At 41.6% G+C, this 60,948-nt stretch overlaps 1 long non-coding RNA gene across 1 annotated transcript; it reads left to right on the top strand.

Moving 5' to 3' along the window:
• The first annotated feature begins 22,716 nt into the window (after positions 1 to 22,716).
• On the top strand, positions 22,717 to 24,901 carry LOC309519778. The gene is made up of 2 exons (XR_014214015.1): positions 22,717 to 22,935; positions 24,653 to 24,901. It is a non-coding gene; the product is annotated as an uncharacterized lncRNA (long non-coding RNA).
• The last annotated feature ends 36,047 nt before the right edge of the window (positions 24,902 to 60,948 follow it).

Genomic DNA, 60,948 nt, shown 5'->3' with positions numbered 1-60,948 from the left:
GAGGAGGAGGAGGAAGTGGAGTTTGGATTTGATATCCCACTTTATCACTACCCTAAGGAGTCTCAAAGCGGCTAACATTCTCCTTTCCCTTCCTCCCCCACAACAAACACTCTGTGAGGTGAGTGGGGCTGAGAGACTTCACAGAAGTGTGACTAGCCCAAGGTCACCCAGCAGCTGCATGAGGAGGAGTGGAGATGTGAACCCAGTTCACCAGATTACAAGACTACCCCTCTTAACCACTATACCACACTGGCTCTCAAGACTGAGCAATGTTCTACTGGGTCTGCTTACCATCTGGAATATGTATTGATACCATTCAAAGTGAGTGCATTGCTTCAGTTAACCTGAAGGAGGAGTAGGCAAAGGTTGTATGTGCCAGTGATGCCCTCACATATCTCAGTCATGAATGTGGATGAGCAAAGAAACAAATAAAGACACATAACACATGCAAAGAGTTCTAAACTAGAGATTTTGAAGAGTTTTGTTTAACAATGCAATCTAAAATGTGTATTTTGAATGAATTTATCATATTCATTTATACTTGTGCATTTAAATATGGATTTTATGCTCAGTCCTTTCCTTCCTCAGCTTTGATAAAGGAGGAACCTATGAAATGCATTTCCTAATTTCTATCCCTGATTGGACACCCTGCCTTTTGTACAGATACTTGACATCCCATGGAAATGTATGGAAATAACCTAGCTGAATTCAAATTGGAATTGCAAAAACTTGGATTTAGTCAACCTATGGCATGGCAGACTCACTCTTATATCAATGTGCTTTTCTTGTCTCAGCCCATAAGAAGAGTGAATGAATAATTTGGACAGTGAATTACTTGTAAATAAGTCTCCTGGGAAATGGAATAGGAATCTGTTTCTAACTTTTATGCCTAGCCTTCTTCCACAACAGTTGTATGGAATGAAGTGCTTAATGGAGCAAACTCTGCCTCTCTGCTTAAAACCTATAGGGATAAATGCATATGAATAAGAGCATAAATGTAGATTTGTTTACAGGGATGGATATATCAGTCTCATTCTGATCCCTGTCGATTTTGCACATGTTCATTTATAAGTTCATCCTATCTTTCTGTATAATACTATTAAATCACTAAGGACTTATTTAAATACATATTTTTATCTCCAGAAATGCATTTTAAAATGTATTTTTTGCAAAAAAATGCATCTTTCACATATTCTGATATGTTTCATTAAGCTGTATTGCTACTGCATAGCAAAACTTGGAGAAATGCAAAATCTAGAGGATAATTACTAGAGGTCTGTAAAGGTAAAGGTACCCTTGACCGTTAGGTCCAGTCGTGAATGACTCTGGGGCTAATCTCCTTCTATAGGCCGAGGGAGCTGGCATTTGTCCGCAGACAGCTTCCAGGTCATGTGACCAGCATGACTAAGCTGCTTCTGGTGCAACGAAACACCGAAACCAGAGCAGCGCACAGAAACACTGTTTGCCTTCCCGCTGGAGCAGTACCTATGTATTTATCTACTTGAACTATTTTGGGGTGTGCTTTCAAACTGCTAGGTTGGCAGGAGATGGGACTGAACAACGGGAGCTCACCCTGTTGCAGGGATTTGAACGCTTATGCTGCCCAACTAAGTTCAGGTACAAATCTTGGATCCTTAAAACTTCCCTATAATAGAGAGCAGGGGAGGCATCCAACTTTGCTGTTGCAAATCAGGATTCAAAGTTGTTTTCCTTTTGTATGAAATTAGCAAGTATTGTGGCCCATCGTGAGTGGATAATGCCTGAAAGACAAAGAGATCCATGAGATTTTGTGCGGCATGAGCACATTAACTTGATTTGCTAAGAAAGGATCTGTCTATAACTTTTGTTGTGGTTGTTGTCATCACAGAATTCTATGGAATTTGCAGCTTGGTAGCTTGGAAATCTATCAAATCTCATGAGGCTATTGCCCTGGTTTTCCAACAAAGGCATCTTACTTTGAAAATGTCATTTAAAAAAATTTAGCTTCAAAAGTACAGCATTTATTTAAAATAACCCATGTTTTGCTTCAAACTCCTTCTAGTAAAGGAACTGACCAAATCAGTCATCAGTCATGCAAGCTGTGAAGGATTTTCTCCCCACCCCATGAATCACTACAACTGCATCTCTGAATTCCAAGTATCTGAAGATGTAGCTTGCACTATTTATGAACTTGGATCCATCTTCCTTGCAAGTTTATAAAAAGCACTGAACACTTCATTCACAGTACAGATTTGCTGAAAATTGTAGTAATTATGATTTCTGGAACACAGCCTGGGTAAAGGCAAAACAGACAAAATCAGCATTTGCAGTTGCCAGACCCTGAAATTATCTGGAAGACTGCACAAGCACTTCTCGTTATGTTAAAGATGCTGAATTTACTGTGAACCTTTTATTAGGCAATATCAATAGGTTGGCTTCTTTCTTCTTTGCTTTTTTGGTTAGGTGGGAAAGTTTTTCCTTCCCTCTGATCTACCTGTGGGATATACAAAGCTGCATGCAAACATCAGGCTCAAACAGCTGTTGGGATAACAAGCTGTGAAACAGTTTCTGACCACCTGAGCAGGCCTGTTTTAATGCTAGAAAACTACTAGGTGCTAAAGAGAAGGCTATAGCTTAGCTATACCAAAAGCACAAACCTCATTTGCACAAAGATGGTCACTTTTTAAACCTTTACTAGGGCTTGGGGCAGAAGGGAGTCAGTGGTACACACAGCACAGCACTGGTCTCTAGCTTTCTCATTAGCAATGAGCAAGAAACCAGCTGGGGATTGTGCACACCTCCCCCAAGTTATAGAACATTGGTCTTCAACCAGTGGATTGGGACCCACAACCAGTGGATTGAGTCACAAGGCTGAACCAGGTGAGTTGCAGCAAATGAGTTGCTGCCATATTGGATTTCAACTTAGGCTGACCCATTCAAAGGAGCACTACTTGTGAGTCTGGTCAGGATGTGTTCTGATAAGATTTATTAATTTCCACAAGAGCTGCAGTGTGGCAGGAGAAAGACAGGCATACTTATAACATATTTATTTTGGAGCAACCACATCGTCATGCCTTTCTCCTACCACACGGCACCACTGGCTTTCATTCAACAGGTGGAGACTTCCATTGCATGAAGTTCAATTGTAGAATATGAATTTCTGCCCCTCCCAAAGCTGCTAAAGTCAGAGGAGCCTGCCCTGCTCCCCAGAATAATCCCACTTTCACTCTTTCTGAGGAGGACATATTCCTGAGATTTGTTGTTAAAAGTCAACCCCCTCCCCAGGCCTGCTCAAGGTTACTTCTTGCAGATTACTTACTACGACTGCAAAACTTAATTGGTAGCAAAACATGCTCATGATATATTTGAAATAAGGAGGCTGAGATAATGGGACACATATGAGATTTTCAAAGACATATTGATTCTTGTGTGTTAGTGTAATAAATACTGCAAAAGAACATTAAAGAAGGAAAAGATGGACTTTCCATCTAATAATGAATGGAAACCTCTGTTTATTAAATCATAATGTATCATACTCACCCTTCAATATTTTGAAAGACACCTATATTGAGCTTTTAGTACTGTATAATATCCTAACTGATTGGTTTAAAGGCAGCTGATTGAACAACTAAGAATATTTAACTGGGGGGACTTCCGGGGAGGAATCATGGTGGACTAGTCATCTCCTGTCGACACTCCATCAACAGAGATAATTATGTGGCGATCAATGACAGCCAAGCCATAAATTTTGGTTATCACATTATCTCTGGAGGAACAGAGATAACAGGGGAGTAATTTCTGATGCTCTGAAAAGGCTACTCTTCACACCGAGGAACTGATAAGTTATCAAGGGACTTGGATAGGGTGAGTGGCTGAGCAGAAGAAGCTCTACAGGATGAGTAATCAGCCTCAAGACTGAAACAGATACCTCCAACCTTTTCTGTCACATTTGTCAGAATTCATATGTTACACCGGCTGAGATCCTGTCTACCTGTGTCCTGTCTCACCAGAGTGGTACATGCTCTGGTTTTTCCTGCTTAGACTACTCCAATGTGCTCTAAGTGGGGTGATTCAGAAACTACAACTAATCCAGAATGCAGCTGCCAGGTTAGTGACTGGGAGTGGCTGCTGGGACCATATAACACCGGTCCTAAAGGATATACATTGGCTCCCAGTACATTTCTGAGCACAATTTAAAATGTTGGTGCTGACCTTTAAAGCCTTAAATGGCCTTGGCCCTGTATACCCAAAGGAGCGTCTCTACCCCCATCATTCAGCCCAGACACTGAACTCCAGCTCTGAGGGCCTTCTGGAGGTTCCCTCGTTATTAGGTTGTAGGGAACCAGGCAGAGGGCCTTCTTTTAGTCACACCCACCCTGTGGAATACCCTCCCATCAGACGTCAAGAAAACATCTGAAGGGAGGTTTTTGTCTTACTGTGTTTGATGTTTTAATTTGCTGGAAGCCTCTCAGAGTGGCTGCAGCAACCCAGTCAGACGTATATAAATTGTGGTGGTGGTAGTGGTTAACCTTTCATGCCTAATGCAAACATCTCTGCATGGCATTTTAAATACAATGCAGTCAAAGATTACATTGTATTTATATTGAAGGTATCTTTAGCACTCCCTGACCATAGACCATGCTGGCTGAGGATGATGGGAGCTGGAGTCCAGCAACATCTGGAGGGTCATGGGTTCTCTGTCCCTGAGGTATAATTTCTGCAGATGCAAACAGGAAAATAATTGCATCATTGAATCTACAAATAGCACATATCATATTCTGTTCTATTCTACATTAGTAATTGTGAGGTCAGAATGATATTTGAGTGTGAAAATGTGATAATGTGATTTAAGAATACTTTTCCTGAATTTATCAAAAAAGGGCATGATCATAATATGCCTGATATATATGGTTCCCCTTTAACCAAGCCTTTGGCCGATCGACATCCAATGCCCTTTTACAACATGCTGGAGGAGGGCGTTATTGGGTTGCTTTTGCTTTTATTTTGATTATGTATTTTGTGGTTTTATATTGTTATTTTATCTTGTGATTCACCCTAAGACAAATATAATAATAATAATAATAATAATAATAATAATAATAATAATAATAATAATAAAAAATTGCAAAATATATTTTATTTTTGGATTTGTGGAGTCAGGTGATAATATGGCTCTGTCACTACTAAGGTCAACTTTTTAATTGTCACCATAACCTGCTTTCAAACCTGCTTTTTGAAATTCAGCTTGGGCCTGAGTTGAGTCAAGCCTATTTCAACACACCTTTACAAACCTGACAGACCATAAGTGTTAATCATCAAGTACATCAACTGTGCCATGCTATATGCTTGATGACCCAATTTGCATGAATGACTAACATGACATTTCACGTACTTTTACAGAGTCTCCAAAGCTTGAACCTGACTATTTAGGAGTTTGATCTAAATTTCCAGTTATCAAATTAATATTAGCAATACAGAACACTTGTGGTTTAATGCATTGAAGTGGACTTGTTAAATGCTACCTTCATCAACAAGGGTCACTTGGTAAATGTTACCCTGGTCATAATGGAAACTGCATAGATGTCTCAATAATGTGGATCAGATCTTTCAGATCTTTCTATCCTCATCTCCCAGCAGCATACTTACTCTGTGGTCACGGCCCACAAAATTGGCCTCTGCCCATGTGGCTGGATCAGCTAAATATCCCAGCCATACAGAAGAAGCTCATGGTAAAACATATATGGCAAAAGAGGGCTCATATGTTTAGTTATTCTATGGATTTTCAGAGCACTGTCTGGAGGTTTCCAGAACACTGTATGTATTAGATTTGCTGCAACAGAATCCCTGATCTGGACCTTATATACAGTAGAAAAGAATTTGCTCTCCACAACAATAATGCATATCAAAAGCTTGACCGGAAACAGTCTTAAAACAGTTACAAATTAAAAATACAAGATACAAAGTAACACATTGATCTTAAACAAATAAGCAATGTGGTTCCATCTTCTTTTTAGTCCTTAATTTAGTCCAAGAACTGTCTTCTCTCTGATTGCAGAGAGACAGAGAGATCCTAAGCAAGTTGCTTGCTCATCATAACAGAGCTTAGCCACTTGTTGCTGCTGGCTCAATCACCTATGAAGACAGAATTCTCAGGTTTCACTTTCCCACAGAGAGATCTACAGCTCCAGTTTCCTAAAGACTGAAATGGAAACATCCAACCATTTCTGTTGCATTTGCCAGAGTGTAACCTTCAATGCCTAATGCAACCCTCTCTTTGGAAATCAAAACCTTTATATACGTTTTTGAAACTTTAATACATACAAACATTATATTTTATGCATATTAAACTTATATTGTTAACAGACTGTTCCGTCTGTATTGGATCAGTTTCAGATATTGTGATATTGTAAGGTGCTTCAGTGGGTGGTGATGACCCAGCTTTAGGCATGTTAGGAGGAAATTTAATATCTGGATCCATTTCAGTCCAGTTTCAAGTACAGTCATGCCACTGAAACCACTTTGGTCATCCTGGTTGATAACATTTGTAAGGAAATGTTGGGGGCGGGGGGGGTGCAGCCCTCCTTGTTCTTCTTGAACAAGGTGGGGAGAGCAATTTTCAAAAAGTAGTTATGGGTGCAGTGTTTTGTGCCATGAACATTGTCCTATGGTGTCCTACAGGGTTTCACCTTGTCCCCTCTACTATTTAACATCTAAGCAAAACCACTGGGAGATGTCATCAAGAGTTGGGGTGAGGCATCACCAATATGCAAATGACACGCAGCTTTATCTCTGCTTCATCTGAATCAGGATAGCGGCAGCCAGAGTATTGACCAGGGCTGGTTATAGGAAGCATACCATTCTCTTGTTACAACACCTCCACCTTCCCAGCACAGTTCAAAGTGCTGGTTATGACCTATAAAGCCCTACATGGCTTCAGTCCAAGCTACCTGAAATATTGTATTCCCTCATATGAACCTTTCCAGGTTCTGAGATCATTGGGGGAGACCCTTCTCTCAGTTCTGCCACTCTCTCAGGCATGCGACTTACAGAAGTAAGAATTCTAAAATGAAACGGGGACTAGTACTGAAGCTAGATATAGTCACAAAATTTCCCTCTCCTAGGCAAAGGTTAAGTGTGTGTGTGATAGAATATATGGGAACCAGGCATTGAACACAGGCATCTAGGTGTGATTTTGGATTTTTATTAAAACAGCATTAGAACCATTGACCGTTCAGCATATGGAGTCAGAACCCATGGAGAGGACACAAACATGATGCACACAGAGAGCACACCAATGGCACACTCAGATGACACGCATCAGTGACACCACCACCCCAAGTATACATAGGTATATAAGAGGATCCAAGATATGTCCAGGGAAAATGAAAAATATTACAAATGAGAGAGAAAGAGTAAAATCCAGGAAAGTTTTAGTGAGTGTTGGATTGTGCTGGTAATCAATCAACAATGACTCATCTGGAAGGATGACTAAGGGGAATGGTCCTCCTGAATGGATATAGCTTTTGAGAACAATGAATATGACTTGAAGTTGTCTGACTCATCCTGGAAGAACCATTGAACTATCTAGTTTGTACAATGGATGCTCGGGTTATGAACGTGATCTGTGCCCACACGGTTTTGCATAACCCAGCCCAAGGATTCCCAGCCTGGCACAGCCATGCAGTTTATGTTTTAACCCATTCCCCAATTAATCAATACCCTGGCATTTATTCATTTCTAGGGTTCACCCCAAATCTCAAACAATACTTACCTTTGGCTCGGGAAAGGGTAAAGCAGAGGTTGTGGCTGCAAGGCTTTCCCAGTTTCCAGAAGGATGTGTTCCCCTAGGAATAAGCAGTCCCACCATCCTCCATCAGAAAGTGATGCTCTATGTGGCATTCCCACTGAGCTGCAGCAGTTCTGCTGTTATAAAGCAGAGACCCAGAAGCTCATTATGTTGTCCATCAAGCATCACATCATGTTTTATCTCCAGCATGGAACATTCAGCAACTATTCAACATCAGTGTTCACAGGAAAGGATTATGAGTAGGATTCCTGGAAGCAAATTTGTTTTAGCCCTTGAAATGGCCTTCAAGAAGTATATATGAAAGAAGACTTCAGATTTTCGCTATTCTAAAGAATGAAAAGAATTTATCTTATCCCCATTTTTCCCCTTGAGGGAGACTGAGAAGAATGTTGACGAGGTTTAAAAGCAGGGGAGGGGACGGAAAGAGATTTACAAGTTTCATCCCAAAACCAAGCAGCCTCCATTCCACCAAGGTTAGCTGACACAAGCACAAAAAAACCCCTGTAATAGTCATAAATTTATCACCCACAAGATCTGTTGATGCTAGAACCTGTTTCATCATCCAACATTTAAAATACGAACACAGTGCAAGCCATGTTATTAGCCTATAAAATAATGCCACATTTGAAATCTTAAAAGGATATACACACCGTCTTGAGACATCCTCATCTGATATTGAAGCACATGCATGCATAAACTTAAAATATTGTCTTGTCTCATGTTTTGTCCCTGGCTGTTTACATAGAAACTAATTACAAAATGAGTTGCTGGCATAGCCAACATTTTTCTGGAAGAGGCCTAGAACTTCAAGAGGCGTAGTAACTTCTCTAGCTAGGCCACATCTCTGAGCCAGCTCTGCAGGAGGTGGCCCCTGTCATAGCTCTTTCTCCTGAAGGGGCCATGTAATAAATATTTAGTTGATATTGCATACATCACATTGATTATATTGTCTCACCTGCACTCTGCAAGAGAGTGTCCACTGCAGGTACCATCTCACTAAGAGGTCCATTCCATATGATGTATGAATGAGATCATTAGTGTGGTAGCACTTGCCCTTTGGAGTTCTTTCCCATTGCATATCAGACGTGAGCTGTCTCTATTGTCTTTTTAATCAATATAATATATAGAAATGTAATAAAAATGCAGCCATACAACAAACAGATAAGCCTTTTAAGGATACATTTTTATCCTAGTCTGTTGCTGCATTAGAAATGAAATTGTTTGTATAATATGTTTTATGGGAGGCGAGGCTCAAATGAAATAAATAAATAAGCCTCAGGCTCTCTAGAGTAAAAAAAGGGGGGTGAAGGTCTCATGATTTGCTCCCCCAAATCACCCACATCATTTGCAGACAGTAAACTAGGGAGGACTTTGGTGGGGGGTTTTGTGGGGGGTAGATATTGCTTTATGTTTCAGGGGCACGCTTATCATTAGAAAGACAGGATACTGCCTAATACTGGGTTGGAACCTTGGTCCATCTACTTCAGCATTGTCTACACAGATTGTCAGTGGCTTGCCAGGGTTTCAGGCAGCCCTCCCTGAAGATGTCAAGGATTTAATCTGGGGCATTCTCTGTGCTAAGGAAATGCTCTACCACTGATATTTTGCTGCACCAGCTGGTTTTGCACACACACTGACACATAGCAAAGTCCTCTTGCTTAGAAGCCACTACATTGTCTCCCTCCCATCACCACCAAATGCCCTTGACTGATGCTGTGACATCACCTAGCATCATTCTAGGCCAGGGTGGTCCAACACATGGCCTGAGAGCTGGGTGCAGCCCTCAAGGCCTTTTTAGGTGGCCCTCAGCAACATTTCACCACCCCCCCTGCAGTCCTCACTCTGCATTCCCAAAGCGAGGAGCTGGGCTTTAGGAAGGCGGTATGAGGGCTCTGAAAGGGTCCTCTGGTCCTCTCGTCTTCTTTCCAAAGCCTAGTAAGCACATCTCAGCTTGGGGAAGGAAGTGAGAGGGGTCTAGGACCCTTCCAGAACCTCACACCTCCTTCCCCAAAACTGGCACTTACTTGGCCTTGGGAAGACAGCATGAGGGCTGGGTGTGTGTGTGTCACATTTTGGCCTCACTCCCCCCCTCCCACACAACAAGGCAGTGTGTGGCCAGTGGGTTCCTTTTCAAAGTTTTCATGTGGTCCACTTTGTATAAAAAGTTGGACCACTCTGTTCTAGCTTGTTCTAGTGCAGGCTTCCTCAACCTTGGCCCTCCAGATGTTTTGAGACTAAAATCCCCATCATCCCTAACCACTGGTCCTCCTAGCTAGGGATCATGGGAGTTGTAGGCCAAAAACATCTGGAGGGCCGAGGTTGAGGAAGCGTGCTGATCCCGGGGGAGGGGGGTTACCCTGAGGCATGGTCAAAGTCCGGTCCTGGGTCGAGGGTCTGGAGACTGTCCACCAAAGGGGAAGCGGGGTCCAAAGCAAGAAGCCAGGCGTGGTCGGGAACTCTGGAAAAACAGGTCTGGGTGCTGGCAGAAACAGGTTTCCAATGTCGTTGCTCCTGCAACCTGGGACTGGGCTGACTGGCCTTTATCTCCTCTGGGGCCTAGGGCGGTCCCAGCCCACAGGTGACTCGCCTCTCCTGGCCTTAAGGCGAGCACTCCTCCTGAGAGAACTTAGTTCCCTCCGCCTCTCTGCCCTGAGCCTCTGCAGCTCAGGAGAGGCGGGAGGGTTACTGGACCCAGAGGCAACCTCACCTTCCCCTGACAGGGCTGAGAGTGGAGCACCTGCAGGCAATGGGTCCTCCATCACCTCAGACAGAGTGGATGCATCTAGTGTTTGCTCCTGAGGACCCGGCACAGGTGCAGGCCCTTCAGATTCAAGGCCCTGCCCCGGCTCAGCCGGCCCTGGAGGCGGGGACTCCTGTGCAGGCTGGGATTCCTCCAGTTCAGCCTCTGAATCAGATTCCCAGGCCATCACAGGAAGCCTGTTCTAATGAGACATGTTCTGTTGTGACATGTGACAGCACCCCCACCCCATTGCCCCCCAAAAAACATTTAGGAAGCTACCATCACTGTAACATGGTGAATGTGTGTCTGTCTACACCCGGTGAAAAACCTGAATTGCTCAAAAGAACCAGTTGATTGCGACAATTTGTCCTCTCAATAGAGATGCAGCAATCATAGGAGCCAACTCCCAGGGGCTGAGGTCCCATTGGAACCTCAATAAAATATTTGAGGGGGCAAGGCCCTCACAAAGTTGATGGGCAGTGCTGCATCTTGTTTGTGTCCCGCATCTTGTGGTTGATTATGCAGGTTGGAGCTTAACTGCTCCTCCCCCCCAAAAAAATATTTTATTCAAGTTGGCACCCCACCGGCAATCTAGATGTTGCTGTTGCTTACACTCTTACCCCAAGCATTTTAAAATAATAATATTGATGGTAACCACACACAGAGCAACCGTTGACAACCAGTGGCCACTCCAAGCAGCATATGGATGTAAAAGAGATTAAAAAGAAACTAAGCAAATCATTACTCAGTTATGTGAACAAAGAGCAACTTAGCAATGGTATTTTAAGCAACTTGAAACTATATTGAGTTAGTTGATGAACAGTTCTGTTTATATCGCTGTACAGTCTAATATTAGAATAGATATTTTTGAATGAATGCAGCTGAAAGTGTCAAAGAACTTTTGGAAGAGATACATTATTTATTTGTATTTTATTTATTGATGACATTTCTAGGCCACCTTTCAGCCGAAGCTTAGAAGATAGCTGATAATACAAAGGTTTTAATAATCCAACAATTATCATGAATGCTAAATTCAAAATCCCACCAGTGGACAAAGCAGCTAAAATCAGATGTAAAAAATTAAAAAGATCAAGGAATAAAATTATTCATTAAAATCGGGGGGGGGGGGACACTGTCTTCATATGACTCAAAAATAAGACGACAAAGTCCCTGCCTTCCTGGGTAGAGCATTCCCAAGCTTGGGTGCCACCACTGAAGTGCTACCAATGACATCTCTGAAGGCTGTTGCTTCTGGAGCAGGACCTGTATTATAATAAACATCCTACTGTGTCACTTTGCCTCTGGGACTGATGGGCCCTCTATTCTGCCTTGTTGAGTCAATAGATGTAGTCAGTGCCACTAAGGACAAATCAGTGGGGAGATATGCCTCAATTTTCTCCTTGTGTCACATCAGGAGAGTGGATCACTAGGTCCCTCTCTATTAGCAGTCACTGATTTAGACAAATAATAATAATATGTTTACAGATTATTTTGAAAGCTATAGAAGGTTCAGTGTCCATTTTGCTGTGGGCCTCCAATAAAACATCAGAGGTGAAAAGAAGAAGAACTTGTTTTATCAAGTTTGTATTTGCTATCCTGGGTTCCTTTGGGAGAAAGTATATCAAACAAACAAACAAACAAACAAACAAATGCTGCTAGCATATAGAAATGTTTTCAAATCAATGGGGCAATTAAGTTGCAGTGAAACATGCTTGCAAATGCTTGTAAGCATACAGTATAATCCATATATCTTTTCTGGCCCATGTATGGCCCATCGAATGTGGACCATTCAAAATAAGGAGTAAATCAAAATCCTCCCCCAACTCTACTTGTGTAATCTATTTCCAGAAATAGTTTTTAAGACTCTCTGTGAAGGAATCACAAAAGGGGCAGGTTCAGCTGAGTCACAGAGCAATAGAATTGTAGAGTTGGAAGAGATCCCAAGGATCATCTGGTCCAAAACCCAGCAATGCGGGAATCACAGCTAAAGAAGCCCTGACGGGTGACCATCAAAGCTCTGCTTTAACATCTCCAATGAAGGGGAACCCTCGTGTTCTGAAGTAGTCCACTCCAGTGTTGAACAGCTCTTACCACTTTAGTCAGAATCTCCTTTCTTGTAATTTGAATCCATTGGTTTGAGTCTTACCCTCTGGAGCAGCAGAAAGAAAGCTTGCTCCATCATCCATGTAACAGCCTTCCAGATATTTGAAGATTATTAGCCTTTGTTCATTTGTTCATATGTTAAAACTGTTTGTAAATAAGATTCCCCCCCAAAAAAAATATTTTCATAGTAACTCTATTTAAATTGCAGCCTTATATTATATGCAGTGACAAGATGTCTTTTTTTCTGTTTGTGTCCTGAACATCTCATTTGGTAATGTTATGTAAAGTGCTAACAAAAACAGAAGGCTATAAAGCAGACTTCCTTCTTCCTGCTCAGCATTGCCAACTATTGCCAGTTTAAGTAATTCCAAGAGACAAAATCTCCAGTGGAGAGAAACAGCTGTAGAACTCTTGACGAGCCTCCAGAGGGTCTCAATATGTGTCAACGGCTGCCGATTTCAGACTTGACAGATCAACCAAAGAGGACCATATCTGACACCTGTTGCCTTGCCTGATTGCACTTTGCACCAGTTGTCTTTATGGGCCTTTGCATACCATTACCCATGATCCTTTGAAATATTACCTATAAAACTGTCTTTAATGGGTAGTTGTGCATGAACCGTTAACAACTTGCTTCTTCTGTTCTGGGCATAATGCAAGAGTTCCAAATTAAAGCCAGAAAAGGAAATAAAACTGCTGTTTTGTAATGATGATTCACCTAGCAAATTATCCCTCTATCTGTAGCAGAGAAAAGGAAGAAAAAAATATTTCTCGCTTGGAAATGGGAAAGGTATGCACAGGTATGTTCCTAGACCTTTGATTTTATTTTTATTTTTTTAAAAAGAAGTTCGAGTTGTTAAACAGCATTATTTCTGAGTCCAGAGGCAAGCTTTCTTCTGTGGAAGGCCAGAAAGAAACTTGAGACAAATTTCTGCAAGGAGAAGTGTCTGCAAGGAGAAGTGTCTTGCAGAGGAATTTTGATTTTTTAAATTCCCACTCCTCATAAAACCTTAGAAGAAGCACATTTTGAACTTTAGTTGTATGGTGTAGGGGGAGAGATTTTTAAGCCTTCTGGAATACTAAGCTTGACATGATCACAATAATTGTCTTTTTAGAAGTTGGGATTGGATCCAGTACTAGTCATACTCAGTAGACCCACTGAAATGAATAGATATGGCTAACCTAGGTTCGTTCATTTCATTGGGTCTACTCTGAGTAAAGTTGCATACAACCCATAGAACTATTATGAATCATAGCATCATAGGATTGTAGAGTCGGAAGGGACCACGAGGGTCATCTAGTCCAACCCACTGCAGTGCAGGAATCTTTTTGCCCAAGGTGTGGCTTGAGCCCGTTCCTGAGTGGGGTCATCCAGAGTTCTGGAGTATGTTTTTTTTCGCAATATGCTTCTAAGTAATACATACTTTAATTTAATTATTGTGCATCTTTAGATTTTTTAAATAAAAAATCCAAATAATAATCGAGTCATCCTGAGTGCCTCATGCTGAGACCGAAAAGTTGGATATAAGAGTTTTTTAAGATAGCAAACAAAAAAACTGCAAAACTTTTACATAATATGGTTCTCCTTTATTACATATGCATGAAAGGAAGAACATGCATTCCACCCCCCAAATAATCTTTATTAGTTTTCCGGTTACATACTCCACATACACATAATGTGTTGCATTTTACATTTATACTTGCTCCTAAGCGCTGGCTTCCCTCCTTCCTTCTTCTGGTTTTTTATATCACATATAATTTTATCGCATTATTTTCATCCATTTTGTATATTGTTATTCATTTTCCATATTTGTCCATAGAATATCCATAAACAAATAAATCCTCCTGTTTATACAATTCTTGTTGTCTGTCTGTATTCATTTACAACTACTGAAAGAACATACATTTAAACCACCTAAGACACATGGGAGCATGTGGAATGATATTTTTAAAGCAGCAACTGTAGAAATATTTTTTTTATTGTATTATATTACTAATGTAATTACCTGGACGTAGCTGGGGCTGTTTTTTTAGGGGGGGTAGGGGAAAACTGTATTTGATTGCTTGTATTTGATTATATGTTGTTCTTATATTCAACTAATAAAATATTCCCCCAAAAAAGATAGCAAACAAAGGGAATTAGAACTGAGAGGACATTGTCATGTCTGAAGTACAGCTCTCACAGGTTAGAATGGGGGGGCAGATTTGCCACACCCCAACTCCTCTCCCAAGAATACTCATTTGGTTGGTCCTGGGGAGGAGTTGTGTAATCTGGTGCCAATTTGGGAGCCAATCAGAGTGGGAAGGAGAGATTGCTATTTAAGCCTCCCCCAAACCAGCTCAGTCTGCTCCTTTCCCCCCTATACAGGGTGGACTTAGCTACTTGCCTGTTTGGGGGCCCAGTAGAATTTTGGGGGGAGCTCCACAATTGGCTACAGGATCCTCCATTTTGCCTGCTGCATGTGTTGGAATGGCATACTTTTGATTTATTTAATTGGCCATTAGTCTGGGCAGGAAAGAGTATGAGTTGCAGGGCAATCAAATGAGTCAATATTGGATTCAAGGTCACTCTTTGTCACACAGCCCTGCTTTACTGGGGAATGTCATGAGGGGTGCCCTCTAGCTTGGCATGTGCACTGGGGTGAATGCTGAGCCAGTGTGGTCACAGTGTGCATGTCAAATTCATATATCCAAGGTGCTCGGGGTAAGGAGGAAGAATTGTTGTTTCCTGAGTCTTCCATAAGGGTGTGATGGCAATGGAGTGGACCAGAAGGAATCTGCTTCTCCCTAAGAAGAGCATCCTAGGTTCAAAGTCTGGCATCTTTCGTTATAAAGGGTGTCAGATCTCAGGGCTCGTAAGGAACCTCTACCACTCTCAGTCGGAGAACCCTGAACTAGATGAACCTGTGTCCTGACGTCGTGTACAGCAGCTTCCCATAACCTTTGGGCTGCCTCTGCTAGCTGACAGCCACTCTGAAAATGGCATCTGCTAGCAAGAGCACCATGCCTTTTGACACAAATACCCAGCAGCACAGCAAAACTATTTTCAGCAACCAACAGCTTGCTTCTAAGACCAACATATTGTTCAAAACGCTGTGTGACTTAAAGCCCCATAAGACCTTCCTCCCTTCACTGGTACTTGGCTTTATATTTAGACAATAATGAATTATTGGAGACACATGCCAGAGGCATGCTCAGGCAGTCAGGCACAAAAAAGAGAAGACTGGGAGAGGAAACAACAACAACAACCCCCTTACAAGAAGTGTAAGGACAGGGCAGAAATGTTCTGATGAGATTAGAAAGACTTTTTTCTTCTTCAGGGTGTCTTTTCTCAACTCATACTGAAAACAGTATTATAGTCTTAAAAGTGTGTGTGTGTGTGTGTGTGTGTGTGTGTGTGTGTGTAAAAGCCAGAACAATAATAACATGTAGATAAGGAAAGAGTAAGAAAAGACGATAAACAATCTGCTCTGCTTAGAAATTAGCCTCATGCACTCAATGTTTGGGAAGTAATATAGAAATATTTGGCCAGTCAAGAGCTGTAAAACCATCAGTGTTGAGAATGCCCTCCACTGACACTTTGGCATGGAGGAGATACCGAGACCGGGTAACACCAAGTGGACAACCACTGTTTGGCAATAGCCATCCATGTTAACATTATAGAAGGATGAGGCAAGGTGAATGCAATTTATAGCCAGGAACCAATGTCTGTTGGGTACCTGGATAGAGGGGGCCAAGTGCACAGAAACCTCACACTTTTGTGTGACTGGAACATGATCTACTGTCACATCTACTACTACATCCACTGTGACATCCCCCTTCGTGGAAGCTTACCCATTAAATGTCATCTTCAGTCTGAAAAGGGTTAGCCAGCCCTGATAAAATGCATTCCTGTTCCCCGTCCATTACGGTATTTCTGCAGGGACAATAGTAGCATAAAGGGATCAATGCAGGTTTTGAACAGGGGAGGGAAGGCAGAAGGAAGGACTGTATTTTATGTGGTTTTCTTATAGTTCCTTTCTTTTCATATCTCATAATAACTGGAGATTTAGATACTCCTGAAGAAAAACTATCAGTGGGTGGCATCTTCTATTAATGCTTCTAAATATCTAGGAGAGTCAGCAGATTAAAATAAAAAATAAAACTAGACTGCTACACATGCCTACAATCTCCGGTGCTTCTTGACATTTGCAGCTTGGGGCAAATTAAGGCACACTGACATCTAACCATTAGCGATTGTCAAAAGTGTGCTGCGTACTCAGAACCAGCATGAGGTGGTGGAAGAACATACACAGGTTCATCAGTCAGTTCACCATTTGCTTCAGGAAAAGCTACTTTCTCTCCCTGCATCTATTTTCCATTGGTAAACTAAAGTAATAACAAGTGCAGACTTTGGAAAGAAATATTGCTGTCTGTGTGTGCCATGTTATGAGATACTACTCTGTAAGCACTAAACATGAGAATGGATGAGGCAAAATTTCGAAGGCATTAAGGAAACCAGCTCCCACATGACCAAAATCCTCGAGACTATGGGTGATATTCAACTAAGTTTTATTCAGAGTAGATTTATTGAAGTTAATGGACCTAATTTCAAGGGATCTACCCTGAGTAAAAGTTAGTTGATTACCACACAATTGCACTATTGGGCATTATTGCACTTGAATGCCTTAACTCCAAGTAAGCTTACAACCTAGTTTTCATGCTAAAAGAGCATAAATATGTGTAACAACGGAGCCTTTTTGCAATTACAGTTTTTGTCATGAGGAAGCTGTCAGGGTGGGGTGGGGTGGGGGTTTGACATTTCACTTACTCCAGTCTTTCTGGTGATCCAAGCTATTTTTTTCCATCCTCAAGAATTCCTCGTATAGGCACTCTAAAATGGTAAAGTTTGTCCTTGTGGAAGAACCAATGTAGATATCATTCTGAAATTTGGCAGGCTTCACTCCCTCAGAAGGGGTGGCCATACCTGGAAATGGCATCCACTTCTGGCAGAAAATCAAAATTTGTCCCTTGTTAAATAAAAAATAAATGTGCAAAACAAAAACAACACACACCTCAAACTTTGGGTGCATCTTCTTGCATTTGGGTTGAGGTTAATCCACTTGGGAAGGATGCAAATTTCATCCATTTCTGGGGAAAGGGAAGCATTGTTATAGACATTTTTTGATTCACAATGATAGTAAATGGGGGGGTGGGCACAGAGCTTCCCTTTTAACAGATCTAATTCAGTCCCAAATAATGATTCAAATGGGAAAACATAGAGTGACTCCAAGGCAGACTGGCGTGCAAGGCAGACCCTTAGCTACAGGTATAAGGGTATAAGTCAAATCATGTGGCCAATGCACACAGCTATCATTAGGATCTATGGGGTACAAGCAGCAAAAGATTGCTGCAATTTGGGGTGGGTTGGCCCAGAGGGATCTTTGACTGCCAACAGGAAGGAGAGGCAAGACAGGTCATGAAAAAGCCTGAGTCCTACCTGACTGCTGGCTGCGTCTTCCTGGCAGGAAGTAGGTCCAACACCATGGCTCTCCTTTCTACCTGATGTCCCATCCCACAGCATAAATGCTTGCCCTGTGTGGTGTGAGTGGTGCTTCTCAAGTGGTTTTCCTCCAGGAAAGCAGCTTGTGAAACAGCACTATGCAGAACTGGATCCTCACTTAGCAGCTTTTAAGCAGGGGGCTCTGATTCTACATAGTGCCATGCACCCCCACATTTTAAGGGTTTGTAAATCTTTTAAAAACCCTTAGCCCCAACTCCCATATTGTTTGAGAGATGAATCCAGAGGGCAAAAGGCAAATTGGCCTGATTGCAGTTCAGGGCCATGGGGTGGATTATGGTGGCAGTATCTGTGCATAGCCCTAGCTAACATATAGCCCCAAATAATTAGTTTCTACTACAACTCATGCCTGAGATTAATTTGGAAAGTCAGTACCACCCCACACTTTCCAATGGCAAAATTCTTGGGGATAATAGAGGGTTAGATCTGAATGTGGTACAGCATAATAATAATAATAATAATAATAATAATAATAATAATAATAATAATAAATTTTATTTATATCCCGCCCTCCCCAGCCGAAGCTGGGCTCAGGGTGGCTAACAACAATCAAAATAGTTCAGCATTCTAAAACATTCATTATAAAATTAATTAAATCAAATTAAAATCAAATTAATGGCAACCATCAAGCAAAATTTTGTGCAGATTGCCAGAGGAGGGGGTCAGGCTGCACCCTGACAAAAGGCCTGGTGGAACAGCTCTGTCTTGCAGGCCCTGCGGAAGGATGTCAGGTCCTGCAGGGCCCTAGTCTCTTGTGACAGAGCGTTCCACCAGATTGGAGCCGCGGCCGAGAAGGCCCTGGCTCTAGTTGAGGCCAGCCTAACCTCTCTGAGGCCTGGGATCTTTAGGGTGTTTTTATTTGCAGACCGTAAATTTCTCTGTGGGACACACCAGGAGAGGCGGTCCCGTAGGTACGAGGGTCCTAGGCTGTATAAATCATAATCATAAAATGTTAGCATTAAGCAAATATAAGAACAGAGATATCCAATGTGATTTGTTTATTTGGGTGATCTGGTTACATAGTTTACATCTGTCAGTGACAGCTTCGTCAAGACTAACCCTACATTCCTATACAGAAGTATAGCTCCATAGTGTTCAGTGGGACTTCCTCTCAGAGAAGGATTCAATCCTAACCCCTCTTGCCTAAGAGTAAGCCCCACTGAATTAAATAGTACTTACTTCAGAGTAGGCATGGAACAGGTGCACTGTGTGTATAGGATTTTAACCTATGGGCATTAATGCCCAGCTGAACTTGATAGAAGTAGACTGATCAATACATCACTAGTTCCCAGGTGGTTTCATCTGGTTATGATCCAGGTTTGACAAACTTACGCCACCTTTACACCATACAATTCAAGTACTATGATACATCTTTAAACAGTCATGGCTTCCCTAAAAGAATCATGGAAGCTGTTGTTAAAAGACCCCCTATTCTGCTCCCAGAGCTACAATTTCAGGTTAGTTTAAGAATTAATACCTTTTCATAATGAACTCTTGGAATCGTAGCTCCGTGAGGGGAGAGGAGGGTTTCCTAACAACTCTCAGCACCCTTTAGAAACTACAGCTCCCACAATTCTTTGGAGGAAGCCATGTTTATTTAAAGTGGTGTTATAGTGATTTAGAGGTATGGTATGAATGTGCCCTCACACCTGCCTAGCTAGAGGAACCTGTAGCCCTCAAGAAGAAGTGGGATTCCCACTCCCATCAGCTTGAGCCAGCATGGCCCTAGATAGGATGAGAATTGTAATCTTGCAACACCTGAAGGGTCACAGGTTTCCCACTCAGGTTTTAGACAATGCTGGGGATGTGCTACAGGCAAAAAACTCCAAGTTAAATAGTGTGTGACGATAATGCATGCCGAACAGTGTTCAGCTCTATGGGACAAGGGTATTCATAATAAGCTTTCCATCTTGCTTGGCTTCTGTCCAGCACCTGAGGGATGGTACACCCTAATCTCCTAAACAATTAGTTTGAAGTGCATTTAGTCATCTCTTCTTTTTAAGCAATCCCATTTCTTTGCAGAGTGAAAATTAGAGTAGAGAAGGGGCATGGAGAAATAAATTTCAAATCTCAGAGCTATTCACTTGGTGAAGCAAATGGTGCTTCACACTCAGAGGATCTGGAAAGTTAATTTCTAGCTGAATTATGTGCTGTCGCTGTATAATATTCCTTATTGTATATTACTGACAATGGGTTATGCTTTCAAGGAATAGGAACCATTGTCATAAATATAAAAAATATAATGGAGGAAATTTTGAATTGTCTTTGTCCATGAGCAAATTTCCCTTGGATGTAGAGAATGTATGTGGGTCTTAGATTGTTTCATATGCAGCATAGCAGTCAGCAGGATGATAAATAACAGAGAAAGCACACCTCTTTTAAACATGGAAAAGCTGCATTCTCCCCAAAATGCTGATAAACGTATTTCTCCCTAAGCTGAAAGGATAATGTTTTCTCAGCCTGTGAGGTATCTCTTCAAACAAATAGTAAATCAGTCAAAATTAATACAAGAGGATGTCTCTAATGCAGCAATGACAGCAATTGTGGCTAGCAGTGATGAATCGTGAAAATAATGTTCCCTATTGTCTCCTGCAGTGAGGAAGTGAATGGTCTTCCCGGTCTCTGAAGGAGAGTAGGCAGGCAGGAAGGGAGGCAGGCAGAGGCCCAGCATTTAAGTCAACAGTCAAGCTAAGGATGGGGAATAAATTCAATTCAGTTTGCTTTTAAAAGCAAACCTACCTAATTTGCACTTTCTGAAGCAATAAGCAAACTGAAACACAGCCATCCTTTGAAATCCACACTTCTCTGAATTTTGCAATCTATTTTTTTCCTGTCAAATAAAGTGTACAAAAATGCATATACTAGGTGTGCATAACAGTGCATATATTAGTGGAAATTGCTTTTTCAAAAAAAAAATCTATTAGGCAATATTGCATGCAAAAACAAGTATAATTGGAGAAATTCACACCAAAATGTTGATATAGTTTCAGAAAAACTTTTTTTAATCAAGCTGATGTGGGCATGTGGACAGCTGAACTGAAGATTTGAAAATAAGAAATGGAGAGATTTTCCCAAGCCACGGCTAAGAGCAACTTGGAAACTCAGTGTCCCCACCTTTCCAAAAACAAAACACACACGAATAAGTGAGTGAGATCTGGGTCAAGCACAATTATCACACAGAACTATTGGTGCTTCAAGCACACCTGATTTTTATTTTTCTATTATCTAAAACTGTGGTGCAATTACAGCACAATACTCCCATGATTTTCTGGGTTAACAGGGTTGGAAATGGATTTATCTGGAAGCAATTTACATGGAAATGAGCACTAAATTTTCACTAGATTCTGCTAGATTTCCATAAGTAGTGTTTAAATTGTGTGAAAAATCACCTAAAATGCAAAAATTAACAGATAAAGAAACATTGGGAAATTGAATACAGTGTTGTCTGAATTCAGCTTAAATTTGCAAACACACCACTGACTTGTGGACCAAGTCTACCAGTGGGGCAACAAGCACACAAGCACATCCTGTCAACTGCAGTGCGCAGGATGGATGATATATAAGAAGGCTTTCTAAGTCCATTTCCCAGAAAGCCCATGAAACATGGCCAATGGCCAGGGATGATGGGAGTTGTAGTCCAGCAACATCTGAAGGGCCACACTGATCCCACTCCCATGATGTGTTTCACCTCACCTGTATGCCAAGGTGGGACCAGTAGGAGAGCCACCAACTAAGGCCATTTAAGATGCACTGTACTTGGACTTTGCAGGAATATTCTGCCACAGTATTGCCCAAATCTTGGGTGAATTGGTAGCGGGTAGCTACAAGTAATGGAGAAGCACTGCAGGGTGGCTTTGCCTCTGTGGCATCTTGGCACATTTGTTACAGGGAAATCTCAGTCATAATAAATAACAAGATGAAAGATGAAAAAAATCTTTTTTAATAATTCCAGTGGCACCTTTAAGATCAACTAAATATAAGCTTTCACTGTATGAGCTGTCGTGTGTAATATACTAAGGAAAATCTTAGGTTTAAAAAAGAGATTGTTACCCATAGAGTAAAGGCTCTTCAGATAAGCATTATTTGCAATCAGATTTATGGTGCAAGTGTCACTCTGATGCTCCTGCAGACTTCTGATAGCTCTAGAGAAACTTCGAGAAACAGTTATGACATTTATGTGTATTACTAGCATTACTTATATTTGTTTGGTGATTGTCATTTTGCTGATTTTCTCATTAAAAAATAATCAGAGTGCTAAGGTCCACTGGGAGGCCATCAGACTGCAGCAACACTCTTAATGTGGAGTAGATGTTAGTCTGAGCCTCAAGGGAACCAAATACATGATTGGAAAAATGGTAAGCAATTACTTTATTTGGATAAATGAACCTAACTAAGCATTTAATCAAACAGGGTAACAGCCAACAATAATTTGGGAGATAAAATAACTCATTTCCATCAATGCATTGATGGAATACTGCCATTTATTTGGAATCCCAAGCTACGGATTCTAGAAGAGTTGTCATAGAGTTAGAGTTCACCCTTAACACCTTAGTGGGTGATTGGTCCCATCTGAAAACACAATGGAATTAAATAACAGTGGTTGGATTCAGATGTGATGGGAAACTGTGGTTCACCACTGTGAGCATGAGCCACAGGTTGTTTGGTTCTAAACAACAGCTGCAGCAATTTGACAGATATGACAATCAGAGAGATTCAAAGCGAAGAAGGGCAAGGTTTAGCATTCTGGTAAGGAAATGCATCCAGAACCCTGGACAGTTCCATGCAGGGCTTAGATGGGGTGAGCTCCAGTTGCTCGGTCCCTGCTCCAGCCAACCTAGCAGTTTGAAAGCACGTCAAAGTGCAAGTAGATAAATAGGTACCGCTCCGGCGGGAAGGTAAACGGTGTTTCCGTGCACTGCTCTGGTTCGCCAGAAGCAACTTAGTCATGCTGGCCACATGACCTGGAAGCTGACCTCGCCAATAAAGCGAGATGAGCGGCGCAACCCCAGAGTCGGTCATGACTGGACCTAATGGCCAGGGGTCCCTTTACCTTTACCTAAGGAAATGCATCCAGCACCTTGGAGAGTTCCATGCAGGGCTTAGACTGGATATGCCAAGAGCAGACGTCAAACGTTATTTCAGCACCAATAAACATCAAGTAAAGGTAAAGGGACCTCTGACCATTAGGCCCAGTTGCAGACGACTCTGGGGTTGGGGCACTCATCTCGCATTACTGGCCAAGGAAGCCGGTGAACAGCTTCCGGGTCATGTGGCCAACATGACTAAGCTGTTTCTGGTGAACCAGAGCAGCGCACGGAAACGCCGTTTACCTTCCTGCTGGACAAGCTTTAAATAGGAGCTGCACTTTTGTATGAGTTGCCAGTTCTGCCTTCAATGAGAGAAGCCTCATTTTTAATGCCTCATTATTTTTAAAATATGCCTCCTTGTTTAAGTGGCTTAATTTACTCTTAACAGTCACCAGCTCCATCAGAGAGAATGGGTTCTACTAGTATTTCTGAGCTGGAGACCACAGAGGCAGACAACACAACTGATGTTGAATCCTGATAAGGTGAATGCATGTTGAGTAAGTTGTTCCTAAATCTGGGAGCTACGGATTAACCTGTTTTAGATTAACCTGTCTTAGATTGCACTCCCTCTGAAGGGATAGGTACATAGTATTGAGGTGATTGTGAATCTATCTCTATCACTGAAGCGCTAGGCAACCATAATGACAAGGAGCACCAATTATCAGCTTTGGATGGCCTTCCAGCAATGACTAACAGGGATAGCCTAGCAACTGGGATCCATGTGCTGATAGCATCAAGACTGTATTATTGCAGTACACATTATGTGGTGATACCCTTATATTTGGCTTGCAAGCTGCAGCTGGCACAGAATGCAGTGGCTAGGTTGCTATGTGAGGTTTTCTACAATGGACACATGAGACCAATGTTAAAGGCACTACATCAGCTGCCAATTAGCTGCCAAGTCAAGTATAATGTGTTGATTTTTCATGAATGTCTACTTCACACTGTTTTTGTTTGGTTTTATTTTAAATGTATCTGCTCTTTTGTGTTTTTGTTTTTGCTGTTCTCATTGCACACCCCTGCTGCTGCTGCTGATATAATATGCAATGCACTTCAAACCAAAGAAAACAAAACCTAGTGAAACAGGAAGTTCATAGCAGTATATAGCACTCATTTTAAAGGGGTCCCATAGTGCAGATTTGGGTTAAAGGTGGGTATGAAAATGCTAAAGAGCGTTGTCTTTAAGGTCAAATCATGTCAAGACTTGACTCTCACTGCCAAGGAAAATCTAAGACAATAGTTCCCACATGACATCCCATGTCTGTTACTAACATAAGGGGGGGGGGGAATAAAGGTAGCTTCACTGTTGATTCAGTTGGAAGTGTGCAGTTTTGTTTTAGCCTTTAGTCACACAAAGATTTTTGTTTCTACTTTAGAGACCCCACAGAGATTTAGTTCTACAAAAGCCACAGCCTTTGGGTAATGATTGGATGAAATATTCCTACAATGAAGATTCCACCCCCCTGCAGCTTTTATACTTTACTGACATGGATGACTCCAGAGCCACCCATTCAGCACCACAGGAAGGGGTGCCTGCTTTGTTTCCCCTGGATTAAAGAATACTTTGGCACGCTTTTACCAGTCTGAGCATTTGATGACCAAAAAATAAAATAAAAATGTATCTATGTGTCGGGGCAGGGGAGATAATTGCACAGATGCAAACAAAGACGGGGATGGCGGTAAATGAATTTTACAAGTAAAAGAGCTGTTTGTGTTGTTGACTGCAAATATGATGCTGCAGGTGCAATAAGGCATCCTTTTGTGAAGACAGAAAAGAATTAACCAGAGGCAAAGGGAAGAGATAAAGCTGATCTTTAAAGGATGAATATGTAGAAAGTGCCTTTGAGCTTTTCTGGTACACTAGATTATTCTAACAATAAAATGAAATGAAATAAGGCAACCTGCTTAGAATAACAAGCCCACATCATCCCCAGTGTAAGCCACTGTAAGACATTGCTGCATCTCTTGTGTTGATGATTTCGTCTGGTCTTGCAGGTGTTTCATTCATTACTGCGCTGGTGTTGTGTCGTGATTAGAGTGATGTTGTTGTATCCAACTAAGTTCTACTTGGAGTAGATCCATTGAAATTAATGTACCTAAATTAGTCATGTGCATTGATTTCAATGTGTCTGCTCTGAGTAGAACTAGCACTGAATGCAACCATTGAACCCAGGCTTCAAAGATGTACAAAGCAATCCTTGCTTCAGCCTCAAAGATTTCTGGGTGATTTTGTGATGGCCATTAGAATACAAGCAGAGCTTGCTGGCTCAGGCTAATGTCCCATTTAGTCCAGCATCCTGCTCTCATAGCAGCCAAATGGATGTCAGTGGCAAACTTACAAGCAGGATTTAAGAACAAGAACACTCTTCCCTCATGTGCTTTCCAGCAACTGGTATTCAGAAACATTACTGACTCAAACTGTGAAGGCAGAGCATAGCCATCATTGCTAGCAGCCTTTATGGCTGGCTAGTAGCTAGAAGTGACTATCTGTTAACCTAGCCCAATGGGTTGTTTTGAGTCTTAAGAAAAGACATGAAAAATATGTCCTCCAGATGGAATAAAAATGTAATAAAAATGTATTACACAAAATGTAGAACTAGCCCCTTCTTGGCTGGTTGATTTTAACACTAACAGAATTAACTCAAGTTAACTCTTAAGTCACAAAGTGATTCCTGTCATCAAATCTCCTACTTGGTGAGTTTGGAGGTTGAATCTGATGTCCGCTGAGCCTGAATCCCTCTCAAGTGAACTGTAATATTCTCATAATTTAAATTCAGTTTGATTACAAGTTAATTTGTAGCTTGTGCGCACAAACATTCAGCATGACTAAGTATAAATCACCACCACCATCTTTGTACATGCTCAGATGTTGATTCCTGTAGCCTTGGAACTATAACCATTCCATGTGAAATTATTTTACTTTAAGTTTTTAGTAGCTATTTGACCAACAAACCCAAGAGTTTTAAAATGTGGATCTGAAATCTTTCAACAATCCATCACATTTCAAGGGGAAGAAGTGTAGCATGCAAAACCAACCAATCAAAACATACAACTGAAACCAACCAATCAAAACATACAACTGAAACTCATTAAGGCAGAGTAAGATAACTGTCTTGGCACAGATGCTCAGAAGCAGCAGGAGGAACCCTTACCTATTTATCTTGAATCCCCTACCATTCATCTTTGTTGCCACGTGGCCTCTTCTGCCCCCCGCTCCATAAAACCTGCTGCCTCAGGTGTGGTGGAGAATGTCATCCCATCACCACAGCTGAAATAAGAGTCAAACTACCAGCCCACTTAGCTTCTGTATATGGAGTTGTGAGGGGAACCATATTGTCTGTCTTAGGCAGCAAAATCTATTTGGCAAGACCTGTGATGCGAATATGCAGCTATGCACTTACATTTCATTTCTCCAAGTACCTCCTTACAATAAATCAGTCCTAGTGAAAATTCTCCCTCCCTTTGTCCCCGCCTTTGCCCAATACTGACACTGTCTGATCTATACTCTCTCAGCTTTCTTCCCATTTGGCAAGTTGGTAACAAAAACTGAGAGCTGAAACATTTGGATGCATCATATATTGTAAATTATGGTTATAGTTCTGTTGCACTGTTACAACCTATTTATTAGGTTGAGCATATCCTGCCTGTTTACTGTGTTCATAGACCCAAAGTGCCTGCAGGAAAGAGGGAAATGGGTGGATAATCAAAATATGGAATACTAAAAAGGTCAGCAGCATACTGAGCAGTTCTTGAACTCCCAAAATATACAAGGTGGAAACAAATTGATATTTGGTGTTTTTCAAATGAGAGTGAGAGAGAGAGAATGAAACAGAGTGAATAAAACACACACACATGGACCATAAACTCATCTGATAGATAAAGGCTGTGAACCCAAAGACCACAGTCTTCCCAGCAGCAGCTGTAATGTACCCTGAAAATGGGGACGAAATGGCACTTACACTGCTCACTTTAGGGCAGAAAGGTGGGAGTCACAAAACCATTTGCTAGTTCTGGGAAGAGAAGATTTACATGGTTCCATAGGAACCAACCCATAACAACCCAGCCAACCCAGTCCCTTTGGCCATAACAATAAAATATTTGAGGGGCTGCCTCTCCCAAAAGGTAATGGGCACTGCCATTCAAATGGTATGCAGGTGCTGTGTCATGTGATCGATTATGTGGGGTGGGGTTTACCTCCTCCCCCAAAAATATATTTTATTCAGGTTGGCACCCCAGTTCCAGACTCTGACTTCCGTCAGCTTCGGCCCAGAGTCTCCATTGTCTTTCCTCCCCACCCCCCACCCCCACCACCAATCAGGCTAAGGCCAAGAAAAGTGCTATTTTGGGTGATGTTTTAATGCTGAACATGGGCATTCCTGTATACAGTGGTACCTCGGCTTAAGAACTTAATTCGTTCTGGAGGTCCGTTCTTAACCTAAAACTGTTCTTAACCTGAAGCACCACCTTAGCTAATGGGGCCTCCTGCTGCCGCCGCACCGCCGCTGCACGATTTCTGTTCTCATCCTGAAGCAAAGTTCTTAACCCAAGGTACTATTTTTGGGTTAGTGGAGTCTGTAACCTGAAGCGTCTGTGACCCAAGGTACCACTGTATTCATAAAACACCACATAGGAACAGAATAATGAGGCTGTCATGTGTACAAAAACATCAAGCTTGCTTTTTCCTTTTTTTGTAGTCAATGTAAATATGTGTATCAGTAAACTTTGGAGTGGGGGAAATAATGAATAAAGTGAAAGAACTGAAAGCTGCAAGTACATGCACACATGCACACAGCACCTCTGTGGCAAGTGTGTGTGCGTATGTGCGCACGTGCGCACGTGTGCATGTGTGCATCATTAACATAAGGCTGTCAGTGTCTACTAGCCATGATGACTATGTTCTGCCCCTACTGTCAGGGGCAGTATGTCTCTGAATACCAGTTGCTGGGAATCACAAGTTGGGAGTACGCTGTTGCACTCATGTCCTGCTTGCAGGCTTCCCATAGGCATCTGGTTAGCTATTGTAAGAACAACATGTTCACTAGATGGATCACTGGCTGAATCCAGTAGGTCTCTTCTTATGTTATTATTAGCTTCATTTCCAATACAGGACCATAACTTGGAAATCCAAAATCTGGGAAGCATTTTGGTTTGAGGGGAACTTTTGGAAGCATTGCAAAGAGCAACTGAGAATTATCAGATGAGCTATCACACACACACACACATGAGCAATGGTGAATATTAGTCCTTTGGCTTTGCCTGCTGTGTGATCACCTGCCTGATAGATGGGAGGTCATATCAGCAAAGCAGAGACTCATTCATCAATTAAGTCTATTTGTCCTTGCAGTCTGGATATCCAGGGACTGCTGATTGTCAGCCCTGGAAGACACAGTATGGATTGGGGTGAGAAGAGATGTGTGAAAAATACAAATAATTTCTGGTGTTGGGATAAACTCATTGTACTTACTGAAAAGAGAATAACAAATAAAGGTGAAGATGTGTGAAACTTCCCCTCTCCCCTGCACCCATATTATGTCTGCAAAAAACATAAGCAAATCCATTTCTCTAGTGACAATATGGTGTTTTGCTAGGTTGAAATATGTTGGGTTATTCTTGGATGATTGCATTAAAGACTTTTTAATAGCATGTTTGGGATGGTCCCTTCTGTTTTCTGCAACATAGTAAGAGTAATCAAACAAGCTAATCTTGAAGAGCTTTTATACTGCAGGCCCATGGAAGGGACTGGTGATGTCAGTTGTTCCTTCCAGAACACCAGAAGAAGATGAAGAAGATGAAGATGACAAAGATGATGATGACGAAGAAGAAGAAGAAGAAGAAGAAGAAGAAGAAGAAGAAGAAGAAAATTATATGCCACTCTTCCTTCAAGAAATTCAAGGATTGTCTTCCTCTCCACATTATCCTCACAACAATTCTGTAAGGAAAGTTAAACTGACTGGCCCAGTATCACCCAGTGAGCTTCATGCCTGAGTGGGAATTTGAATCCTAGTCTTCCAAAGCCCACTGCACCTTACTACCTAGTGAACAACACACGAAGAGAAAAAAATAGTAGCTGCTTCACACTTGTGAGTCAAGGACCCGTCACCCGCTTGAGGATAAGAAAGACAGGAGGGCGCAGTATATTATGTTAATGGGCTAAAGAAGGCCACAACTTTATTGATTACAGCATGTGAGTGGTATTGGCTTAGGCACTGGATAAAACCATAGTGTGACTCCACCCCCTCAGGAAGGGGTGAGTCTATCAAGGGTTATCCACCAGTAGGAGGAGCCTGTTGATGCAAATACAACTGTAAGCTCCCCCTGATGTCACCGGGGGTCGTGCCATGGCCCTAGTCACCAGCAAGGGCGTCGGACAGGATCCACAAATGCTGGATTCCTTTAAAGAAATACCCATAAAGTGGAGGGGTAGGCAATGTCCACACCCTGCCCTCCAATACACCAACATATTCCAATGCCTAACCATCAATACCCGAAAAGTTGTGACGATTTGCTATGAGGTAGGCAAAAAAACCAAGTGGCTGGTGCCAGCTGGATAAAAATTCCTACCAGGCCCCTTGGGCAACCAAGGTGACCAACCACAAGTCCATGGCAAGGTCAAAAACAAAGCAATGAACTAAAGGGAGGGTGGGTGGGTGATCCAATGTAAGTGCAATGAGAGGGAAGTGCTGCCGCGGCTGCATTTGAGCAGCTAAACCCCGCCCCCAAGCCTCTGCCCGATTGGTTGGCTGCTGGGAGGTGTGGCGCAGCAGCCGAGACAACTGAGCAGGGGCTGGAAAGTCCCCTGCCAATGCGGGAAACGGCTCCCGCTCACAACCTCTCCCCTCTGGAAGGAAGAGAGGCTTTCCCTTACTTCTGCAACACCTCCAACTCTGGACTACAACTTAATTTGTTTGCAATATATATCGTGTGGAACTTAATTCATTTGCAGGTCTGATTTGTGCCCTGTTACCCCTGCGTAGCACACAACACTTAGCAATGCAGGGCTCTTCTTATGTAAAGTGCAATACACAACACTTAGCAATGCAGGAGTTCAACTTGGGATAATGAGCTACAAAGATGGGACACCAAGCAGCACCAGCTGCTGTAGAAGACTCCCCCTGCCCCCAAGTCCTTAATCACCACCTGAGATATAATGTCTCTTCTTATTTTGAGAGCAGACTGCAAATATTGTAACCATGCAGCTGTGAAATGCTAGTTTTTATCCTCTCTCTCTCTTTCTGTTCCCCTCCAAGGAATCACAGTAAATTTATCAAAAGGACATACTGTACCCAGCTCTTATCTTTCGATTTATGGGGGATATTACATCAGCAGAACTGAACAAGGAAACAAAGGAAGAACACTCCTCAGATAAAACCAGTTGCCAGGAGCTCTCATGTTAACCCATTGAAGTTTGAAATAGACCACCTAGAGGAAGGTGATTTTTCTTAGATATTGCCTCTGGAACTTTGCCCAAGAGTCACAGACTTCTTCCATTAAGTTTCAGAAAATATGAATTTCTCAAGCATGCTTCTAAGGGTTTAAGCTTCAGCAAACAAATGCAGATCTTTTGAGAGTAAAACTATGTATCAGGAGGAGCCAAATGTTGGTCAGGGCCAATGGTCAGGTATGATGGGAGTCGTAATCCAAAGTCTGTAAGGCACCATGTTGGTTCCTCTGCTTTATAGTGAATACTGGGCCACAGCTAAAGGTAAAGGTAAAGGTACCCCTGCCCGTACGGGCCAGTCGTGTCCGAATCTAGGGTTGCGTGCTCATCTCACTTTATAGGCCGTGAGCCAGCGCCGTCTGAAGACACTTCTGGGTCATGTGGCCAGCGTGACGAAGCTGCAGCTGGCGAGCCAGCACCAACGCAGCACACGGAAATGCCGTTACCTTCCCACTATAAAGCGGTACCTATTTATCTACTTGCACTTTGACGTGCTTTCGAACTGCTAGGTGGGCAGGAGCTGGGACCGAACGACAGGAGCTCACCCCGCCGCGGGGATTCGAACTGCCAACCATACGATCAGCAAGTCCTAGGCTTTACTCACAGTGCCACCCGTGTCCCAAAGCTAGAACAGTATTAATCTTGCTAAGCTGTCTTAGCTATCTACTACCTCTCTGTGACAAAATTAGATGACATGTCAGTCACACAAATAGCAATTGCATAAATAGATTTAAGATAAAATTGTTGGAGGGTGATTCAGTTTGGGGCACTGACATTGAGTTTCGAGGTAAAAGGTAAAGGTAAAGGGACCCCGACCATTAGGTCCAGTAGTGTATGACTCTGGGGTTGCAGCGCTCATCTCGCTTTATTGGCCGAGGGAGCCAATAAAGCTTCCAGCTTCCAGGTCATGTGGCCAGCATGACTAAGCTGCTTCTGATGAACCAGAGCAGTGCACAGAAACACCTTTCACCTTCCCGCCGGAGCGGTACCTATTTATCTATTTGCACTTTGATGTGCTTTCGAACTGCTAGGTTGGCAGGAGCAGGGACTGAGCAATGGGAGCTCACCCCATTGCGGGGATTCAAACCACCAACGTTCTGATCGGCAAGTCCTAGGCTCTGTGGTTTAGACCACAGCACCACCTGCAATAAAATTGTTGGAGGGTGATTTGGTTTGAGGCATTGACATTGGGTTTGGAGGCTTTCATGTGATTATTTAAATTGCTGCCTTTAAAAAAAACCTTTAGCAAAAGTAAGAATTTTGGGTTAACTTTGTGGCTTGCTAGCCACCCTGTGCCTTACTACATTACCCAGTGCAGAAAGTTGGTTGGGCCATTGCATAAGTTTCAGAGGTTAGTGGGCTGTTTAGTAGAGGCAGTCAGTGAATAAAGATATCCACTTGGTGGCAGTGATGAAGATCAAAGGGGAATAGGCTTGGTTAGCTGATTTGCTTATCTCTGCTCCTTCTCACTATGCAGTTGGACAGGAAAATTGGATTCCAGGTGGAAAAATCAAAATTAGAAACAGAATTGTTAGAACCAATACTAAGAACTTGTCAAAGATGTATAACTTGCTGTTGAAATGGAACACACAAGATGAAACAGTGAAATCAGCCATGATAAGGTGGGCACAAGATATTGGTAATAACATTATGTTTGCTGACTGGGAACAGTTGTGGACCACCGGTTTGAAATTTACGGCATGTAATGCCTTAAAGGAAAATATTATGAAAATGATTTATAGGTGGTGCATGACCCCAGTCAAGCTTGCAAAAATTTACCACTTGTCTGACAATAAATGTTGGAAATGTAAAGAAACTGAAGGTACTTTTTTTCACCTTTGGTGGACATGCCCAAAGATTAAGGCTTTCTGGGAAATGATATATAATGAAATGAAAAAGGTATTTAAATATACCGTATTTTTCGCTCTATAACACGCACCTGACCATAACACGCACATCGTTTTTAGAGGAGGAAAACAAGGGAAAAAATATTCTGAATGAAACAGTGGACGTATCATTTTTGTGCTTCATACTGTGGTCACAGACATGTGATCTGATGGTGAATTTGGGGTGACCCAATGCAAAAATCCTGAGAATCCCTGTGGATCCATGCTTTGTAACCACGTTTTTGCACCATTGCAGCCCCAGGCAACAGTGGGTGCGTGATTTTTTTGGGGGGGCAGGCTGTAGCCATGGACATGCTATGTGCTCTGATGGTGAATTTTGGCTGACCCAATGCAAAGATCCTGAGGATCCATGTGGACCCATACTTTTTAACCACGTTTTTGCACCATTGCAGCCCCAGGCAACAGTGGGTGCGTGATTTTTTTTGGGGGGGACAGGCTGTAGTCATGGACATGCTATGTGCTCTGATGGGGAATTTTGGCTGACCCAATGCAAAGATCCTGAGGATCCATGTGGATCCATGCTTTGTAACCATGTTTTTGCACCATTGCAGCCCCAGGCAACAGTGGGTGCGTGATTTTTTTTGGGGGGGGGACAGGCTGTAGCCATGGACATGCTATGTGCTCTGATGGTGAATTTTGGCTGACCCAATGCAAAGATCCTGAGGATCCATGTGGATCCATGCTTTGTAACCACGTTTTTGCACCATTGCAGCCCCAGGCAACAGTGGGTGCGTGATTTTTTTTTGGGGGGGCAGGCTGTAGCCATGGACATGCTGTGTGCTCTGATGGTGAATTTGGGGTGACCCAATGCAAAGATCCTGAGGATCCATGTGGATCCATGCTTTGTAACCACATTTTAAGTGGGGAGGGAAGGAAAAACACAGAAGGCTAAGAATGCAGGAGAGGGCTATAACGTGAGGAAAGGAAGGCAAAAGTTTTCCCCCCACCCACCCACACAAGCCAGCCAGCGTGTGCTCTCTCTCTCTCTCTCTCCCTCTTTAAATGGAAGAAAGCATATTTGAATGCTGTGTGTCTCCAAAAACAAAAAGCAGGAAGTCAAATCAGAATTTTAAGCCGAACCTGTAATCTCTCTTCCCTTCACAAACATTGTTCCCTCCGGAGCAGGGAGAGGATAGAAGGACGGACGCTCTGCTTTCCTCTCTTCTTCCCTGGAGGGGAGGGGCTTCCCCTGCTCTTTGTTCCGTTTGAGCAAACACAGTAACGAAACAGAGAGGGCGGGCAGTAAGACCCTGAGGCAGAATGCAGGAAAGCTGCCACTTCCTCTCTTCAGGCTTCCCTTCTCCCTTTTCGGCTCCAGGGACCACACATTCGCTGCATAACACGCACAGACATTTCCCCTTCCTTTTTAGGAGAAAAAATCTGCGTGTTATAGAGCAAAAAATACGGTACCTTCCTTAAGAAACCAGAGGCCTTTCTCCTGGGCATGGTCGGCCAATTGGTGCCAAAGAAAGACTGAACATTCTTTATGTATGCTACAACAGCAGCAAGAATACTCATCGCAAAGTATTGGAAGACACAAGATCTACCCACCTTGGAGGAATGGCAGATGAAGGTGATAGACTATATGGGACTGGCAGAAATGACTGGCAGAATCCGAAACCAGGGAAAAGAGACGGCGGAAGAAGATTGGAAGAAATTCAAGAATTATCTTAAGAAACATTGTAAAATTAATGAATGTTAGAACGATGTGGCTTTAGAAATTAAGTTGATTACAGCTGTAAGGATTAAGTTAAAAGAAAAGAAAAGTTAAAAATTAGATAAAATTAAGGGTGAGGATTTGCTGAATTAAAATTTGAAATTGGAATGCAGAAAGGGGAGGTATGAGGAGGTCGGAGAAGTAAGTTATATGAAAATAAGGGTTTGAAATTATATTTGTTTTTTGTTTGTGTTTGTTTGTATTACTGTGTTTCTCTATATAATTTGTGAAACTTTAATAAATATTTTATTTTTAAAAAAAGGAAGTGACTGTTCCAGTTTGCAAACGATTTTTGGAAGCCAAACATCTGATGGGGCTTCCATGACTTCCAATTGGCTGCAGGAGCTTCCTGCAGCTAATCAGAAGCTGAGCTTTGGCTTCCGAACATTTTGGAAGTCAAGTGGACTTCTGAAATGGATCCTGTTTGACTTCCAAGGTATGACTGTATCAGAAACCTTTGAGCCAAGCACAAAGCAACCTGGTTCCTTGGTTCCAGCCCCTTGCCCTGGAGTTTTACCCATCTCATGAAGACCCTGAGTCTTTAGATTAGGCTCGTTGAGATCCAACAACCCTCCATGTTCCCTAAGTTGCAGCTTAGGATAGATAGATAGATAGATGAGAAGCAATTGGCGCAGTCCAAATAGGTAAAGAGATTCCCTTTTTTTAAAAAAAAAATGATATTTATTAGAAGTTTAAAAATTACAGAAAAAAGAAAAGAAGACAACAATAAAAAAATTCAGAACATACCTTACAATACATAAAAAGAAAAACATAGAAAAGCAATACAACAATACAGTAAAAAGAAACAAAAAGACTAAAACACACATCCAATATTCCATATCTTTACCTTTCCTTTACTTGTTTCATCGACCTCCTCACACCTCCCTTTTTTTGTATTCTAGTTCAATTCACTATTTCAGCAAATTCTTTCCATCTTTCTCAATTTTTGTTCTATAATTTATCTTAACGGTCTAACCTTAAGTTTTTTTTTTTTTGTTTTGGCCCATTATCAATCAGCTTTTACTTAATTCTTTGTTACATTTCTGCTAAAACCATATAGCTTCATTCCAGCATCCTTCTAACCAAATAGGTAAAGAGATTCCAAGCACAAGCAACGATGAGGGAGTGTTGAGGACAGGCAAGCAGTCAAATAATGCCATAAAGAGCATGTTTGGAGTGAAGAGCAGGTCTTGGAGTTTAGGCTTTTTGGAGCCATGTTTCCTACATTGGTCCCTTGATCAAATGCTGTGTCAGCTGGCAGGCCTTATAATGCTGATCAAGTGGTAACTGTCTGCTCAGTCTGCAATTTCTTCATCAGATGTAGTGGCATAGGACACTGGGTGATAGGATTCACAATGTGAAAACAACTGTCCATGAGACTTTCTTCCAGGTGAGTGAGTGAATGCTACATGGCTCAGGTCCAAATAAAATGTTAAGAACTCGGTGCATGGAATCGTTTGCTTTTGGCATCCAACATTTTGTTCAATTCTCCTCTTATTCAGTGTGACTAATTGAGTTTTGGACTGAAAGGGAGGTTGTGGGAACCTACTTAACATCTGACTGTATCATTTACATTGTGTGTGTACACATTTCTTGATGGGTGGGGGGTATGTGGGGGTTCTTATTTTCTGTATTTAGAGAAACTAAAAAAAAAGTTGTTTTTGATGATGATGATGATGATGATGTATGAGAGGGAAAGGGAATTTGTGACCCTCTAGATGTTGCTGGACTCCAACTCCAATCAGCTCCATGAAGTATGGCCAATGGTCAGAGATGAGGGGAGCTCTAGTAAAACAACATATTGTGGCTCAGGTGTTCCCCATCCCTGTTGGCAGCAAAACTTGTGATGCCATGCCACACTTGCAAGGGATGTAAATGATAGTGTATCTGAAGAAGTGTGCATGCACAGGAAAGCTCATACCAAGAACTAACTTAGTTGGTCTTTAAGGTGCTACTGGAAGGAATTTTTTTAAATGATAGTGTGTTAGCACTAAGCTCTGCTTGTAGCAGCAAAGGTGTGAACTGCTGCTATTAAGTATGCTAAAATAGGGTGGAAAATGGAGAAACCACTTTTTTTGTAATGATCCTCTTGCCTACAATAGCAAAACCTCTTAATATAATTCAATCACTGTTGCTTAGTAATTTTCTCCTTGGGCATCCCATATGATATGATTATCCAGTATTAGATTTTTTGTCCTATTTCAAATGTAGAAAGTGTTCTCTGCTCCATAAGAGGTAGTCATTAGTCATGCAAAGCTTTAAGCTTTTCAATATCCTGGTGTCCTTCTGCTCTGGTGTTCCTAACTGAAATATTTTTTTCTTGCTTTCTTATCTTCACATCCTAAAATGGAGAGAAAATGGCCATTTCCAGAAGTCTGGACTGCAGAAGAGTTCCTGAAATAATTGTATTTCCCAGAGCAAGAGAGAGGAAGAGGTGATCATAAATTGTGTCGGAGTCGTCTAAATCTTCTGCCAAACGCTGACAAGCAGTTCAGAGTTTCAAACCACAAATGATATAAGTTGGACTCTGGAGAGAGTTCTGGGACAGAGAGTCATTCTTTGCTAAGTTGTCATCAGCTCAGAACCAATCAACTACATCTGTGATTGAAAGTCATTTTAATCTGAAGCACTTTTAAAATTCCAATGGGAAATGTCTTGTTGGTTTAATCTCTTGGCTATATACACTCAATTTATAAATCATAGAATCTGTAAGTTAGGAGAGACCTTGGGGATTGGCTAGTCTAGCCCTCTACTCAGTGCAGATATCCCAGCAGAGGCTGATCCATAAAGGCAGATGGGACCCTGCCCCTCCAACCTCAGCCTTCACCATAGCCACCCCTCACCTTCCAACCAGTCAAGGAGTTGGCACTTACTGTCAGCTTCCTCCTTCTTAGCCTCAGTGTTGCCCCTGAAGAATTCAGCAAGAGGATGTGGCCAAAACTTTAATTAGTTTCACCAGTCAATGGCTTTCTGTCTGCCTACTACTGGCCTCTTTGCCTTATCCTGGTCCCGATGGGCACCAGCTACCACAGGGATAACCTCCAACTTCAGCATCCATAACATATGGTCTGTAGCCTCAGCTTCAGTGCCTCCAGTAAAGGAGAGCCCAATCCCACCCTCAGACTGTTTGCTCCCATGCACCCTTGTGCTATTTTTACTATTAGTAAGCTTCTCCTAGTATTTAGCTAAAATATGTCTGATGTCCTTGAGTCACAGACATGGAGAAAATAGTGGTGGAGGCATTTGATATGGGAATATACCATGCAGACCAGAAAGAAACATGCAGAGATAATTCATTATCAAGGTGGATGACCAGGCGAATGGGGGAAACAGAAGAGATCTTAGGGTGTAGTCTAAATGAAGTGGAACAAAACTGTTTTAATTGACTTTTTGATTATTGGTGGATGGAGTTGTTACTTGACTGAATTGTCCCACCTTGACATTGAGAGAACCCATAGAAAGCTCTGACATATGGCAATATTGTAACATTCAACAACATTGCTATAAAGTATAAACTATTCAAAGCACTGAGAGCAAGGGGGGGGATCAAACATAAAGGGCAGCCCATTATATTTCTACAGGGCCTGAGCATTAAGACCCCCAGAAGAAGACAGGAATTTAAACCTGCCACAGACTAGCTTCTGAAGCCTGGTTTCACGTTTGCTCTGATTGCAGAAGTGGATGGCATGCAATCTTCAAAAAAAGAAATGACCCTTTTAAAGATTAAACTTCCCTTGGGAGAGGAATAAATAAAGGCTGTGGAAATGGAAGATTCTATGAACTTCTGGGAAGATTGGAAGACAGTAATGCCGCCATGCAAGAAACGTCAGCCAAAATCTGTGTAGCCTCCAGCTTTACCTTACCCTCCATGAATTATGCAACCTTCATTTCATAGAAAAATAAGGAGGGTATTACATAGATGTTTTATTACTAAGGAGGAATAGAAGTTTGTGTAGTATTGTTCTTTCTCTAGCACTCATGTTTGGATGTTGTTACATGGCTTTTGATGGTAGGCTTAGTATAAAATTAAGGTGCACCATGAGAGCGAGAAGGAGACTTTGATCTGGACAGCCTTAGCATAAATACCCACACATGTAGTTTCTAAACTATAAAGGAAATACAGCCCAGTTTCAGCAGGAGTTCTATAGATTTATACCACAAGTGCTTCTGCATTTCAGAGGTCATTACTGTGGACAAGAAGGAAGTTGAGGTATGGGGTATTGGGTGGCTTGTTGGGAACCAAAAAGGAGTGTGGGAAGTGTTCTAGTTAGGTGGATGGGGGTGAGGGAGCTGGAAATGTGGGGAGGCCATATGCTGGTGACTACACTGGAATTCTGAAGAGTAATGATGTACAGTCATACCTCGGGTTACAAACGCTGTGGGTTGCATTTTTCGGGTTGCAGACTGCGCTGAACCCAAAAGTACCAGAATGGGATACTTCCGGGTTTCGGCGCATGCAGAGAAGCACAAAATGACGTCACGTGCATGTGCAGAAGCACCGAATTGCGTCACACAGTGCTTCAGGCTGTGAACGCTGCGGGTTGCAAACGTGCCTCCCACATGGATCACGTTCTCAACCAGAGGTATGACTGTATGTGTTTATCAAAAGTTGAAATGACAACTATGTGAGGGATCACTTGGAATGTACATGCCTGAGGGATGTAGTGAAGTGACAGAGGATCTCTGACTATTTGAGAAGGCAGAGCTCCTCCAGAACATTTTGCAAGAGACACGCCATATCAATGCAGAAACCAGACTCCTGAAACACCAATTTTTTGACTTGTGCTACTCAGCAGGGATGTCCAAAGGGCACTGGAGGAAGCAATTCTATGGGCAAAATTTTTCCAAAGCACGGTAGGATGGATCAGGAGAGGCGCTCAGGTTAGATAAGTTTTTGTTTCAGGATTTCACTGAGAAAAAGCTTCACTTTAGTTGTAACTTATTTCCCAAATCTGCACCAAAACTCATTTACGCATAAAATTTGCTATTCTATAGCAAAATCTCTCCTATTCTATACAGAAAATTATTATGAAGGTGGTAAGCAATTATTATGAAGGTGGACTATAAACAAATTCTTTGGGGCGAAGGAGGACAAAACTGGAATATTTACTATGAAATGGATAGTAGGATAGCATGGTAGTATGCAACTATTAATAATATTTTTTCTCAATATTGTTCTGATTATACCAAACAAGGTTCTGTTCAGAGAAACACATAAAGTATTTGCATAATCTACACTTAAAATTGATTTTGGACAACTATAAAAAAATGGTAAATGGGTGAGACCTAAGAGGTTGAGAAAACAGGTGTTTGAGAAAGGCAAGGAATTTAGATTGGACTGTATTTATAAGTCCTGCCCACCTAGCAGTTCGAAAGCACATTAAAGTGCAAGTAAGATAAAGAGATAGTGCTCCAACAGGGAAAGTAAACGGTGTTTCTGTGCACTGCTCTGGTTTGCCAGAAGTGGCTTAGTCATGTTGGCCACATGACCCGGAAGCTGTACGCTGGCTCCCTCGGCCAATAAAGCGAGATGAGCGCCGCAACCCCAGAGTCGGTCACGACTGGACCTAATGGTCAGGGGTCCCTTTACCTTTATATTTATAAGTAATTTATTTTAACATAATGTTTGCATATGGAAGTGCATTTTTAAACATTTGTGTTTATGTTGTTTTCTGTGCAGCCCTTAGAGATTTAAATATATATATATTAAGTGGTATAGCAATGGCATGAATAAATAAATAAAAGTGGAGCTGAGAGGTCTACTGCTCCTACCAGCTCCCAGGATGGTACTGATACTACACTCTTGTGACTTGTTCCTTGCTCTGGATACACTTCTAAATAATCCACCCTGCTCTTTCATTACTGTGGCTCTAGAGTGAGTTTCCACTGTTCCCTCCACCTGGTACAGTAATTTAGGAGAGAGCAACTGTTAAGATTTTTATCCAAGGCAAATAGCAGAGAGAACCTCACAGCTTTATTCACAATGTATTACTTTGTTATTTTGTAATGTTTATCTTTTGTAACTAGCATGAGATCTGTTCTGAACAATGTAGGAATTTGGCCTTTAGTGTTGTGGCATCCACACTGCATTCAAACATAGCATTTTAGGCAAAATATTGTGAAATTATAGAAAGGATTGGAGATAATTGGAGACTGCAGAGCTTAGACAAATTAAAAAACAAGGTGCATGATTGGTTACACTATGCCCAGATTCAAGAAGTGTTTAAAAAGGACAAAAAAATAGGCTTCCAGGTGGAGAAATCGAAACTAGAGACAGAACTACTTGAACCAAAGACAAAAGTACTTTCAAGAATGTATAACTTGTTGCTTAAATGGAACACTCAAGACGAGTTAGTTAAATCAGCCATGATAAAATGGGCTCAGGACATTGGGTATAACATTATATTTGAAGACTGGGAAAGGTTATGGACCACCGGTATGAAATTTACGGCATGTAATGCCTTGAAAGAAAACATTATGAAAATGATATACAGGTGGTACATGACCCCAGTCAAGTTGGCAAAAATATACCATTTGACTGATAACAGATGTTGGAAATGTAAGGAGGCTGAAGGGACATTCTTTCACCTATGGTGGACGTGCCCAAAAGTGAAGGCCTTCTGGGAAATGATTTATAATGAGCTAAAAAAGGTATTGAAGTATACCTTCCCCAAGAAACCAGAGGCCTTCCTCCTGGGTATTGTCGGCCAGAAGGTGTTAAAGAAGGACAGAACTTTTTTCTTATATGCAACTACAGCAGCAAGAATTCTTATTGCTAAACATTGGAAGACACAAGATTTACCCACGCTGGAAGAATGGCATACACAACTGATGGACTATATGGAACTGGCGGAGATGACTGGCAGAATCCGAGATCGGGGAGAGGAAGCAACAGAAGAGGACTGGAGGAAATTTAAGGACTATTTACAAAAAAACTATAAGTTATATGAATGTTGAGAATTTGCTAAGTTTTGGATAAATTAGCTTCAGTAAAAGCATTTGAAAGGAATTAAGGCAAAACTAGGAGAGTATTAAAGTTTAGAGTAAATTTTGGATGGTATTAAAAGGATTTAACATTAGGTTCATCTAAACTGAAAATATGGTTAAGGGAAGATACAAAAAACGCAGGAAACAAGGTAACAATTTGCTGTTATTTTATTGTAAAGAAAGCAGGGTTCGGAGGATGTGGGGAAGTCCGAGGGGCTTTTTCTTGAAATTGGAATTGGAGAGTTGTAAAATTTCTTCTTCTTAATCTTTTTCTTCTTTCTGTAAAATCGCTTTTGACATATATCTGAATATACATCTGTACCTGGAAAAAAGCAATAAAAAATATTTTTAAAAAAACAAACAAACATAGCATTTTATGTGCATTAAACTTTAACAAGGATGCCCTCACCTGTAGAGCACAGTGATCAATTGGGTCTATAAGAGATGAGATGATCTTTTAGGTATCAGAAACCCAAACAATTGACATTTTTACTTATCTGAACTTTACAATGCAGCTCTCCAACAAAAAAAAACCCCATGTATATTAGAGCAAAGTGTAATAAAAACTGTGTATATTAATGAAAAAATTGTATTAGAAAAATTGCTTGTGAAAATGTGTGTATGAGGATAAATGCACACTAAAATGCTGATGAACTTTTATAAGGACATGAAAAAAATCATAAACCAATGTGGAAATTTGGTGCACTTGACTTATAATCCAAATAATGACAAACTGAAGGCAGCAAAAATCCACTTTTGAGTTGGAATATAAATGGCTGTAACAGTCCAGAAAAAAGGAGAAAAATCTTTCATATATTAAAAAAGGAACAATTGGACATTATTTGCTTACAAGAAACACATGTGATTAGGCTCCATAGAAAAGTGTTAATAAATAAAAGACTTGGTCAGGAATTTATATCTTCGGACAAAGTAAAAAAGAGAGGTGTGGTGATTTACGCAAAAGAGAGCCTTTCACCTAAATTTCTGTTTAAAGACGAACATGGAAGAATTTTGGCAATAGAAATACAATATCAAGGAGAAAAAATTTTGATATTAGGAATTTATGCTCCAAATGAAGGGAAATCGGAATTTTACAAGAAGTTGCATGAGACTATGCTGGATTATCTGGACTACAACAACATCATTATGATGGGAGATATGAACGGGGTTGTATCAACTAACATGGATAAGTCACAGAATCAAAAGGTTACTAAAGACGGAAGACTACCAAAGACCTTTTTTGAAATGACAGACAATATGGATTGGATTGATATATGGAGAGTGAGAAACCCTTTGGGAAGGGAAGGAACATTTTTCTCTGAAGCCCAACTGACCTGGACAAGAATCGACCAAATATGGATAACTAGAGGTCTGGCACCCAAGATTAGAAAGGTGGAAATCTGCCCAAAGACATGCTCCGATCATAACGCACTGAGAATGGACATGACATTGACCCCAACCGGTTCCTTCAGATGGAAGATGAATGATGGCTTGTTTAGAGATCAAGAGATTGTAAAGAAGGCCCAAAAAACTTTAAAGGACTATTTTGAGATTAATATGAACACTACGGTAGAAAAAAGAACTATCTGGGACGCAAGTAAGGCCGTCATGAGGGGGTTCTTGATACAACAGAATACTATAAAGAAAAGGAAACAAAATGAAAGGAAGGACAAAATTCTGGAAAGAATTAAAGAGCTAGAGAAGAAGCTAAGATCTAACCCAAAGTCTCAGCCGACTCTTCGAGAAATTAAACTTCATCAAGCGCAATACTCCAAATTGATAAACCAGGAAATAGAATGGAAGATCAAAATAATGAAACAAAAAACTTTTGAATCGGCTAATAAATGTGGAAAACTGCTAGCTTGGCAGTTGAAGAGGAGACAAAAATTAAACACAATAACAAGTTTAGAGATTGAAGGAAGAAGTATTCAGAACTCCGGAGAGATCAGAAAGAGTTTCCAGAGATATTTCAAAAAATTATATACTCAAGGGCCACAAGACGAAACAGAGATGAAACGATTTTTGGAGAAAAATGGACTAATAAAGTTGTCAGAAGAAAACAGAACAATCCTGAATGGCAAAATAACACGACAAGAGATTGAGCAGGCCATCCAGAACATGAAACAGGGCAAATCGCCAGGGCCGGATGGGCTGACCTCCAAGTACTACAAGATACTGAAAGACTATCTGACACAGCCATTGTTGGAGGTCAGTAATGAAATTATGGAGGGGAAGAAGGCGCCGGAGTCGTGGAAGGAAGCTTTTATTACATTGATACCAAAATCGGAAATTGAAAAGACGCAACTCAAGAACTACCGTCCCATCTCCCTTTTAAATGTGGATTACAAAATATTTGCAGATGTTTTGGCAAGTAGATTCAAGAAGGTTTTAAACGGAGTAATTCATAAAGACCAGGCAGGCTTTCTCCCAGGCAGACATATGTCTGCTAACACAAGGAACATTATAGACATATTGGAACTTTTGCAAACAGACATAAACACTAAAGCAGTTTTAATTTTTATAGATGCGGAGAAGGCCTTTGACAACATATCCTGGAAGTTTATGAAGGGGAATTTAAAGGAAATGGGGGTGGGTCCGGGGTTCGAGAATGGGATTGATGCGATATACTCGGAACAAAAGGCCAAATTGATAGTTAACAATGTGGTTACAGAAGAGTTTAAAATTGAAAAAGGTACACGACAAGGCTGCCCGATTTCCCCGCTATTATTTATCTCGGTTCTGGAAGTGCTCCTGAATATGATTAGAGGGGACAAGCTGGTGGAAGGGATCCGGGTTGGAGGGAAACAATATAAACTTAAAGCGTTTGCAGATGACCTAGTTTTGACACTACAGGAGCCAGAATCTAGTACGAAAAGAGTACTACAGCTGATTCAGGATTTTGGCCGACTGGCGGGATTTAAATTAAATAAACAAAAAACTAAAGTCTTGGGGAAAAATTTGACAGATACCGAGTCGGGACGGTTTCAGAGAGAGACAGAATTAACTGTGGTTAAGAAAGTGAAATACCTAGGGGTAAACATAACAGCAAAAAATTTGAGTCTATTTAAAGATAATTATGAGAAATGTTGGTTGGAAATTAAGAGAGACCTGGACAGTTGGTCAAAACTAAAACTTTCATTGTTAGGCCGAATAGCTGCCATCAAGATGAATGTATTGCCAAAAATGTTATTTTTGTTCCAGACTTTGCAGATCGTAGACAAAACGGAGTGCTTCCGGAAGTGGCAGAAAGATATTTCTAAATTTGTCTGGCAGGGCAAAAAGCCCAGAATTAAGTTCAAGATACTAACGGATGCGAAAGAAAGAGGGGGCTTTGCCCTGCCAGACTTAAAATTGTACTACGAAGCCGCAGCGTTCTGCTGGCTAAAAGACTGGCTACTTCTTGAGGACACGGATGTACTGGATCTGGAAGGTTTTAATAATGCATTTGGATGGCATGCATATTTATGGTACGATAGGGTTAAGACCATTAAGGCCTTTAAGAACCATATTGTCAGGAAAGCAGTATTCAATGTCTGGATAAGATACAAAGACTTACTGGAGAAAAAAACTCCGAGGTGGCTATCACCCATGGAGGCTAAGGCCCAAAAAAAAAGTCAATATGGAGGCCAATTGGCCAAAATATTGGGAGATATTAGAAAGAGATGGAGAAAATTGGAAATTGCAGAGTCTAGAGAAAATAAAAGATAAAGTGCGAGACTGGCTACACTATGCTCAGATTAAGGAAGTATTCAAGAATGATAAAAAGTTAGGATTCCAGGCGGAGAAATCGAAGTTGGAAACAGAACTGTTAGAACCTAAGACTAAAGTACTCTCAAAAATGTATAATTTGCTGCAGAAATGGAACACACAAGACGAAATGGTTAAACCGGCAATGATAAAGTGGGCACAGGATATTGGGCATAATATCATGTTTGAAGATTGGAAAAGGTTGTGGACCACTGGGCTGAACTTCACCGCATGTAATGCTCTGAAGGAAAATGTAATGAAAATGATATACAGATGGTACATGACCCCAGTTAAACTGGCTAAGATATACCATTCGTCTGATAATAAATGTTGGAAATGTAAGGAAAATGAAGGAACATTCTTTCACCTCTGGTGGACTTGCCCTAAAGTGAAGGCCTTCTGGGAGATGATATATAATGAGCTGAAAAAGGTGTTTAAGTATACCTTTACCAAGAAACCAGAGGCCTTCCTCCTGGGCATTGTCGGCCAGAATGTGTTAAAGGAGGATAGAACTTTTTTTATGTATGCAACAACGGCAGCAAGGATATTGATCGCTAAGAATTGGAAGACGCAAGAATTACCCACCCTGGAAGAATGGCAGATGCAGCTGATGGACTATATGCAGCTGGCTGAGATGACCGGCAGAATCCGAGATCTGGGAGAAGAGAGAGTTGAAGAAGACTGGAAGAAATTTAAGATTTATTTACAAAAATATTGTAATTTGGCGGAATGTTGATTGGGATGCCAGAATAGAAATAATTGTCTATCACTAAACTAGATTTAAGTTTAATTATATTTTAATGACTGAACCTAAAGACTTATTTATAAAATGATAATTTGCTTGGAAACATCTTTAAAACGATGCAAGTGTGTGGGGGAGATGTGGGGGAGTCCAAAGTTATGATGAAAAGATGTTAAATAATTAATGTTATCTTACTGAATATGCCTTCTTGTATTGGAAAACCTTAATAAATATATATATATAAAAAAAAATCCACAGATTTGTCCATTTCTATTTACCTGGAATCTGAAGGATCGGCTCACCCCATATGATCCCACTCCATCACTTAGATCCACAGAACTGGCACTAGGGCAAGAACCACATACAGTAATGTTCAAGCAGCTACACTTCAGAACTTGCTGCCCATGGATTTCAGGCAGATGGCTTCAGTGGGCTCTCTCAGTGCCTGTTAAAAACGTTTTTGCTTCGGCAAGTCTGCTCAGGCATGCAACACGTAAGCTTGATAAGTGGTTTTAATAAGCGTTCTATAATTACTGACTTTATTTAATGTTTAATTTTTTAATGTAACTTGTTTTTAACGCTTGTTTTTATTGGTACTTTTGAATGACTTTTAAAAAGGCTATTTATTGCCAACCACTTATGTGGTATATAAATGTTGTTAAATATAATAAATAAATAATATTTTACATGCAAAGTTTATGCTCTACCACTGAGCAAAGGTTCCTCCCACATCCATTAGCCTCTGCCCTTAAGCTGCCAGGCTCTTTTTATCATGTGTCAGGTGCCACCAATCCCCAGCCACAAACACACACCAAGTGTCCTTAGGCTGAGTCCGGACCTTACCAGCTTCTACTTCCTGATCATACAAGTGTTTCCCTGAGCTCTCAAGTTAGACCACCTGTACATCAAGACCTGTCATAGTGGGACATGCTTTGAACATGCATAATGGCAGGAGGCACACACAATAGCTTGCCAGGCTTGGGCAACTGAAATCACTCTTTGAAAGTGACAGTGGAAGAGAGGCAAGCAACCACTGGAGAACCTCATAGGAACTTACAACCTGGGCTCTCTTGAAAGTCTCCCAACCATTAGCTTTTACATCAAGAAATGTTGTGCAAATTTTAAAGAAAATATTCACAATTGTCCTTAAAAACCTGTTTGGAAATAGAACAGCAAGGACTTCAGATTCATCTAATGATGAGTTGGCCAGGCATCAGTTTTGTTCTTGAGCCCAACCGGCATGGATTAAGAACTCTTTGAACATGCCACCAGGCTACGCAGAAGCCTCATCTTGCTTGTGCTTCGTGCACACAGCACACCATTTAAACTGGCTCTTAGTAGTGGTTGTCTTCTAAAACATATTGCATTCCTTTCTGCCCTTCCTCAATCCCCTTTTAGTTTTCTAATAACAGTTCATTAATAGCATATTCCTAGAAATCACAGGTTAAAAAGATAAAACTGGAAACTGACACAATAAATTTCTGGATAAGCATCTGAGTAAAAATATATAATCAATAAAACTCTGGGTGGCAACAATGTAACTGCATTAAATTTACAGCGTCTGGTCAAACAATAAGCATGCTCCTCCATTCTATGGAGTGTTGCTTCAGAATCTTTTTTATAGACTATTTTTTCCATTTTATGGAGGGGCTGTAAACAGGCAGTTAAACTAATATTTTGTTACATTCTGCGTTCACTGGATTTAGCTTTATAGATTTCTCAGATAAAAGCTTATTGTTATTTCTTATGCCCTCTTGCCGATTGAACTTAACTGCCAGGGGAGTTAGAGCCAAGTTCTGTATTGGGGGAGAAAAACAATAGGTTACCCTGTTATTCACTCACTGTTCCATTAATGGGAATGTAACATGCCAAGCGGCTAAGGATATATTGTGATCAATGGGAGAAGTGCCTTGAAATTTCCTGTTGTGACGAATGGTAAGTCCATTAAACCACTTCAGTCAGTGGAACTGACACCTTTAAAAGTGCCACAGAATATTTGTTCTCAACCAACATTTTGGAAGGCCTCTCCTCCTCCCGGAGGGGAGGTGTTGTGAGCGGGAGACGATTCCTGCGTCATGCGGGGGGCGTCCGCCCCCTGCTCCATCGTCATGGCTGGTGCGCCACGCCCCCCCAGTTGGGCACCCAATCAGGAAGCTCAGTGGGGGCGTGGCTTGACACTCAAATGTGGCCGCACCTGCCATTCCCCGCCATTGCACACACATTTTCTTCATGTGTTGTTGGTGTTTGGGAGGGCAAGGTGTGGCCATCGCCTACCCCTTCAATTTTGGGTAGTCGTTAAAGGAATCCGGCGGTCGTGGATCCTGTCCAATGCCTGTGTGGCGGGGGGCCATGCCACGACCCACGGTGACATCAGGGGAGAGCTTATAGTTGTATTAGCATCAACAGGCTCCCCCAACTGGTGGTTAGCCCCTCTTCAGACTCACTCCTCTTCGAGTGGGCGGAGTCAAATATTCCATGGTCCAATGCCTAAGCCAATATCTTCTCACATGCTGTAATCAATAAAGTTGTGGCCTTTTCTTGTCCATTAACCTTATATACTGTGTCCACGTGTCTTTATTCCCCAAGCGGGGGTCGGGTCCTCGAATCACAACTCCTTGTCCATTGACATTGGGCAGGCACCAGTAAGGCTGCTTCCAGGTTCTTAGTTACTGGATATTTTTTCAATGCTGGTTTCTCACCAAGCAATGCATCCCTTCCCCCACCCCCAGGACAAATAAAACATTTTGAACATATTGTGCACAGTTTTATATGGGTGGGGGTTGCACCCCCCTTGAAACTTGAAATCACAATTGATGCTCTTACCAAGGTTTTTTCCTTTCTATGGCACACAATTTCTTATTCTTCAGTGCCAGCATATTATTCACAAGCCCTGTGGTTGCTTCCATTAATTTCTCTCCACCTTAACTTCCATTCTTTCTACCAGAAAGAAGAAGAATAGAAAGAAAAGGCACATGGTGGTGGCTACTTTTAGGGGGGAGTTATAAAATGAACTCACAAAGGAGATGTATTAATGGAAGTGAGAAGAAAGAAGAATTTATTTATGTGCACTTTGATTGTAAGCAAGGGATGGGGGAAGAAATTTTATTTAGTTCACATTTAAAGGTGAACTTATCTAACTTGCACTTTCCAAAACAAGATGAAAACCAGAACACAACGATCTTTCCAAATTTGCACTTCTCCAAGTTTTCTTTTTCCAGAGAAGTAAACTATACAAAAATGCATATACGAGGGTAAAGTGTTCCTATAAATGCACATATTAGTTAAGATAACAAAGAGACATTATATTCAGGGGAAAATACTTTGTATTTTTGCATACAAAAATCATATATTAGAAGAAATCTGCACTAATTTTCATGAGGACATAAAAACAAGCACAAGTCACATGGAAATGTGAAGAACTGAATTTAAGATTGGAAAAATGAGAAACCAAAAGAAAGCAAAATGTACACACACACCCCCCCCACACACACACCTACCTCATGCACTGCTATTTTTCTAGAAAAAGATGCCGGAATTCACCATGAAAGTCTCCCTTGTTCTCTTATAATGGCAATGGCGCCCACCTGAGAGGTGCCAGAACTGAGTTCTGGTGAGTTCTGGCTGAAGAAAAGCCCTGCCCCCATAAGTAAACTATGAGGCAAGCCGAATTTACAGCTTCGGATTTGAGTTCCAGGTACACTGGTTTGGGACTGTGGTGTTAACTGCTTCCAATTAACATGGGCTGAAAGGTTTTGAAAGAATTCACATTATGAAAAAGACATATGCATCTAGGAAGATTATCTAAGGTTAAGATAAGAGCATGCATATTAGAGCTGGACAAGTCGAGTGAGTTTTTATAACAGGGATCTTGGGAGATTGCATAGGTACATTTGCATTGTAATGGTGCCATTGACATTGTATTGAGGGGGTGAAGGACCCGATAAAGCAACTGACAACAGTAGACTCAATGCAAATGAGCAGTCATACAATCTTTGTGTGTGCCAGAAGAAATTTTAACGCCGTATGTTATTCTTAGGAAGTTGAAGGACCACAACCAAGGTTATAACAGCACACTTGGCAGCAACAAAATCCAATTCCACAAGTCCAGCTTATATGCACTCAGATGAATTGCATCAATAAACCATTTAGAATACAGTTGCTTTTGCTTCCTAGATTTTGAATAGTTTGGTAAAGGTAGTGTCTCTTTGTCTGTAGAGGGAGAAGGTAGATAATATAATATATAGGAAGGAAAGGGGATGGGAAAAGAGCATTTGTGAAGTCAAAGCTGCATGTTTTCTTAAGTGGATAGGGAGGTTAGTGGCAGGAAGGGAATGAGCTGAACAACAGATGCAGAAGATCCCAGGTTCAATACCAGGCAGATCCAGGTAGGGCTCAGAGTGTCTCCCATCTGAAACCCTGAATGCCACTGCTGCTCAGTGCAGACATTTCTGAGCTAGATGGCTCCTGGGTTCTTGTAAAACTTGGACTTGTTCTAGTCTCTGGTGAACTGGAACACATAAAACGTTGACTGGATTCACTTAACACACCTGTGATGAGTACCTGCTTGGGCTAGAGCCACTTGCCCCAATAAGCCTTGTCAATGGCACAGGATTGTGGGAGTTGTAATTCAGCCATTTCTGGGGACCCAGAAGTTCCCCACACCTGATGTAAGTCTTATCCCCCTCTCCTCAACCCCTTAACACTAGTCAGAACTCATAACTTGTAGAGGGCTTCACCTTTTCTTCTATTTCTCAATCCATTTTGGTTCTTTCTGTTTCTATTTTCCCTCTGAGCTTTCCCCACCATGCAGATTACTGCAAGTTCTCCCCCACCCTGAGCTCATCATAGAGTATCCCTGCCTTCTTTACTATTCTCTCTTACACACGCAAAAATTGGGGGGCGGCAGGAGAGAGATATGAAGCAATTCTCAGAGGGGTAGTCCACAGAGCAGGAATGAGTATGTAGAGTTGGTGGAGTCACATGACACTTGGCTGTGGGCCATATTTGGCCCCTAGGTCACAGGTTTCCCACCACTAGTTTATGTTTTGGCTGTAAATATTTAATATACTATTAATTGTTATTGAGATGATGATGATGATTGTAAGTCATATGCATGGAGAAGAAAGAAGAAGACGAAGACGAAGACGAAGAAGAAGAAGAAGAAGAAGAAGAAGAAGAAGAAGAAGAAGAAGAAGAATCACACAGTGAGATATAATTTGGTCCTTATTGTATTGTGAAAATTTTCAATAAAACTTCTTTAAAAAAAAACACCACCAAGCTAAATTGTATATGCCTTCCGATGGCATATAGTTTACTATGACTGTCCATCACCTTGAGTAAATAATAATAATAGCTTTTATTGTTGATGAATTTTTATTCAAGAAGATTTTTCAAACATGATTCCCAAGCTTGTGGGTTGAAATGGTGTAGTCCAGGAATGACGGTCGTACTTTACATTTCTGCATTTTTTGGATTGCTTACAAGAAATGTCAAGTTACATTACCTACCCCACTCTTCCCACTTTTCTGTCATGCGTATCACATATATTGGTGTGATCCTCCAGTAATAGTGATCATTCTTTCCCATAGAACATTTTAAATATTTGCATGAGAGGCTCCTAGCAGAACAGATGAGACAGGATCTGAATGTAAATGAAGGAACATTCACCACAAAATGAATCCAAACAAGTTGGAATCAAAGGAAACACTCATAAGTGGCTGGTTATGAAGTTGGACAATGAAAAGGTGAATATTATGCATGAACCGGGGAAGTCCATGTTGTTTCAGCAACATTTTATTGAAAATTGAAGGTCCCTGATACCTTGTAGGTCAGCTACTCCCGCCATTCATAAATTCACTCATAAAATAAATGTTGCATGCCATATTCTTAAGAAAGAAAGCAAATCCTGTTGCCAGGAAAATAATAATAGTCATGCTAAAGAATTTGTCTTCCAGCCTAACCATGCCACTCTGGTGAAGCATCTCTCACTAAGGTCGTATCCACGCTTTGTCATACTCCTGCCAGACAGAGGTATGCACTTTAGCACTCCATGTCCAAGTACTGTTGTTGTTGTTGCCAAAGGCCGCTCTTTAAAGATAAATTGGAGCAAACATCAATTTAGGCTTCCCACATAATGATGTTTGTTGTAACTGAGCTTTAAATAGTGGATTTTTGTGTGGAAATAGTGTAGATAAGCCTAAGTCTCCATCTGCACTATATGTATAAAGGAGTATTTTACTGCTTTGAACAGCCATGGCTCCCCCCAAAAGGATCCTGGGAACCAAAGTGCGCTCAAGGATTTCTTGTTGTGATCACTTTGCCTTCCTGGAAAGTAAACTTCTCAGTTAACAGAATTGTGTTTGAACCAGGTCTGCCCACTTGTCTTGTTTGTCAATTCCAACACTCAGGAAGGGGTCAGGGTCAGCTCTTTCCTATCTCTGTGTCTGCTACAGCTGGATGAAAGAGGATATAACAACATGTGATTGATGTGGGTTGATACTGCTGTAACTTTGTAAAAGGGGCCACCGACAGATGCTCCTTAACCATGAAGAGAGACCCAAAAATGGCAGTGTTCACAGAGGATTTTGGATTGTGCACTGAAAAATGTTGTTTAGTTGTTTAGTCATGTCCGACTCTTCATGACCCTGTAATAAAAAAAAATAATTAAGGTCTTATATATATAACAAATCTTCTTAAATGTACCAACCTAGCACGTACATAGATATGTGGACCGCATGTCTGGCGCAGCACAGAAAGACTGCCCTAAAACCATTTTGACTCCGAAACTGACCAAATGTTTTCTCTGCAAGGAGGGGTGAGGGAACCTTCTCATTGTCTCAGGAATTGGGTAATCACCATCTCAAAGGAATGGCCAGACTACCAGGAAAGGCAATCAGATAAGGCATTATCAGATAACCTGGCAGACAGGAAAAACAACAACATTCAAATTTCTGTTGTACACCACCTTTTCTGTATGATGTTTGTGGGGGGTGGTCTGGGGTTACACCCCTTCTGTGATGTATGTATGATGGATGGAGGAGTGGTCTTGAGCTCCAGGGCAGGGATTTTAAAATGTCTATATAAGGGCAGGCACACCTTTGTGCTGGATCCTCCTCCTTTCCTGCATGTGAGGGGAGCACCCTGTTGCAACAGATCAATAACGATCAGGCCTACGAGCTGCTTTGCTTCTCAATATTTTCTGATTGGCCTCTGTTATTTTCTCCTACCAATGGAGAACCTACAAAGGACTCTATAAGGGCTCTTGTGTCCCCCATAAGGGAATAAGGGCAGATTTTGTTTATTACAACCCCATGGACCAAGCACACCAGGCAATCCGGTCTTCCACTGCCTCCCGCAGTTTGGTCAAACTCATGTTGGTAGCTTCGAGAACACTGTCCAATACTTGAGTCATAAAACAAGCCTTGTTTGAAGTAGGTGTGGCCAGGTTTTCTTCACTGATCCCGAACAATGTGATGATAGACTTCAGAAATGATGGATTATATGAAATTATGCCTTTTCAAATGCAGTGTTGACGTATAGTACAGTATCGTTGTGGACGTGTACAACACATTGTAAGGCAATAATTTCAGTAAATAATGAAGACGGGTTTGAATGTATTGGAGATAAGCCAATTTCAGACATTCTACTGAGCATATACAGAGGAAGACTGGGTTCTTAGTGATGTTCAGGGGAAGGGCTGCACTTCACTTGCGGATCATGTGTGTTGCATGCAGAAGGTCCCTGGTTCAATCCCTGGTATTTCCAGTTACAGCTGGGAATGTTCTTTGCTTGAAACCCTGGATAACCTCTTTAATTATTATTTAATTATTTAATTATTATTAAACAACTACCTGGCATTCAGAAGACATCTTAAGGCAGCCCTGTTCAGGGAAGTTTTAAATGTTTGATATTTTAGTGTTTTTTGGTTTCTATGGAAGCCGCCCAGAGTGGCTGGGGAAACCCAGCCAGATGGGCGGGGTACAAATAATAAATTATTATTATTATTAATTATTATAATTTAGACAATACTGAGCTGGAGATGTAATCAGTGTAATGCAGAGTAATGCAGTGTACTATCTTCCATCACACAAGAGCTTCGTGTTTCACTGGCTGTCTTATCATCCATTTATCACCACTGGATTTTAGATGAGTTTTTCTTCTGCTGATTTGCATCGTAAGGACAGTCCTGTTTGATCAGGCCAAACAACCATCTAGTCCAGCATCCTATTCTCACCGTGGCCAACCAGATGCCCATGGGAAGCCTCAGATCAGGACCTGGGTGGAACACTACTTTCCCCAATAACTAGCTTTATTGCGTGATGCATTTTTAAAATAGCATTTATTTTGAATATTTAATAAAATAGCATTTTGTACTTTTGAATATTTGTAAACCACACAGAGAACTTGACAGAGTTATATGTAAACAGTACATGCACATATGCAAGCCAGAAAAGGGAATATTTGAAGTCATAGTAGTCATGAGTTTGAACACCCTCATTTCCACCATGTGGAAAACTGTATGCACAGGGGCACCCTAGAAACATTTTTTTGAATGTACATCAGCCAAAAGCAGGGCTTGGCCTTCAACTCTCACCCTTCCCATTAGCTTTCAACAGAACATGTGAAAGGGATATTTGTCAGCCTCTGATGTATAACCACACCAAATAACGTTCATGTGCTATTCAAGAAATAATGTATCTTACAGCTGGATGGATCCTACTTTTCACAGCAGAGTTGTTGTTGTTGTTGTTGTTGCTTTTTGCATTCAGCTTGGTGTGTCTGCCAAATGCTTACAAGCACCCAGATGCCCTTTTGTTTTCAAATTAAGCCTTGCAGCATATTTATAAACATATGCTCAATATATTTCTGAATAAGCATACTCATAAAAGGATGATGAACCAAAATGATCAGGAATTTGTAACGCCTTCTGTACAGGGGGTGGGGAGTCTAAACAAATTAAGGCTGCTCAGCCTAAAAAAGAAAGGAAAGGGCATCTGAGATGAAAAGCAATAAGAGTAACAATAGCAATAGTAGTGGTAGAAGCAGCAGCAGCAGCAGCAGCAACCTTAAATATCACATTCAGCCATAGTTCAATGGTAGAGCATCTGTTTTGTATATGGATGGTCCCAGGTTCAAGGCCCGGCATCTCCAGATAGGATTAGGAGAGACCTTGTCTGAAATCCCATAGAATTGCTGCCAGTCAAGTGTAGACAATATTGAGCTTGGTGGGCCAATGATTGGATTCATTATAAGGTTTTTTCCTATTTTCTTGTCCTTCCTAGACTCTTTCTTTCTTTCTTTCTTTCTTTCTTTCTTTCTTCCCAAAAATCATTATGATGATAATTGAGGTTGTATATGACCTGCCAGCCTCCCCCAACAATGAGTTTCCTCAGCCAAAATAGAATTCTTATGATTTTCTCTGCTGGGGGGGGGGGGAGAGACATGGTACCAATTGTGTCTTCATGATATTGTGTCTTTTCAACGGTATGTGATGTGCCCAGAGAACAATGTTATTGGGAAGCCATACACACACATGGATTCAACTAATGAGCCGTGTCAGAGGAAGCACTGCTGAAAGACTGTCTCCTCCTGCTGCCTTGCCATATCCCTGTGATGAGCTGAAACACTGACAGAATGATCACCCTAGCATGAATTTGCCCATAGCTAAATAAATATGTAAACCTACAGTGCCGAACGGCTGAGCTCCTATGGCAGAATTAATCCCATTTATAAGATCAAGAACAGAAAGCTGTCGCAGGAGGAATCGGCACATGCACCATTTGTAAAATAAATTGTAGCCATTTGCCTTGCACAATCAAAAGGCAGGTGGAGTGGATGACAGGAGAAAGCCCAAACCATGGAAGAATTACGACACTGAATAAGGGGAATCTGCGCATCCTAAATGAACAAAAGGCATATGCTCAGAACCAAGTACTGCTATTGGTGGAGGAGATGGAAGCATCTCTCTCAATAGACTGTGATAAAACATAAGACATCAGGTAAAGTAGCATACGGGAACCTTTTGCAGCCCAAAGCAGGTGTGTTAAAGTTGGAGCTTATCCACTCAAGGTATATACCCAGGGTATGAGTGTGGCTTTCCAAGCCTCTCCATCTGGTCCTTGTGGTGCTCCTCATGCTACAACCCCTATTTGTCCTACTTCATGTCCTCCTAAGATGTTTTCACTTGGATGATATATGTCCTCTTCTAATGCTTTTGCTTGCATGGATGGAGAGGCTGTTTAGAAATTAACCTAAGGTACAAATAGTACAACATTTGTCACTCCACCCATTTTCCTTTCTGGCCACATCCATGACTGTCATGTGGCACCCAGAAAGTTGCCCAGGAGGGAATGTGGGCAACAGAGCTACAATTCCCAGATCGGTTTAGCTGGCAAGAACTCCATAACAACTCTCAGCACCCTTAACGAACTACAGTTCCCAGGATGCTTTGTGGGAAGTCATGCCTGTTTAAACTGGTATGGTGCTGCTTTAAATATATAGTGAAGTTGGTGCCTATGATTGTCTGACATACGGTGGACTAGAAACAGCAGCTTTGGGTACTTCTGAGGAAGAGAGTCTAACAAAGCCTGAGGAATTCAGCGTTTGCAGATTCTGACATGAATTGACCTGATCTGCACCTGCTAGACTGATGTCCTCAGCTCTGAAAACATTTTAAAATGTAGATCAAATATGTTTACAAATTTTAGTTTGAAAGGAAATTTGATATGAATTGAAATACAATGCAATTTGTGGTGAAAATGCCTAAATTTTTGCTTTAGAGATTAATGTACACACACACACACACACACACACACACACACCACACACACGGGACAAAAAAGACTGATGAGTGCACAAAAGCAAAAAAATTGATTGGCTCATCCTTCCCTTGTAGAGAGAGCTCTCTATATCCCTATATCCCTCTCCCACCCATCTCTCTCTCTCTCTCTCTCTCTCTCTCTCTCTCTCTCTCTCTCTCTCTCTCACACACACACACACACACACACACAAACACAACTTATCTGAAACCAATTCCCTGTCTAGTTTTCAATTTCCAGTAATGGGAAATGCAGACGATAAGAGGTTGAACTTGTCACAACATAAACCTCACTCCAGACTCCACGGCACAAAGCAATCTTTATGACCCTGTTGCTTTATTTACAATTGCACCACTGTAGGAGGCACAGCTACCTAAGCAGATTGTCAATGAATCAAATAAAGGCTCTAATGGAGGGCAGGCATCAAGAAGGGACCATAATCAGCACCCACTGTAGCCTTCTTCAGGCATTCTCAAAATGTGTAGAGTAAGCATGCAGTGGAGCCGGGCAGTGGGGACAAGCTCACTAGCTTTGCCCCACATCATTGTTCTTGCCCTCCATGAATTGGAGGCAACTATCTGAAGGGGGGGTTGGGACGCAGGTGGTGCTGTGGGTTAAACCACAGACTTGCCGATCAGAAGGTCGGCGGTTCGAATCCCCGCAATGGGGTGAGCTCCTGTTGTTCAGTCCCTGCTCCTGCCAACCTAGCAGTTCGAAAGCACAAAGAGCAAGTAAATAAATAGGTACCACTCCAGTGGGAAGGTAAATGGCATTTCCATGTGCTGCTCTGGTTTGCCAGAAGCGGCTTAGTCATGCTGGCCACATGACCTGGAAGCTGTCTGCAGACAAACGCCGGCTCCCTCGGCCAATAAAGTGAGATGAGCACCGCAACCCCAGAGTCGGTCACGACTGGACCTAATGGTCAGGGGTCCCTTTACCTTTACCTTTATCTGAAGTGGGAAGCCTCATGTACTCATGGGAGCTTGCCACACGTTTTAGAGCCCTGGAAGATCAGGGTCCTAAAACATATGGGAAGCCTCTATGAGCACCTGAGTCTCCTCACTTCACCTTTGACTTGCAGAAGGGTGGAGCCAGTGCAGTCATCCCTGCTGCCTACCTTGTAGTTTTACATAAGGGGTGTCTGGCTCGCCATTTTTGTCCTGAAGGCTGCATAGAGAGTTGATCACCTCTTTAAGAGCCACACAGCAGTGCACACATGTCCCATGTGTGTGCGCGCCCAGTCGCACAATGCATGCACACACACACAATTATTGTCCATATTTAAAATCCTTCTCCCACCAAAATAATCTATTTTCCATTTAAGCCCACCCCCAATTCTTCCCCATTATTTATCCCATCTCCCCATTTATTTCCTCTTACTGCTTGTTTCCCCCTTTTTCCAGTAGCCACACCCCAATATTTCTGCATCTTTATTTTTATTTAATTTTAGCCCATTTTATTTTCTGTAACTTTGTTTTATTTTGCAGGGATTATTCCTCATTATTTTGCTTCCCCTTCCCCCACCCCCTGAAGAATTACTTCAGAGAAGGTGCTCTGTCTCACCTATCTTTCTCAATAGGCAATGTTTGCTGCAGTTAAGCTCATTAACATCCTACTGACTGCTTCATTGTTATTCAATCACCCTCCTGCTGTAAAGCCTTTGGCTGCAATCAACTCTGATCGCTGCTCTTCCGCTCCTTGGCTACAGAAGACCTCTTGTTCAGCTTCCTACTAGCGCTATATTTAGCATACCTGGAAGCATCAACAGAGAAATACGGTATGTGTTGGTGAGCTCTGTGACGTCCTGGTGTGCAGGGGACACCCCCTCCCCAATAATTATCTGAAGGGATCCTGAGGGACACCCTAAAACTCTTGTATGCACATATATGGCCCACAGACCGTGAATTGGCTGCCCACTTTGTACATATCTAGAGGATGAATGAAGAGGGCTTATGTGAAGGCAATAATCCGACTAGTTTCAAACACCCAATTCATCAACCAGTATAATCTGTTTTTTGGTTTTTGTTTTCATTACTGGAAATGAAGGCTGCAGTCCCACACACAGCCAGATTGCTTTATGCTATGTGTGTCTATTCAGAAGTATGTACCATTGAATTTAATGGGGTTGCTGCCAGGTAAACATGGGTAGGATTGCAGCCTTAACATAATTGGAGCTAAATATTTGTTTGCACCATTCAAGAGCGTCATTCATTCATCCATTCATTCATTCATTCATTCATCCATCCATCCCAAAAGGGAGCTCTCCAAATCACATGAAACTGGTGCTGGAATATATTGCAGAGCATTAGGAGGTAACATGCCCATCTTCTAACTGTGGAAACTTAAAGACTGCATGATATTATCTCGTGATCTTATTTTCCAAAGTCATTGCCAGCGATTAAGACTGGTTTGATCGCCATATGGGATGGCTGCAAATTCCTTCATTGAAGAAGGGTTGGACTAGATCCTTCACAACTCTACCATTCTATGACTCTAAGTCTGTGGAAGAACACCCTTGGGAAGAATTCTGCCCCTGCATGATTTTACAATTTAATAAAAGCCAGATGCAGCTCACTGGATGGGGCACATCCACTATGCGAGTTTCACTGCTGATGGACCATTGCTGCTTTCTGGGCGGGGGGAAAGTGTTGTAAATAAAAATATGCCCTTTCCCCTTATGGGGTATCCAAGAGCCCATATAGAGTCCTTACATAGGTTCCCTATTGGTAGGAGAAAATAACAGAGGCCAACCAGAGAATATTGAGAAGCAAAGCAGCTAGTAAGCCTGATCTTTATTGATCTGTTGCAACAGGGTGCTCCCCTCACACGCAGGAGAGGAAGAGGACCCCCCAAAATTGCTGTGCAAGGGCTTATAAAGACTTTTTAAATTCCAATCCTCTAGATCAAGACCACCCCCAGAAACATTATGCAGAAGGGGTGTAACCTAAGACCACCCCTCAGATACATCCCACCTACATCACAGAAATTTTAATGTTGTTTTTCTCCTGTCACAGTTTATCTCCTGTCTGGCAAGTTGTTGGATTGGATTTCCTGGGGAGCCTGGCCATTCTTTTGTAGTGGTAAAATACTTATTTCCTGGGCCAGGTCACAAGCTCACACCTTATTCAAACAGACATATCCTTGAGACAGGATTTGTGAGGAAAGAGACAATGGGGAGGCTTTTCCAGTTTAACCTTGCAGAGAAAGGATTTGGTCAGTTTAGGAATCAAAATGGTTCCAGGTTGGTCTTCCTGTGTTGATCTATGTATGTGCAGTTATGAACATTACTATATATCTAAGACCATAAAATTCCTATCACAAAAGGGAAAGGGAAAACATCAGGGAGGTTAGTGAAGCTGTTTTCACCCTGTTGATCTCCATGTCACCTCCCCCCTTCTGTTCTTCCTCTTGGAAAGCAACAGTGACCAACTGGCTGGGAAGCTAGTGTGGTGGTTCTGCCCCACTGGGTGAGTCACTACTGATAAAACCCTCTGGAGCCATTTGCCTGAGGTCATGATTGTTAAAGATGGGGTGGGGTGGGGAAGGGCAAGGAGGAACAAAGAACAGAAACAGCAAGCACACTTTTCCCATCAAAAACTTTGGGTAGGTTGCTGTGTTTACAAGAAAGTTTTAGCTGAGGATTTTTAGGGTTTTTGGTTTTTAAAAAAAGAAAAATCTGTCCCTGTAGCCTGGGAGAATTCTGTAGCCTATATGAAGAAATACATTGTTACAATTATTGCTGGCATCATTATTATTTTTCAGATTGGCTCTGGCTGTTAATCTCTATCCTTCCTCTCATCAAGCTTGAGAGCATTTTATTGTCTCAGATACAACTGTACGTATAAAGGATTTGATGAATTAAAGAAATGGCCGCTCCCAGGCAAGCTAAATTTTCAAAATGCTATAGCAGATGCCTTTGTTTGCTGTAGGAGAGTACAAATCTTTTATGGCAATGTCCTGACCCATTCAGCAACTGGCCTGTGAGCCAAAATGAGAGGGGGGAAATGAGGGGGTGGGAATAATATGTAGCTGCAAATCAAATATTCTCCCAAATTCCCAGCAGATTTAGAGAAATTTGCTAAGATAGCAACGGCAACAGAGTATGTACCTGTCAGGGGTTCAGGAGCAGAGGCGAGGGCAAGGGAGGAAACAGAGAGCGAGGGGGAGGAGGCAGAAGAAAGGATGAGTGACGACGACGACCCGAGATCTCCGAGTCTGTCCAGTGAATCAGAAGATTCACAAAGAGGAGCACCAGTGGCAAGGGCAAGGGGGGAGACTAGGGGGACACCCCAGGAAGAAAGAGCCAGAGGGGACTCA

The sequence above is a fragment of the Podarcis vaucheri genome (assembly GCF_965113315.1).
Source record: "Podarcis vaucheri genome assembly, chromosome: 15".
In the NCBI taxonomy this organism is placed as follows: Eukaryota; Metazoa; Chordata; class Lepidosauria; order Squamata; family Lacertidae; genus Podarcis; species Podarcis vaucheri.
This window is presented reverse-complemented; position numbering and strand designations above follow the sequence as displayed.